This window comes from Telopea speciosissima, chromosome 6 (genome assembly GCF_018873765.1).
Source record: "Telopea speciosissima isolate NSW1024214 ecotype Mountain lineage chromosome 6, Tspe_v1, whole genome shotgun sequence".
NCBI classification, from domain to species: Eukaryota; Viridiplantae; Streptophyta; class Magnoliopsida; order Proteales; family Proteaceae; genus Telopea; species Telopea speciosissima.
The window spans coordinates 41,225,550-41,297,638 of NC_057921.1; the positions used below are offsets into that span (position 1 = coordinate 41,225,550).

General features: G+C 38.0%; 1 protein-coding gene across 5 annotated transcripts; it reads right to left on the bottom strand.

The window, feature by feature from the left end:
* Positions 1-7,442: 7,442 nt before the first annotated feature.
* Positions 7,443-46,383, bottom strand: LOC122664561 (ubiquitin receptor RAD23c-like). 5 transcript variants are annotated; one of them, XM_043860429.1, is made up of 12 exons: positions 46,147-46,383; positions 33,801-33,962; positions 32,918-32,971; positions 21,749-21,825; positions 21,572-21,631; positions 20,157-20,337; positions 9,728-9,877; positions 9,585-9,650; positions 9,198-9,245; positions 8,990-9,099; positions 8,834-8,912; positions 7,443-7,761 (listed from the first exon to the last, which is right to left on the bottom strand). In XM_043860429.1, the coding sequence occupies exons 1-12, from the start codon at positions 46,210-46,212 to the stop codon at positions 7,645-7,647; spliced, it is 1,170 nt and encodes a 389-aa protein (XP_043716364.1). In that variant the 5' UTR covers positions 46,213-46,383; the 3' UTR covers positions 7,443-7,644. The 5 variants fall into 5 exon arrangements, with proteins under 5 accessions (XP_043716364.1, XP_043716363.1, XP_043716361.1 ...); XM_043860428.1 differs by having other exon boundaries at positions 20,157-20,334; positions 21,572-21,655; XM_043860426.1 differs by having other exon boundaries at positions 21,572-21,655.
* Between the last annotated feature and the right edge of the window lie 25,706 nt (positions 46,384-72,089).

Below are 72,089 nucleotides of genomic sequence, written 5' to 3' on the forward strand. Positions count from 1 at the left end.
TTAGTGTCTGTTAGACACTCTTCTAACATATAGCACCATCTGTCATCACTAAACAGATATCCACATATGATCTTTTAGGTCATCTTGGCAGTTACCTAATGTGCTACTCCAAGATTATTCAAATATAAAATAAGCAATATCACTCCATATGTATTCTTGAGGTCACATTAAACTACCAACATTAGATGCACAAAGAGTATTATTAACCTGAGTTCACTGAGTATTGATAAATCTGTTTTCTTTCATAAGAAGTCTTTTGAGACAAACCAAGAATACATATAGTTCTATTACGGTGAATCTTAATACCTAAACAGAAGAGGTTTCACCAAGATTTTCTTATCAAAATGGTTACTACTGTTTTGTCTCATGTAAAAAAGGTAACATTATTACTTACAGTAGGAATATCGTTACAATAAAATACAAGAAAATATTATCTAACTCCATTTCACTCAACTTGCACGACATAATTAGTAATTTATAATATATTCACAAACACACTCACACTATTATAAGAACTGGGTGTCAACAACACTAAATCCGTGCAAGTGTCCTTTAAAGCTCATCATGAACAATGAATCTTCTGTTTATAGGTATAATGAGTTTCTGTTCCTTAGCACTCTCAATTAAATTGACACTTTTCTTTACGGTTATGTCCGTAATGTATATTATGACTATCAGACATAATCGATTTGACTCCTCCCACTTTTCATAAATACCTTTATCTTCAATGGAGCTGTCAGCCAATGGCTTAGGAGGTCTATCAACTCTAAAATGGTAAAATCAATTCTCAGTATAGCTACAGAAAATATTAAAGAATCTGTTTCATTCCCTAAATTGTAACCATTCAAGATTTTGATGGAAGATAATTGAGAAGTTAAGGCTGGTAAATATGATTACACAAAATTTATCAAAACATACAATATGTAATAACTGAAGGCATATCTATATCCCAATAATATGACTGAAACTGATTAATTAGGGCTTATTAATCAGACTTATCCTAGTTTTATTTTCAGTAACTGTAGGAAAACATAAACTGGGGTGAGATCCAGCGTCATCAGGGTCACACCTGTGGTGGCAAGATCGCCCAACACGTAGTGAAATCTCTCACATGCAAGGCGAGACGCTTGAAACAACACCTCTAAAGATTCTGTCACCTGTGGTGGCAAGACAAGAACCTCCAAAGTAGCGAAACCCAAAACGTCACCCTCACACCGTCAAGCAAAATCGATCAAATGATGACTCACCTGTGGTGCCAAGAGCACATCATTCGTCATATAGTTTCCTTGATTGCAATCCATCCGAATAGTCAATGATGATCTCACAATCCAAATAACTAGCCCACTAAGTGGAAGCATAATCACTTAAATCATGAACCCCATAAACTTGGATTGCCACTGAATGCCCATTTTATTTCAATAATGTCCATCAAGATTGCCTTTATCATGAAACACACATAGCCAATATATTTACAGAAATGTCACCTAAATTAATCTTTTCGTGACGTTAAGAATTATCCTAGGATGTCAATATCATGAATAGGCTACATGCAATTCCTCATGACGAAATCGAATGTCACAAACTATATAACACCAATGAGCAAGTAAAAATACATCAAATTGGCTAAAAATTTATGAAAGGCCAGTGTATTGCATATAAACCGATGTGTAATCCATCCATCACCCATATAGAACCAATCAACAGAAACGATTTCCAGAAATGAACCCAAAACACAATGATCATAAGGTCATATCTAGAATTCAGAAATTATTTCAATAAATCAAACTTAAACCGTATGATTTCTGATTCACTTCTATAAATAATTTATGATCAATCCATTTATAAGACTTTTCAAGTAGGTTTCATTAAAACTATGATGAAAGTATTTAATCCGTAACTTTATAAGCCTAAGCTTACTACTTTAATGATCCAAAACATCAATTATAAATGGACATCATCATATTCATCTTGTACAGAAGTTACAAAAATAAAATTTCAATCCCTTCACATATATATAAGGTTGTCTAAAATAACTTTATGGGATATGAAATGATGAACCATGTGACAACAATATATCCACAATGACAAACTTGTAAATACCAGACATTAAAGATTGTGTTTTTCTAAATGTCACAAATAACCAAAAAATGTACATCACTGATTATAATACCTCATGACAATACAGAATGTCACAAATTCCTTAATGTATTAATATACATGTGATTTTATTTACCGTCTTGTGACATAGTTAGATGTCACAACCTTAATGGCACTGAATCCACGCTTAGAATAATTCAAAATGTGATGTTGCATATTGTATATATATGTGACATAGCATGAGGAAAAACAAAGCATAGATGATTAACCAATTAAACAACCACTATGCACCAAAATTTATTTTATGTATCCAAACAACACCTTAAAAGGCCAATGGATACTTAATGCAGCCAAACAGACCCTTATGTGGGAGTTTAATTTAATGTCTCTCAAATTGAGAGTATACTTTAACACGCTCCTGACACTATATGGAACATTAAATTACCCTTGACTTAAATTTTTATACTCCCACCGATTCAAGATACTCTTTAAATTCATGATCAAAATGGTTCAAAAATGACTTAAAATAACCTTAAAATAATTTAGAAAATCACTTTTATTAAAATTATTTTCAAAATAGAATTATATCAACAAAAACAATTACTTCTGTGAATAGAATGCATCAAATCATTTTCTACGAATAATTCATAACCTGAATTGAACCAAAACAGATAAAATTGATCAAAAAATTGAACAAAGTCCACAATTACATGGTCCCACTGGTCAAACCATATAACTGGCTCGGAGTACATAATTTCATCACCCCACCGATTCGACCAATCAATATGACAATATGATAAACATGGCATAAAATGATGATAAGCCTTTGACAAAGAAAATTAATACAGGCTTATATCCATATTACATATTTTTAAATTTAAGGGACTTTAAAATAATAAACCATAAAAAACTGAATGGGTTCATTTATTTTCATTTAAAAGTCCTCTTTAAGTATGTAACAAATACAACAGAAATAAAAACTAAGTGTTACCATACATAAAAGATTCCCTATCGTGACAAAAACAAAACACCACATGGTAAAAGTACTATTCTATCGTGGCAATAGCAAATAGTCATGAGAGTAAAAAAGAATTAACAAAAAATCATCAAATATGAGCAGTCATAGTGTTTCTATCGGAACAAAACAAAATGTCACTAAGTAATATGGAACACAATTTTTTAAGTGTTAGCATTCATTAGTGTTCTCTATCGTTACAACACAAAACATCACGAGATAGATTTCATTTGTCCTATCATTATGTTTTGAAACATAACAAGACATCATAAAAAATGTCTAATCGAGACAATATGAAATGTAACGATGCAAATATATCATAAATTAAAATAATAAATTATCTCGTGACAATATCTTTTGTAACAATGTTTAAAACGAGTTTAAAATGGTTTACAAGTGAACCAACACGAATGAACCAAACTAGAACCGAACTGAACCAAGGTTAAGGATTCGGTCAAAGTTGAAGTATTGACTAGTCAATAGTCACTTGTTAACAAAAAGTATTAGTTACTTTAAAAGAAATAAAAACTTTAAAAAAAGAACCTTTTTGGTTATTTTTCCTTTTTTTTTTTTTGATCGATTGGATCCATTCACGTATAATAACAAAATAATTTAAAAAAAAAAAATTTTGCAGTCCCATTGATCAACCATGATCAAGCTCTGATACCATTGATAGAATAACTTATGCGGAACATTCATAGAGATCAATGAGCATACAATAAATCTAGGGATGTGATTGGCGTACCTGGATCCATGGTTGTGGGAGCCGAACTCTTGACGATCTCTGTCGCACACGAATTGCATTGGTCTAGTCTATCCTCTTCCACTTAACTTTAGGTTTTCTCAGGTTAGTCACTTAATGGGCCAGTGACAACTATTTATAATGGTGAGGATAGGGACCAACCCTGCATAGAAACTAGGGTTTCCTTCCCATTAAGGAAACAATACATTAGGTCCACACATAGTAACTGGACTCATACCATTAAGGTACCTTCTATCAACACAACTAAATCGATTTTATTAAAATAAAATGGGACTATGCTAGCCCACCTTATGAAAATCTTACAGTGGGAACCTCGTGCACTGGATACACCTTTTTTTTTCTATTTCTCTATCATTTGTCCTTTTTTTTTATTGTACATAACAATAAAGCATATTTAGGTTTGATTGATATATATTTATGGTGGTAATGATGCAAGGATAAAGTCATTACCAAAAACAAAATATAAGGGTAAAGTTGTTTGTAACCATTTTATGCCCTTATGTCAGACAGATATCATTTTCCAGGGGTGGGGATTAAAATATCATTTTACAAGAAATGTACAATTATTAGCAAAAATGAAAAATCACAACAATTCTTACAGAAAATAATAAATCACAACAAATAATATCTAAGGGAAATAAGGTCATTGAAGTAGTTTTCAAAGGTCTTGTACTCGCGTCTCTGACAGTAGAGCTTTCAAGGGAACTCAAGAAACTGTCTTGGTGGACGATTTATCCGTCTATTTTTCCATCTCTGATCGAAAGCAAAAATGGAATTGGAATAGGTCATATGCAGATAAAAATTGGATCAATGTTGAATATTCAATTTTTATAAGGGTTTCAAAGAGATCTCACATGTTGTGAGGTCCAAGCGTGGGAGAAATAAGAGAAGGACTGACTTTTCCTTCGGCCACAATGAATGGGAATTCATTCACTCAGGCAGCTTTGGATGTGCGCAGGGGGTATTGGAGGATATATCCAATTCACCGGATGATGTAGGGAAACTTATCCCACAAGATAAAACATTAAAGCCACAATTTATCTTATCCACAGTGAACCAAGAATCTCTTTACCCACCACATTAATGAGAAGATTCTTGGGGAGTCGATGGTCATGGTTGTACTTCCAAATCATTATCCCCTCCAATTTGCTACCCCCTCCAATTCCTCACATGGGGGCGGAAATTACCACCCTACTCCCTCCCCAAAAACACTGCCCAAGGTGGGGTCCACTCCCCCCCCCCCCCTATTAGAGGAATTAGAGGAATTGGAGGTGCCCACGAATTGGAGGTGATAATTATTCCTGTACTTTCATATCTTAAAGTAAACGAGGCAGTAGTAGTATAGGAAGGTTAAACTAATGCCAGATTTACAACAATTTCTATTTCAATTTCCAATTGATTTCACGAAATAGTCAACAAGTAAATTTTTGGTTGCATCAATGTGACATTCAAGTTTAAGAAATTCATTTAGTAGTTCAGTTTATGAGAATAAATTCTCAATAATTCTTTGGGAGAGTGGTGGTGGTGGGTGGAAATGGGGGCGGTGCGGGAAGATGGTGGTGGTTATGTGGAGGTGGTGGCAACGACAGTGGTGGTGGTGGTGGTGGCAGGGATGTTGTGGCGACAGTCGTGGTGTCGGTGGTAGTGAAAGTGTGAGACCATTCGGAGAAGAAAGGTGGTGTTTTATTTTTAACATAAAATTACTATTTTGCCCATCAAATTAACCATGTGCTGATGTGCTCTAAAGAGCAAGAGTGAATCAAATGAAATAGAAATTCTGAAACAGCTCCTCAACTATTTCAGAATTTCTATTTCATTAATAAAATAAGGTTCAAAAATCAAACCAAGCAATTTATAAAATAAAATCACCTCACGAAATTGATTTCTATTTCAATTTTGGATTGATTTCTTGAAATAGTCAACAAATAGATTTTTGGTCAAAAAATTGAAATTGTTTTGATTGTATCAATATGAAATATTTCAAGAATAAAAAAATCCATTTGATGGTTCAAATTCAAAGAATAAATTCTCTATATTTCTTTGGGAAGGATGGTGGTGGTGGTGGCAGTGACGGTGGTCGTAGGGTAATGGTGACGTGGAAGTAGTGGGGGTGGTGGTGGTGGCAATGGCAATGGTGGTGGTGGCGGCGGTAGCAGTGGCAGCGGCAGTGGTGGCAGGGTAGTGGTGGTGGTGGTGGTAACAGGGTAGTAGTGGTGGTAGTGGTGGTGGTGGCGGTGGCAATGGTGGGAGTGGGATGGTGGTGGTGGTGGCAATGGTGGGAGTGGGGTGGTGATCATGAGACCATTAGGAGAAGAAGGGTGGTGTTTTATTTTTAACATGAAATTATTTCTTTGGGAAGGATGGTGGTGGTGGTGGTGGTGGTGACGGTGGTGGTAGGGTAGTGGTGACGTGGAAGTAGTGGGGGTGGTGGTGGTGGTGATAGGGTACTAGTGGTGGTAGTGGTGGTGGTGGCGCTGGCGGTGGCAATCGTGGGAGTGGGGTGGTGATGGTGAGACCATTAGGAGAAGAAAGGTGGTGTTTTATTTTTAACATGAAATTACTACTTTGCCTATGAAATTAACCATGTGTTCATTCAAGAGCAAAAGTGCTATATCAAATGAAATAGAAATTCTGAAACAACTACTCAGCTATTTCAGAATTTCTATTTCACTTGATTTCTATTTCACTGAAATAAAGTGCAAAAATCAAACCAAACAATTTCAGAAATAGAAATCACCCCCTGAAATTGAAATAGAAATCATACCAAATCAGACCTTAGTCAAGGGTTGGGGTCCTCTAATGATGAGCTGCCCCTACTGCCATGTGCACCTCAGACACAGCAAGGTGGCGAAAAGACCTCCCTTCCCCTGCTCAAGCACCTTGCCCAAACGAGAGTAAGGCGCTCTTTACCACCTTGTGTCTGGGGCGCATGACAGTAGGGGTACCTTGAAAGTAGAGGATCTGGATTTGAAAAGCGTAATTTTCAGAGCACCGGTAGGAATGCATGGTACTATATATTGAATGAATCTTTTATCCTCCTCTCCTCAACTAAGCCTTGAACCTTAGACCTCACGGTTGCAGACATGAATCTCAACTTAAAAATTTTAAACAGGAGCAGTGCTTTCCTCTATTGATTGTAGCTCTAGCCTCTAGCGTAGTAGTAATTTTTCTTCTCTTACTCCCCCATATGTACTGTTGAACCAAACCAAACTAAACCCGGATCTTTGTCCCCTCCAGTTCCCTGCCAGGACCAGTTCCCCAAGTGCCTGTAATAGGTAGGGAGCACAATGACCACCCTACCCCTACCCGAACACTCTGCCCCGGTGGGGTCCACCCCCTTTATTACAGGTACTGGGGGAACTGGGCCAGGCAGGAAACTGGAGATAATTTTCAAACTAAACCAAACCCCAACCCTCCCCCCCCCCCCCTCCCGCCCCTAAAAAAATATTTAAAAAAAATTCCCAAACTTGAATAATAAAATGAAAGAAAGAAAAGAGAGGGAAGATCACAGAATTTATGGAAAAGAGTGACCTGAAAGATTGGCCGCTAACATCTATACACAGTTACTGATTACGAACACATTATATATTGTAATAAATCTTCACAAAGAAAAACTAAGAGAAGATGAGGTTGTGAGAGTGAAGAAATGTTCTTGGACTCCTTGTCTACTCCATAATATAGACTTCTCAACGCATAAAAAGAACGAAGGAAACAAGGAAGAAGGATAAACATAAAACAAAGTAAGGGCAATTTTTGTTTCACCGACTGATTATTCTTCAAATTCATGGATGTGATCTAGAAGGTAGTTGGCAGCCAGCTCTTCGTTCTTGTTGCAGGCAAAGAACACCTCCAGTACAATGGCTCGGTCAAAGCCCATGGCCTCAAGCTGATAAAAGGATAATGTCAGCACCACACAAAAAAATTAATAATAATAAAAAAATTTAAAAAAAAATCACACAACAATCAACTTCAAAATCCCACAACCCTAAGTATTTCTGACACAAAAAATGCCCATCAATTCAAATATCCACAATTAACCATACCTACACCAAATGTCAGAATACCATTAGGTTGGGATTGCAAGAGTCTCAGTTCAACCATTAAGTGCAGTGTTTAAACCCCCCAAGAGTTTGCCTGAGTTACACACCAACATGTGTACCAATTGTAGGGTCAGCTGAGTATACAAGCAGGTGGATCAGTGGGACCAACTTATTACAAATAGGGGTATCTAAGGTCCAAAAGAGTGCATCTAGTCAATTTCAGACCCAATTCTGATACCCCAAGAGTAACCACTAGAATCAGGTAGCACGGGTATGGTTCAATTAATTACCAGTAACAAATAAATTAGGTTGTTCATAAGCTACCAAATGTTCAAACTAAAGCATAAACCTGGTAGTTGTGAATTTATGATCTAAAATGTAGTTAATATGGCTACCACCCATCCATCCAACTGATCGCCTTGCATAAGCCAAAATCTTACCTATGCATACCAACAACCTACCAGTGACCAAACAAACAAAAACTTATTTCAGTACCTAACACCTAAGCAGGTAGTGGATATTAATATTAACTGGGATGTCATACAACTTAAATCACCAAAGCCATAACTTGGACATAGAACGCCAACAGCAATCTGAATATCACCTACTTATAAATCTAGAGGTTTTTTTTTTTATTTTCTATATAAATAAATAAATAGATATAAAATCGTAAAACATTTTGGCATTGGAATATCTTTTCCTCCCATTTCGTCGAGATAAACAAGATAAATTCTATCATTACTAGTTCCTTCCAAGAAAAAAAATGGGAGAGCCTTTTTTTAAGAGGTATTCGATATTAACTGGGTATGTCGAACTTAAGGCACTGAGGTCCCGACCTGAACATAGAACACCTACTCCATTAGGAATCTCCTGGTGCATACTGAACATCATATGACAAATAGGCAAAGGAAACATTACCCGTTCAATGGCTTCACGCTCCTCAGGTGTGACAGTCACAGACTGTGGCATAGATGCTGCCAGTTGCCCCAATAGATTCCTGAAACCACACATTGACAAGCAGATTAAAGCTTGAGTAATTCCATTATTATTCAAAACTATCCAACCAAATCTCACCCTTCTGCTCCTTCAACAGGTTCATTGATCAAGCGAAGGAAGTCAGCTTGATGGTCTTGAATAAGCCTCATTAGGTGTGGATTTTGCTTCCCTAGTTCTTGTAGCATGGGCTGTAGACAAAGTATAAAACACCATGAGACCTCAAAGAAAGAAACCAGGAAGGAAAACCTGAAAGATACATATAAAAGGCGCATGAATAAAAGAGAACCTGCAAAATTTGGGGGTTTGCCTGCACCATAGCTCGCAATGCTTGGAACTGCAACAGGTACAAAACAATTTCAAATCTCAGACAAACTGATAATAGCAGAAGACCCCAGAAAAGCATAAGTCAATTTCGCAATTATAAATACGAATGCGAGTGCGAGGCTTGCTCGGTCCTAGACATATTATGTATTCAATCTTACAAGTTACAATATTTAGCCAAAATAATTAATTGTTCATTTTCTCGTATTCTCCAAAATGCCTCCATCATAGACTAGGATAGAGAGAGGTATGAGCCATTACCCAACATGAAATCTATAGATATACTCAGGATGTTATCTACATGCATCCATTAGAGAAGTTTGAGTACCCTAGCAAAATAGAATATAGGTACCTGTTGACTGTTGCGTAGAAAGTCCAACGAACCGGCACCAGCATTAGAACCCACATTTGGAAGACCCTGTTTTGGCAAGGAGATAAAAACACATCACCCAAAGATTCCTGATGAATTGAAATCCAAAGAAGCTGTGCTCCTACCTGTGGGAATAGATCCAGTGGATTCGCATTTGGTCCGCTGGAAGGAGGGGCTGGTTGTGCAGGTTGTAGAGCCTGGGCAGGAGTGTTGGTAGCTTGACTACTCGCAGGAGGCCGTGGAACAAGGGGAACTTCTGCTTGCTCTGGTATACCCTAATACATTTTAAAAAATAAATGAATGATAGAAGTTCCAATGTGTAATTCTACTGGAACAGGTATGGCAGCAAAAGCGAAAGGGAATAGTAAAGCACAAACATGAATAATAACACAGAATTACCAACCACCATGCAGTAAAGAAACAAATGAGAAAGAAAAATACATCCATGAGTTAACTGAGCAATTTCTTCAGATCCAAAAATAAGGTCACAAATCTTGGGGGTTGTTTACCTAACATCAAAAAATTTAACAACTCCTTGAAATGGTAAAGCAATTTCCCAGCAAACACCCTTAGTGAGTACTGAGTAGACTCAACACTAGCACAAGAAACATGCTATGGTAAGAAGCGAATGAACACACAAGTTACTGCCAAGAAGGCACAGGGGAATAGTCGGGTGGGGGGGAGGAATTGCAGACACATGCCAGTATAACTTACTAGCAATTCGGTAATTCAAATTCAATCACCTAATAAATAACAAATGAATCCAACCAACTATTTGTTCATGAAGTTTTAAAGAATTACAGAAATCTTAAACAATAACAGACAAATTTTATTTTTCTTAAGAATCCTTACTAGTTTTTGTTCCTTAATACTGCCACTCATGAACCCAGCCCATACATCTATGGAATAAATCTAAGGCAACTCTTTCTTTACTTTTCACAGCAATTGCCCGTTATCAAGCAATCACAGATATACCCTTTGCAATTCCCATTGAGATTTATATGCAAAAAAAAATGAATATATGGGCAAGAGTAAATTAAACACAACACAGATGTCACTGAGAGAAAAGGTAGGCAAACTCAGTTACTCCAGCCTTCAAACACACCAAAGATGAACAAACCAACCCCTCTGACTAGCCAAACAGAAAAAGACACCCAAACTGAATTAATCTAATTCAGACCAACAGCTCCTACTGCTCTTAATGCGATCTGAAAATCCAGATTTGGATCTCAGATGCAAGCAGGCCCAATATCAAATCTATTGTCAGATCATAAGGTAAAAGGAAGCAACTGCATTTGCAAGGGAAGAAATCAGATCGATGAAAGGGGAGGAAAGAGAGATGGGATCAATCTACTTGGGAGGAAGAAGAAAGAAGAAGAGAAGAAAAGAAATCAGACCTGGGATACCAATTCCGTATGCACTGCTCGATAGCACCAAAACTCTAACAAAAAACTTATATCCTTTACTCAAATCATCTCTAATTGATGGGATATGTATTACATATATAGAGAGTAGACCTTCTAAAATTCCTAATTGGACTCATAAAGGATTCCTAATCACTCTAATAAACTCAATAAAGTAAATAAACTCGAAACAGAACTCTATCTAGCTAGTATGTATCCTAATCTAACTCAAACACTCAACTTAAGTACTAATCCTGTGTACTAACTTTATCCTCACTTTATGGGCTTATAAATTACATCAAGAAATGTAGAAACAGAATTAGGTTAATGCTTGGATGATTAGTTCATCCCAAGCACATTGTATTTATAACTATAATGAAATAGTAAAAATAATTACATAAGCAATGTGGGATTAAACCACATAAGAAACTAACAAATAATAAAGGAAAAAAGTCCAGAATACCCCCTCGGTATTCTGGCCCAATATAACTAACACTCCCCCTCAAGTTGGAGCATATATATCATGCATGCCCAACTTGACTAAGATAGGATGAAACAGCTTGCTACTCAATCCCTTAGTGAACACATCAACTAGCTGATCAGAAGACTTCACAAAGGGAACACAAACGAGGCCAGCTTCAAGCTTCTCCTTGATGAAATGTCGGTCAACCTCCACATGTTTCGTGCGATCATGCTGGACAGGGTTATGAGCAATAATAATGGCCGCTTTATTGTCACAATAAAGCATCATTGGAAGATGGACAGCAACACCAATATCCTGCAATAATCCTCTAAGCCACATAAGTTCACAAATTCCTTGTGCCATTGCGCGGAATTCGGCTTCAGCACTAGACCTTGCCACAACATTCTGCTTTTTGCTCCGCCATGTGACAAGGTTTCCACCCACAAAGGAACAGTAGGCAGAGATAGATTTCCTATCAGGAGAACCAGCCCAATCGGCATCAGTATAGGCTTCAACCTTCAAGTGACCATTGGCAGATAGAAGAATTCCCTTTCCTGGAGCAGACTTGAAGTACCTCAAAATACGACGGACCGCATCCATATGAGAGGAATATGGATCATGCATGAACTGACTCACCAAACTCGCAGCAACTGCAATGTCAGGGCGTGTGTGGGAAAGGTAGATTAGTTTGCCTACTAACCGCTGATAGGCACCCTTGTCAACCGGCTCACCCTCTTTCTCCCTAAGTTTTGTAGTAGCTTCCATAGGAGTATCTGAAGGATGACAGCCAAGTAGCCCTGTCTCAGTCAATAGATTAAGGACATATTTTCTTTGAGAAAGAAATATGCCCTTTGAAGATCGAGCAACTTCTATCCCTAGAAAATATTTTAGGGGACCAAGATCTTTGACCTCAAACTCACGGCCAAGAAGAATTTTCAAATCCCTGATTGTAGCATCATCATTACCAGTAATCACACTATCATCCACATAGACTACGAGAAGAGTAACCTTGTCACCAAGTCGTCTGATAAACAAAGTGTGATCAGCATTGCTCTGCTTGTAACCTGCTGAAATCACAGCCTTATGAAATCTGCCAAACCAAGTCCTGGGTGACTGCTTCAAGCCATAAAGGGCACGCTTCAATTTACAAACCTTGCCCTTAGTCCTGTCATCAGAGAAACCAAGTGGAATGTCCATATATACCTCCTCCTCAAGCTCCCCATGGAGAAAGGCATTTTTGACATCTAACTACTGAAGATCCCACCCAAGATTTGCAGCACAAGATAATAACACCCTGACAGTGTTGAGTTTTGCCACTGGTGCAAAGGTCTCCTGATAGTCAACTCCACAAGTCTGAGTGAACCCCTTTGCAACCAAACGTGCCTTGTATCTGTCCACCGAACCATCAGCCTTCTGTTTAACTACGAAGACCCATCTACAGCCCACTGGTTTTTTCCCTCGAGGAAGAGCCACAAGATCCCACGTATTATTTTTGTGTAGTGCTCTCATTTCTTCCAACATTGCTGTCTTCCACTTTCCATCTGTAAATGCTTCCTGCCAATTTCTAGGAACCGAAACAAAGGAAAGAGAAGATACAAATGCACGAAAAGAGGGAGAAAGAGAGTTATACGAAACAAAATGAGATATGGGATATAAAGTGTTAAGTCTTAATACCTTTGCGAAGTACAATAGGTAGGTCGGAAGGAGATGGATTACCAGGAGATGTAGGATCTGTGTCTGGAGCCGGCAATTGGATGGGTACTAGTGCTATAATGGGATGCAACTGCCCTCTTGTGGACCTTCCCCTTGTATAGGTGATCATGTTGGAGTTGTCAATTCTCTTCTGAAATTCACCAATAGTTCTCTGGATCGGAGTTTGCTCCCCCTAAGTAGGAATATTAACAACACTATTTTCTATGGTCTCCCCCTGTAAAGGATTCCTATTAGGTGAGGGAGGAACAGCCAGAGGTTGTTGGGAGGTCTCCAAAGTAGGATGGGCAGCATCCAAGGGTGGATGGGAAGCATCCAAAAGGGGTTGGACAGCAGCCGTGGGTGGTAAAGAGGGCTGGGCAGCCAAAGGCCCCTCTGGTAGAGGAATCTCGAAAGCCACATCTTCACCAGCACTCTCCCCCTAAAGAGGTGGCGAAGAATAATAAGAAAGGGACTCATGGAAAACAACATCCATGCTAACCATGGTACGCCGAGAAGGGGGATGGTAACATTTATAGCCTTTCTGGGTTGGAGAATAACCCAAGAAAATACAACGGAGTCCTCGAGGTTCAAGTTTGCTGGGAGATTTAGTATCTCGAGCATAACACACACAACCAAACACCTTGGGAGGCACAGTAAAGGAGGAATTACCAATTAAAACATCAGAGGGGCTACGGGAGTAAAGGCTGCCATGATAACCGCATCCCCCCAATATTGAGAAGGGGCATTCCTCACAAACATTAATGCTCTGGCCATTTCTAACAAGTTGCGGTTTTTCCTTTCTGCCACACCATTCTGGGCAGGGATATCAACACAACTAGTCTGATGAATGATTCCATGGTCAACCAAATATTTTTGAAATTGTGATTCTTTATACTCTGTTCCATTATCACTTCTCAATATTTTGAGAGTAGCCTAGAACTGAGTTTGGATCATTTTATGAAAGTGTTAAAAGCATGAAAAAACTTGATTTTTGGTGTGCAAGAGATAGACCCATGTGTTCCTAGAATGACAATCAATGAAAGATACAAACCACCAATGGCCAAAAATAGAGGGTTTACGATTAAGGCCCCAAACATCAGAATGCACTAACTCAAAACAAGAAGAACTTCTTTTATTTGAAATAGGATAATTTGAACGTGTCTGTTTGGCCAGAACACACGCCTCACAAAAAAAGTCATCCTTAGTATGTAGGGTGACCAAACTAGGAATTAAATGTGCTAAAATTCCTAAAGGGGGGTGACCTAACCTAGAGTGCCACTGGTAGAGTTCAAAAGAGACCATGGAGTTCTGGTGTAGTGGAGAAGGTAATGGTGGTGGAGAGAAACGACCATCATCAAGCAGTACAGCCCACCGTGCACTTTACCCAATCCAATCGTCTTCCCGGAGGCGGATCCTGAAACACACAATGAGAAAGAAAGAAAGTAACTGCGATTAAGATCACGAGTAATACTACTAATGGAAAGAAGGTTAGTAGTAAAATTAGGAATGTGCAAAAGCAGTTAATGGAAGGGAGGAAGTGCAGTTGATGATTCCCTTTCAGAGATAGATGAAAGAGAACCATCGCTACCTTGACCTTGTCCTTCCCAGTAGGAGAGTATCGATGAAACAAACTAGAGGAACCGGTCATATGATCTGTAGCCCGAATCTATGATCCAAGGATGGGAGGCTACGGAAGCACAATGACCGCCAAAAGGAATACTTGACCAGGCAAAGTGTGAACCGAATGAGCGGAAGAATTGGCGATGGCGATGTAGTAGAGGCGGCGGCGGAAGACCTCGGCATACGTCGAAATGCCCGTAGCTCATCACTGGGATAGACCAGTCGATAGTAAGGTGCAGTAATGTGATCTCTTCAAATGGGCCTTGGGCTTTGTCTTGGTCTTGGTCTTGGCAGCCCGTTTTGCTTCAAAGTCAAGCTGGTTTCCCATGAAGTTTCAGCGCCTCTCCTTGGTGTGATATGGTTTGTGGCAGTGCTCACAAACAACGATCCCGTAGTAGAATCACCAAGAGAATCAGTGCCAATAGGTGTAGGAGTGATGGGGGCAGCAGCCTTGAGAGCAGATCTGTCAGTAATAGGAGGATGTAACATGGCAACCCTACGGTTCTCCTCAGAAGAAACCAATGCATAAGATTGTTCAAGTGTGGGAAAAGGTGTATAGCCCAACACTTGAACACAAATGGGATCATACTCCATATTCAAACCAGCTAGAAAATCAGACTCTGATCTTGTCCACATGTTTCTTATAAGAGGCAATATCAGCAACTGTAGAGGGGTGAAAATCAGAGTAATGATCCAATTTGCTGCCACAGTGCATGGAGAGAAGCATAGTAGTCCCAAACAGAAAGGTCTCCCTGAGTAGTGTGAAGGACCTTCTTTCGAATTTCATAAACCTGGGCATCATTGCCAAGCTGTCCGTAGGTCTCTTTGCAAGCAGCCCAAATCGGTCGATGATATCAGAAGAAGAAAATTATCTTTGTAAAGTGAAGTCATAGAGCCTATGAGGTAGGACATGAGAACACCATTATTGGCCAGCCACTTAGTCGATCGGGGCCTTTATCACTAGGCTTAACAATAGTGCCATCAATATGGTCAGTGAAGCCACAGCCAACAATGGCAAATGAGGCTGATCTGGACCACAGAAGGTAATTTGAGCCATCCAGTTTGATGGGGTTAGGTGGAAAATTGTGATAATCTGTCTTGTGATTGCCATCATAAAATGTAAGCGATGAGAGAGTTGGTAGAGTCACCCATACCGGCAGCAGAGAAGGCCAAACAACTTCAAGTAAAGGCCCAAACAAATAGAACCAGCAGCCAAAAAGGAACCTTGATCGATTATGGTTTTTAGGGTCTTGAACAAAACCCTAAAGTGATGGAATCGATGGATGAGCCTAGGCTGCAATAAATAATATCAAAGTGGCTGAAAAAACTGAGGTAGAGAAGTCCTTAATAAGAGACACATCTGCAGAAAAACCAGATCTAAAAAAAAACAGGTGCAGCAACCCAATATCGATAGAATTAGGGTTTAAAAAACCCTGTAATGATGAAATCGATCTCAAGGTCTTCACACACCAAAAAACAGATCTGTAGAAGCTGATATAGATGTTGAAGGAACCCTTATAAGTGAAGAAAACACCTGCAAAAAATCAGCAACAGTGGGCAGCAATAACCCTAAGATCGATAGCTGTCAGGGTTTTGAAAAAAAACCCTGATAATGGAGGAATTGATCTCAAGGAAGTCTTCAATCTTGAGGAATAATTTCTGAACCAATAAAACAACAATTCTGCAGCAGCTTCTGGTCTTCAAAGAGAGGAGAGGAGCCCTTGTATCTGATGTAGAAGCAATCTCCAAGAAGGAACTGAAGAACCAATATCGCAACAGTGTTGATTGGAGTCTATCGAACAGAATTATAAGTCATAAATGAGGTAATGGGGGCAGCAACTGGATCGCATGATTACCTCATCAGTGCTGCCCTATATGGGAATGAAGAACAAGGGAGAAGAAGGAGAGAACTAGAAGAGAAGAAGATCGAGAGAGAAAAGAACAAAAACCGAGAAAAATTGGTGTCCGTAGTTCGAAATCTACTCTGATACCATTTAGAAACAGATTTGAATTAGGTTAATGCTTGGATGATTAGTTCATCCCAAGCACATTGTATTTATAACTATAATGAAATAGTAAAAATAATTACATAAGCAATGTGGGATTAAACCACATAAGAAACTAACAAATAATAAAGGAAAAAAGTCCAGAATACCCCCACGGTATTCTGGCCCAATATAACTAACAATAAACGTAAAAATAAGAAGCCCAAAGTCCATAGAACCCAACCATGGGCCAAAATAAAATCTTCTGAGGCCCGATTCAATTCGACAATCTTAACCGCATCAATTCCCTCGATGCAGAGAAGAACTCGACCACGAGTTAAGTATAAGGGCAAGAATAAAACTACTCGAACGTGGGCTACAGGCTCCTCGTCTGCAACTCGAATAAAATCCAAAATGTGAAACTTTGGGGTTGCATCCATGCCAGGAATATCATGTGGAAGAATGAACTCATGATGGGGAATGCCTTTCGCTCCACTGGTGATGTAGATCAAAGCATGGAGAAAAGAGCAAAAACACTGTTCACGAAATTACTGTTCACATGAATAATGATATAGGCCTCACTTGGACAGCTGGCTTAGAGGAGTTGATGTATCTAGGCTGTATGCCAAAAAGTACAGCCACAAGTGTAGGGATCCCCCTACACCAGTAGCACCGTAGGTGTAGGAATTACCCTACACCAGCAGTAAATATCGTGGGTTGATGTTGAGGTTTATTTTATTTCTTTTTATTATTAGACTTTTAGTTTCTTAGTTATGCTGAGTTGTACTCCTAATTGGGAATCCTAGTACTGTTGGGAATCCTACTTAGAATCCTAGTTAGACTTTAACTTTTTATTTTTGTTTCAGCCATTAGGCTATATAAACATGTAATCAGCACTTGAGAGCTCCTACGAATTGAATGAATAGAAAAGTTAGCTTATGCAATGTTTAAATCCTGAGATAGGATAGGTGAGAGGCCTAGGGTGAGCTACCCATTCCCTTCCCCCATTCCATTCCATCGATTGCAAGGTTTTAGGGTTTTCAACTCTTGCTGGAATTTCTCTGCCAATTGTTCGCATCATTCCCCTGGGCATTCTTATCAATTTCAAGTCGCTGCCAAGTTGAAGATCAATCACCACATCAGGGGCCAATCCCCCACCATCGATTTTTGGGAGAAATCGAGGGTTTCGAAACCCTAACAAGCTGATCGATCTCCTTTTCTCTCTATTCTGATCGTGTTCTTCTATTTGGGGTTTCATCCTACATCTACAAGGTTCATTCAACCCTATTTGCAGCTTCAACAGGTTACTGATTTGAAGGATTCTATTATTTAATTCTCTTGTTCACTTGTCGTTACCAATTTGAGGTCTCATTGTTCTCTTTCTTGTACACTGGAGATTACTAATTTGATCCTACCTGGGATTAGACCTATTCAGGTTCAAATCTTACATTAACTGGCTTCCAATGGTTATTTGTTCCACACTCTTCACATCTTCAATTGCCATTATTGGTTGTTCTTGTTGAGGCTGCATCCGCAGTGTTACCTCTTTCGGCTTTGAGCAAAAATCTTCATCAACTAATCCTTAGAAAACCAATGTGAAAAGGTTGTGCACCAATTTCTGTCACAAACAATGCCTTTTCATTCTACCAACCACTCTCAACCCAATTTAATAATAGGTTGAGATTAACAAGGTTGTCAAGGCGGCGCCTAGGCGTCCAGGTGATTTGTTTTGAGGCGCCTTGGTTGGTGTTGCCTTAAGCTTTTTTCACCCCTCGACCGCCTTGATTCGCCTATCGCCTTGACAACTATGGTTGAGAAGAATAAAACATTTCACAATACGCATCATCACAATATTCAGAAATGAAGAATTCGGCGAAGACATCATACTCGGACTCAATGATGATCTGGTTGGTCTTTGAGAGCATCTCCACCGCAGATAGCAAGACCAAAATTGTCACTTTACATTTCATCAATAAAACAATAGCATGCTTTCCATTGGGCAAGCGAACTCTAAACTTGAACACAAGGAATCCATGGCTAAGTTTGCTTTGATACCAATTAATGCATTCTGAAAATCCAGATTTGAATCTCAAATGCAAGCAGGCCCAATAATCAAATCTATGGTTAGATCTGAGATAAAGAAAGCAACTGCATTGTTAAAGGAATCTATGGTTAGATCTGAGATAAAGGAAGCAACTGCATTGTTAAAGTTAAAATCAGATCGATGGAAAGGGAGGAAAGAGAAATGAAATCGATCTTCTTGGGAGGAAGAAGAAAGAAAAAGAGGAGAAGAAATCAGGTTTGGGATACCAATCCCGTATGCACTGCTCAACAACACCAAAACTCTTAAAAAAATTCATTTTCTTTACTCATATCATCTCTAATTGTAGGGGTATGTATTAAATATATATAAACCTTCTCAAATTCCTAGTTAGACTCATAAAAGGACTCTTAATCACTCTAATACACACAATAAAATAAATAAACTCAAAACAGAGCTCTATCTAGCTATTAAATATCTTAATCTAACTCAAACACTTAACTTAACTACTAATCCCTAGTACTAACTTAATCCCCACTTTACGGGCTTATATAATAAGACACACAAGGTTCATAGAACCCAACCATGGGCCAAAATAAAGTCTTTTGAAGCCCAACTGACCCAATTGTTCAATCTTAACTACATCAACTCTAGTCATTGACAACTTGCTTTCTGTCTCTTTTTTTTTTTTTTTTTTTTGGCAGGGAAGGGGACCAGTTTGCTACATAGTATACTAATAGTCCAACTTCTTATTGACCAAATTAACTGGAAAAGGGAAGAACTTTCCTACAGGACCCATTGACGGTTGCCTATGAGCCACGGGGAGGTGTGATCCATCCATCAGATGCAATCGTTGAATGCCTAGATCACCCTTTGGATGGTCTGCATTTCAAATTTTGTGGCCTACATGAACCCTATAGCCGACCATCTAATGGATTCTTTTTCATCTGCTTATTTAAATATCAAATAAGCATGTGGCTGATGTGAACTTATATGGAAATTCTAAGTAATTGATTTGATAAAGAACCAAGTGGATTAGCAACTTCTCAAGTTTAGAAGTCAATCTCAATCTATGACCCACCATGTATTAAATTTTCTCCCTAGCCTTCAAATCATAACCAAGAATAACTTATTGATTTTGCCATCTAATGAAATGCTTTCGGGCTAAAATTTACCACATAAATCAAGGTGAAATAGAAAACTTGGCATTAAACTCAGAATCCAACAAGCTGACATGTGGGAGATATAAGGACCATCTGGACAAGCTTATCAAGACGGGGCCATCAAAATGAAAATATCCCCCCCCCTCCTCTAAATGGTAGATGAATCCAACAAGGGGAACAGACTTACGGAATATAAATATTCAACAGCTCTCTCTGGGTTGTTGAAAGCAGCACGCAAAGCACGTACAACAGTATCTCTGTCCCAACTCCCTCCACCCATATCAAGAATTTGCTGAATGGTTTCCTCAAAATTATTGCCTGCAACAAGATTTGATGCTGCCTGACCATAGACATCTGTTTCTGTACTGCTTCAACAATACACAAAAAGATTAAAAAGAATAAAACATGTACATTATGTGGAATATTTCTTTATTTCAGTTAAAGATAGTTTAACTTAAAGCAGAAAGAGGGGATAGCCCAGTGAGATCATACAAGACATTGATAAAAGAGAATCATCTCATCAAATTACAAAAGGTCCAAATTTTATTACTCAGAATTCCAAGGAATTACAATCCCATCATCAGGGTCTTATTAAAAGTAAAGATTAATAAGACATAAGCATGAATCAGGCCATATGAATACGACAGATTACCACATTAAGGGAGGAATCATGGGTTTCAAATCAACACATTTCTTTTCTTTTTTTTTAATCATTCTATTGGATATACTCGGCGAACAACCCCCTCCCCTCTTACCTGGCTAATTGCTCCTATAATGATTGAACTGCTAGATATTTTTCTATAAAAAAAGAAGAAAGGATCACATCCCTATCAAAACAAGATGGTTTCCATGTGGCCTGCTGGTCATTCTGACCATTGGATAGGTAGGGAAGTCCCAACATAGGACATGTCAAATTTAGAGCTCTATCTCTACCAAAAGTATGGACTTTTCACCTTCTCATTTTCAGTGGCCCCGGCCCCTTTTGTTAGACAGATTTTTGACATTTGCAAACAAATATTCTCAATGTCACCGTTTCAGATTGGGCAGAAAATCAACTTATAATATCGTGCCATGGACAACATATCCATTGTTCAGTTCCAAGCCAGTGCTAAATGGCCCAAGACCACCACCATTACCATTCAGAGGTGCCCTCTTACTACAATGTCAGGTGGATCCACCAACATCTCTGGCACAGGAGCAAAGGGACAACACCTTGGGACAGTCTACACAAGTCTGAATCTGTGTCCATAAAAGTTCGGCACCAGTAAACACTGTCAAGTAAGAGGAAAAAGCATCTAAAACATTATTTATTTTTAAAATTTTTTGGTGGGCTGCATGAACCCTGCCTATTATAAATATGTTGCGCACTAGTATTCCTACCACCATATACCCATTATATGGGCACTAGGCTGAGATTACTAGTTTAGGTAGCATTGACCTCTGCCTGATTTCCAACCAAATAGACACTAATTTTCTTAATCTTGATGAGAACCTGGTTCCAAAATTAGTCAGGCCAACCCAACGACCAACCACTAAGGTCAATTTCTCACAAGTAAGACCATTAAATCCATAGCTGAAATTTCAAAGAAGAAATACACTCACGAAGCAGTAACAATAGTCGCAGGAGCAGCAGCAGGAATTGGCACAGGAGCAGCTGCAGGAATTGGTGCAGGAGCAGATGGTGGACTGCACAATGTAGTAGCAACAAACACAAGTGATACCAGACGTAAATACACAGACCAAGCATAACTAATAAAACAGAAAAAGGGCGTGACTCACGGAGCCGAGGTTGGAGCAGGTGCTTGAGGTGTTGACACCGGAGTTGAAGTAGGAGGGGCAGATCCAGCCAAAGGGGCCTGAAAGTAGAAGCAGCCTGTTAGGAAGATTCCAAACACTCTAAACATAAAACACCAGAATTAAAGCATAGTACGTATTCAGGCAATTGGATGCGCACACAGAATCACAGATACAACACCCCCCCCCCCCCCCAACAAAAAAAAATTAAACCAAATTAAACAAGAAAACTTACAACATTTTTTCTCTTTGTCAAACAAATTTCAAGTTCTGAAGTTTCTACATTTAAGGCAGTGACTGAACCTCCAATCAAAGCTACAATGCTCCATTTCCCAATCCAATAATATCTAAACGAAATACCAATCCCCCATAACCTAAAATTCAATTTCTAATTGGAAGAACACAAGCAAAACCCAAAGAAACAGATATTAGAGGATTGATACCTGAAAAATTTTTTGGGACAAGAGGCCCCTGTTTGGGATGGAATTTTTTCTACGAAGTTTATTTGTTTCATTTTTTATGTATTCACTTCGTAGAACAAAAATTAAAAGGAAATAAACAGAGGATCAGTTAGTTTAAAAAAAAAATATGGTTGTACTGAACAAATCAGACAGACTGTTTGGGAAATAACAATTTAATATCAGAGGGGGGGATTAAAGATTAAAAAAATTTCCCGTTTCTTGCCAAATGAACCAGCTGCTGAACACAGGAGGGGCTTAACCCTGAATCCCTGATAGCAGGAGAACAAAAAGAGAGAGAGAGGGGGAGGGGAGTGATGCAGATGAGTTTAAAACCTGCTACCGCAGGAGAGGCAAATAGGCCTTAAAAGGCCTTTTTAATGTGCGTTTCCAAACAGGCCTTAGTAGCCTGTTTAAGGTAAATGGCGGCTGGGTCCACCAGCCAAACCGTGAGCTAGCTATTAGCTGATATTTAGTTGTTTTTAAATTCTTATCAGATTTTCAATTTAAAGTCCAAGTTGTACCAAGACTCCTCCCACGTAGGAGTCCTTTCTTATGACTTTTTATTTCCTATTTCTATTAGCCCTATGATTGCTTTCAGTTTCCTTGTAAGAACCTAAGTCTGCTACTTGCTTTTAAAGACATTGTACGAGCCAATGCTCACTCACGATTATGAATAAAGAATTGTCGTCTTCCTCCATAGAGCTGCTGTGGGATTCAGTGAAGGGCGGGAAGTCCTTGGGATCAGCGGGATTCTGATCCGAATTTATCAGGTGGGAAGCTCAGATTACTCTTCTATTTTCCATCTCCTCTGTTCCTCTATAGCTTTCTGTACTGGTGAGTGTTGAATCCTATTTTGGGTGCTTATATTCTGCTATTAAATTGTGATTGACAAGATGGTTTGTTGATGATAAAAAATACCTAACAGATTGGGTTTAAAAGTTGCTTTATTGCTGGAATATCTCACTGTCAGTGTCAGATCTTAGTTTTTTGTTGTTGCTGTTGTTGCTGTTGTTGTTGTTGTTGTTGTATCTCACTGTTGGATGCTCTGTTTTTCTGTGTTTTTTCTGCAATTACTATTCATCCACCCATTTGTTGTTAGTAATATTTTGGGGATATCACCCATTAGGAAGACTCATCCTGCGACCAGAAATTCAGCCTGATTAGATGCATAGATGTGTTGATCTGGCTAGTTCCTTAAATTCTGGACATCTCACCTCATATATCGGAAAGTTCCTCACAGTTCTGTACCTAGCCATTAGATTACAGGTAGCTTTTGGGGATTGGTTCTATCCCTCAAATACTGAACTCAACCTGGCTTTAAGGCAGATCTGACAATCTGAGTTATTGATCTGCTGTAACTAGAGTTCTCCTATATTCAGGTCTCAAGTTCCAGATTTCACTGTTTTGACTCTTGGGTTAAATCTGGCTGTTGAATCGTTACAGTACTTAGAGGTTTTGTTAATCTAACATCATTCTACCTTTAACCAGAATTTGAACTCCATCCTTACATAATCCTACCTTTAACCAGAATTTGAACTCCATCCTTAAGGTTAACTTTTGACCCCATTGTTGACCTATTTCTGTTTTAGGGCTACTTGTGATTCTGTATAGGGGTGTGTAATTCTGAACCTAGGGTTCATCCTATCTATCACCCATCAGAGGGAGGGGGGGAGAACAAGAGAGAACACAAAACATATTAAAATTAGAAGAAGAGAAAATGTCACCTTGCATGAAGGGAATCAGTTATCTTGTATCATTAATCGAGCTTAGGCACCTAACATATGAAGATCACCACTCCACCATTGATGCCATTTTTGTAATGGCTCGATAAATATGATAGGCTTTAGAAATCAAAGCCCAAAACCAGTTCACTCTCCAAGCCTTTTGGCTCAGGTTACGATCCAAACAAGGCCCATCATTGTGTATTTATTCAGCTTTTATTTAAGTGGGGGTTTATTTTGTTTCTCAGGGGCATTATTGTAATCCTTCTTCTAAATAATATTAAAAGTTAGCTGTCAAGAATTGAAAGGCCCAATTAGTAGTCGTGGTCCTTAGTTTTAATATTAATAGTTGACTGTGTTAGGTTGTTACTTCTATTAGACATTGCTTAGGTGTTTGAAGTCAAATCGGTGTCTTGTTTCTGATTTTATTTAAAGGCAAAAGTAACCCAACCCCCTCAGTTGAATAGTTGGATTTTTCGGGGGAGGGAGGGGAGGAAGAAGAATTGTTTGCTGAAAGCTCCTCTCCCCTATCCCTCCCGATCCTTTCACTTTCTTTCTTTCTTTCCCTCCTCCTTCTCCCTAGCAGGTCGAACCCTCTCTTTTTTAACTCAACCAATTTGAACTTTTTCCCCTCAGTAGCAACAATGTCGCTATTCATCCCTTCTCTCTCTCTCTCTCTCTCTCTGTTGACCGCCGCAGGTACTAAGAAGAATATTCTGCTATGTGGTTCCTTTGTAACAGGTCAGTCCCATTATTTTACATTCTGTAAATAAGAGATTAAACATCTGATGTATTTCTGCACCTATTAGCTTACTATTCTGTTTCTGCTATCATTCCCTCTCTGTTTCAAAGATCTGAAAATAATATCAATCCTATAATTCTGCTTCAGTATTAATTCTTTCTGATTTCAGAACTGATATTTAACTTCAGTCCAATATTCTGTTATAAAACCAGATATGTTTCTCTGTTAATTTTTATTCTGGTTACTCAAACGAATCTGTTTCATTCATCATTAAACCCTTTTATTAGCCATCGCATATATTAGCATATTCTTCGAGCCTGTGAGCATCTGAGATCCGTATATTCTTGGACAATAGACTGCATATTCCTGAGAAAAAATCTATTCAGCTATCTAACAAATTGGGGGGGAGGGGGGATGCATGGTTTTAAAAAATCGAATTCGAACCGCCGATCCGAATCAGAATCGACCAGCCCCGATTCCGATTCTGACTAACTTTCTGTGCTGGCCGATTTAGACCAATTCCCACCCGATTCTACGACAATTTGAATCATAATCAATAGGATTGATCCCGGACCCGATTCCAAGTATTTAAACCTTGGGTATGGCTTTAAATAAATTCAGAAACAATAAATCTATTTGACTTCAAACACCTAAACAAAGACAAACAGAAAAACAACCTAACCAAGTCGACTACCAATACTAAAACTACTAAAACTATGGACCAAAACTAGTAATTGGGCCTATCAACTCTCGACAGCTAGCATTTAACATTTTTTAAAAGAAGGAAATTACAAGAAATTCCCCTAAGAAACAAAATAAACCCCCAAGTAAATAAAAGCCAAAAACAAATACCAACGATGGTATGGTTTGGGCCCAAACCTGAGCCTAAAGGCTTGAAGAATGGACTGGACCTAAGCCTATCATGTTTATCCAGCCATTCTAAAGCCACTGCATCAACCATTCTCACCATCAGAGCACAGTCAGCAACCAGCACTCAGAAATACATCAATCAAAGAGATTTAGGAGAAATGCAGATCTCCCATAACCCCCCCCCCCCTTTTAAATAATGGATGGTGCAAAGGAAAAAGTACCCACTCATCGTGGCAAGGAATTCCACTCTAGGACCTTACCTACTTTTAAATATGAACCAAAGACATCTCATCTCACTACTTCAACCAGTCATTTTTGTCACTCATTTAATAAAATAAAATAACAGAGTCATTCTGGACTCTCCCATTGTCCTTTATTGCTTCTCCTCAGAGTGCATATAGTAGATGTTGATGCACAAGACTGAACCACCCAGCTAGCTGCCCTCATCTTGCTATCTGTAAGTGCTACTGAATGTCACCAGAATTGGCATGGAGATTGGATATGATATGCAGAAAATTCAAGTCCCTTCACCCCAAAAAGTTTAGGATGTGGGCAATTGGGTTAGGAACAAAACCAGAAAAGCAGAGAAATTCAACAACTTTAGCAAAACAACCGGATAGTCCTGAAACTGTAATCGATAGATTAGTTCATCAAGTAGAATACGCCTGCAATGTTTGATCAAGATCTGATAGCTGGATTGTGAGATCTAAAATAAGCCTATTGCAAGTAGGAAAGTATAAAACAAGAAAATAACTGCGGATTCCATTAGAAATTTTCAAGAGTTCAGAAGAGACCAAAACTACAGTTGAATAATCTATTCTGCTAATAGAATCAGCCTGCAGAATTTGGGCCAAGTCTAACAAGTAACAACAGAAACAAAAATATCTAGATTAATCCTAGTGAAACTAGGAGAGAGTCTAGCAAAACTAGGACCATACCAATTGACCAGAAATCTTAAAACTGATAACAGAACTCCAGAAAGTAGTGTAACAGAATCTCAAACTTCAGTATAGAGCCAAAACAGAACAGTAACTTGTATGCTATTTGCAACAGAACTGAATTGACCCTTGAACAAATCCATATATGTCAAAGGGTAGACAACTGAAAATTCTAACCTGTGATTAAGAGAAAGAAAGGAGGATAACTAGGCTAGGAATCCACCTAAGCCCCACTTGGAATCCACCAAGCACACCTCTGAATCCACAACAGAATTTTCAGAAGACCTGAAAGCTAAATTTCACAAATCCGTGTTTGAGGCCATTAAAATTCCTAATGATTTTAGGACTTGATAAGTTGATTTAGTTACCTTTTAACATAAAAAAGACTCTAAACTAATCCCACATAACTAATCTCGTAGTCTTAGCTTTTACCCATATTATAAGCCCAATAAAAGGGCGATTAGCCAATGACAATGAAATCCTATTGGACCAAAGACCCAACACATAAGTAACCCAACCCAAGGCTTATTTCCACTCATTTATGTGAATTCCTCGGAGCAACGGTAAGGTTGCTCTGTGACCTGGTGGTCGCGGGTTCGAATTGGGAAACAACCTCTCCGTGAAGCGGGGGTAAGGCTGCGAACATCTCCCCCCCCCCCAAAAAAGACCCCGCAGTGGCGGGACCTCATGCACTGGGTACGCCCTTTTTAATTATAGGCCACTACATCGCTACATAGGTTTCCTAAACCGACTCTCTAACACTCCTATAATGACTTGGAATTCGAACTACTACTTGGAATAGTTAAAACAGACTTATTTGACAGTCCTAATCAAACTAGGACTCTTAAAACAGAACATAAAATTAAATGTAATCTGGACTCAAATTCCTAATGATTCTATAACTCGACTTAGCTAACTTTAAACAGAAACCCAATGTTTATGTTACTCAATCCAAGCTTATTTCCACTAAAATATGCCCCAGTTATGTGATTTTCCTGCATCAGTGTGATATGGGTTTGGGCATAGGGGCTCCACCAGAATGTGTCCAAAAGGGGGAAGGGGGAGTGGAGTACCAGGAATGAAACTTTTTCTCTCTTCAGAAAATTGTGTTCAATTATAAATGTCCTAAAAGATGTTCATAAGGCCTAAATTGTGTTGTATCTAACAAAAGAAAACTATTGAGTTATAAGCTAGTGAGAACTTAATGTAATTATAAGATCCAAGTCAAAACAGATTTTTATAAGCCCAAAATTTTTAAAGAACATGAGCACAGTGACAAAAAACAGCTACACTTCTTCCCGCTATTTCCCCTTTGTTCTTTCCTAGCAGCTGCTGCAGCTGCTGGCTGTGTCGGTAAACCGTGGTACTACCCCTAAATATATGTTCATCTATGATTCAAACCTCTCTAATGATAAACCTCAACATCCTTATCTTTGTTTGGTAAATCATTAGTAGTCTTCGCTATCACTAAGTTTGGCATACATCAAACAGACAACACTCGTAAAGCACCAATCCACATCATCCACCCTGTCTAATATTATGAGTGACGCAATGCAAAACCAGCTTCAATAGAGAGAGGGCCAGACCAACTAGCCCCACGGCTTGACTAAATCAGGCCCAATATAAATGGTTTAAAACAGCCCCACGATAGGTCCTTAATACCATGAGTGACGCAGTGCAAGACCAGCTTCAATAGAGAGAGGGCCAGCCCAACTAGCCCACGGCTGGGTTAAATCAGGCCTAATATAAATGGTTTTAAACAGTCCCATGATAGATCCTTAAGTTCTTTTATTTTCAGCCTGTTTGGGCCCATGTGTGTACAGTCACTTAGGCTCATATCAAGCCCATCTATCATTTTACAACTTAAGCCCATATTCTGGCCATATAAGCCATCGACCAGAAGCGCTGAAGGGAGATCTTTAAACAGATTTGTGGCCCCCATGTGGACAGGTGGCTTGGGAAAGATGGAGGCTGCCAAGGGCCCAAGATCATAAGAGTTTCTAATTGTCTAGTTGTGGTTTCCATTAGTTTATACTTCCATGTAAATGCTACTTAGTTAATAGCTAGGCTTAGCAGGAGTTTCTATTTCCATGTACTCTCTATTTTCATTGTTTAGTTTTTTTTTAAACTTTTGCTTGGCAGCCAAGCTACTCCCCCACATAGGGAGTTTCTATTCTTGTAATGATATTATGCCCATTACAAATAAAGAGGAAGGGCCACAAGAGAATATGGTTTTGAGTATATTGGGGGAAAAAATTCTTCTATGGAGCAGCAGCTCTTGTGGTGAAACAAGAGCAACACTAGGTAATGTAGTCCTAGATAGGTAGGAGACCTACTAGGAGCCAGATAACAGGATCAATAGCAAAAAGGGTTGCTGGTTCGAATGGACAGCACTAGGTTTTAGGTTAATTCTAGGGTTTAGGATGGGAATTTGGGAACGGGTCTTATATCGCTTTAATGGGCAGGTCTAGAGGGTCAATATGGTATAAAAATAATAGCATTTGGGCAGGTTTTAAAATTCTGCAATTCTGGACAGAATTGAGTTGCAGATTTTGGGTTTTAATGGAGTGGAGGAATGGAGAGGATATAGTGGAGATTATGGACTGGGTTGAAGGTCGAGTGTAGGGAGAGGTGTGGGGGATACAGGCTGGAAGTATGGTTCGAAATTGATGGCCAGATCTTTAGTTATAAGGGAGTCTTAATTAAAGTAAGAGTTGCAGGTTTAATGGAGATTAGGGTTTGATGGATTGAAGGGGACTGTGGATTAGGTCTAAGGGAAGATGAAGGATGATAGAAGAAGGTTTAAAATAAGAAAACAGGTTCAAACTCACTGTATTGCAGGACAATGGCAGCAGCTTGATGATTTGAAAGAGCCTCCCGATCTTCACAATGCAAGGAGTCGCAGGAGTCCACCTACCCTTTACCACTTTGAGATCCACAAGGATATACACTCACAAAGAGCAGCAGCAATGGCAGCAAGCATAAAGCTAATTTTTATTAATCAAATTCGTATGTAATGCTGGCCCCCCTTACAAACTTATATAGAAGACTCAAAAATAGACTTAGACACTAAAAAGGAATGGCTTAACCCTATCCCTAAACCTATTAGGTAATTTAAACTGACTAGGAAACTAGAATACTAAAAGGAAATAGACTCAAAACATGGCTGGACTTATAGAGTCCTAATCCAGCCCAACTTACATCACATGACCAATTAAGTTGTCACATGACCACTTAACCAAGTCAAATGATCACTTAAATTGAACCAATTGGATGCAACCAATTTGAACCGGTTCAATAAACAACATAAAAATAAACTAAGTATTAGGCTAATCCCGTATGAAACCTATATACCCATATTTTAGGCCCATAAAAGTGGCCTATTACATTAGAAAACCCATGGGATCAAAGGCCCAACATGTATGTAACCCAACCCTAGACTTATTCCCAATGAAACAAGCCCTATTTGGTGATGAATCTGCATCACTAGGTAGTGAAGCCTAGGTTGGATAGTGGTGAATCCTCCTGCAGACCTTGGTGATGAAGCCAGGTCATATCCCCCCCCCCCTTTCCCTCTTTTTCCCTCTTCCATTTTCTCTCTGTTATTTCTTCTTTTCTATTATTCTGTCAGTTCCATTCCAGCAAGGTAAATTGTGGCTATTCTCTTAGGGTCTCTCACTTTTATTTAAGATTTTGGGGACTGTGCTGTTACATCTTTATTGATATATATATCAGTTTCTGCAGGTTTTCTGGTTTCCCAGTCACCCATGGTTTCTGGTAGTTTAATCTCTCTTGCTATTTTGACTTTCCTCTTGCCAGTCCACGATTTTAGAATGATATTTAATGTTCTATTTATCTTCCCCTACTGTCCCATCCATCGAAGGGCACTAAAATCCACTGTTTAGCAGGTCTGATTCATGTTTTCTGTTAACCTTCTAATTCTGGCTGTGCAGGGAATTAGTTTGTCATTCTGGACAATCCAGCCCTTGGATTGATCCCTTCTTTTAGTATATTGTCCTTCTCAGATAGTCCTTTGTGTGTCTTAAATCTGATAACCATCTGATCAGTTGATTGAAAGTTATGACAGTTCTTTCTAATTACTAATTTCTGTTAGTCCTTAAGTTCCTATTTCTGTTACACTCCTTAACAATAGATCCAACCGTTGGATCAGTTTGTCCTTTGGAGGGTCTTAATGTCATATTAAGAGGGCTATTCAATCCAAATATCAGGCCCATCCGACTGTTGGATCTTGTTTTATTTAACTCTTTCTATTCTGCCATATCGTGTATTGTTGGGATTGCGGTTTCTGTCCTGTGGGCATTGTGTTCTATTAACCCTATCTTATCTACCCTTGAACACATCAATGAGCAAATCAGTTTCTCCTTCTTTAAGGAATCCCAGACCATATATATACATAGACCTTTTTCCTTCTTTTCTTGTTAAGAGTAATCAAATCAATTGTGACTTTCCTTTTTGTTTTTTCCCGGAGTGCTTAATTTTGTTGTATCTCCTCCATGGAGAGTTGGCTTTCTCTTTCTTCGGCAAGAAAAGTTATTAACATATTTTTTTAAAAAAACAGAGAACAACTAACCAAGGTTCCAAACGGTTTAGAAACTAATAGGGATCATGTAATGCATTCCTAGTGGTGTTCCAAAGCTATTAAATCTTATGTGGTTCAGAGTCTGGAAAGAATCTCGAATTCTTGAGTGTTAGAACCACTCCTAAAGGACCAGGATCACAATTAATAGGATTAATGAAGTTGAGAAACTAAACAGAAATCTACGATTAATCAGGATCAGAATAATGAATTAAACAGGTGATTACAAAACACTACACAAGGACTAGATTTATGAGTAAATAGATTTTAAATTTCAGAAAGCAAAAAAAAATGAAAGAGAGGTAGATGGTAAAACGGGGAACGTAAATCCGATGTGCAAATACTCAAAAGACAAATCGATAGATGTTGAACCTTGAGAATTAGCCGTTGAGTCCTGGTAAGTAGAACCAGCACAGAAAATATTACTTTACTGGAATTTTAGTTGGCAAGATAAGTCTAAGGGTGTACTTAGTGCACGGGGCTCCCTTCATTGTGAGGTCTGGGGAGGGTCATAATGTATGCAGCCTTACCCCTGCTTTCACAGAGAGGCTGTTTCCAGACTCAAAACCGTGACCACTTACTTGGTCACAATGGCAACCTTTACCATTGCACCAAGGCCCGCCCTCTGTGAAAGTCTACAACTGAATATTTTTGAGAAACAGGACAGTAGTTTGTACTTGTAATAAATGAAAGATTAACATCAGGTCTGAAACCAGAAATCAATAGCAGTAATGATAGAACATTAACATCAGGTCCAAAACCATAAATTATTAGACAGTAACGACAGAACCTTAACTACCAAGTCTGAGAGTGAACTAATCAATAAGAACGAAGATATGACAAGGAATAGATAGGTAAGAAGTGGTCAAAAAACAAGGTAACCGCCCAGGTGAAAAAGAATAAGAATAGACATGAAAAATGGAAGAAATAAGAACTGGAGGAGAACTAGAAAAGAGAAGAACACTCCAATAGAACCATAATTGTCATGGCCTCTAGGTGACCCAAGGCGTTAGAGGGGGGACCTGGAAGCAAGGCAACACCAACATTGCAACAAAGGCGCCTGGATGCCTAGGGTACGCCTTGACAACTCTGAACGAACAAACCTTTGGTCCCAGCAGTCAAGCAACAATGAGCATATGAAAACTCCCATTCAATCAACTGATTAACCGATTGGAAGGGGAGCAGCACACATTCATAAGTTTCTAACAATTCCAATACCAACTTATAAAGGGATTCCTAATCGTCATCCGAAACAAAATAACCTATTAAAACGCAAATTGATATCAGCTACTCTACTGCCTGCTAACCATGTATCCCCATTCCAACAAAAGGACTGAAACTAGACACTCCTAATTCATGTTTCGATCAACAGCTAAGACTTCCATATAACATTAATTTCCAAACTACAAAATACCCTTTGCAGATAATATTACTATCCAATTTATACAATACCCCCAATATAATAATATACTAAATATCTAAACTACCCTTGCTGGAACCAATGGCTCAATTTAGGCCAGGTTCTTCTTGAACTGGGCTTCCAAACTGGATAGAGCTTTTATCCAGCAAGGCTTCTGCATTTACATCAAACCAAAGACTGCAAAAATGATATGAGATCATGTCCACTAAAAATAGCATTAAGCTTCAACATTAGCTTGAACCAGAAGACAACGACGTGGTTTTCATTATTATATTCAAAAAGGGGAATTAACAATGTGATGATGACATGGCATTATACTAGGGCGAAGAAGATTAACAATAGAGATAACGTTATTTAAAAACATGGAAGACAATATAGAAAATATAGTATGTGCTTTAATCTTACCTGACTTGTAGCCATAGCCGCTGTGCTTGAACCTCCACTAGATGAGCTCTTATTCTTTTTTTTTTTTTTTTGGACCGCATGCCACATAAAGGAATCAGTTACTTCAGTTACTATCATCAAGATGATAACAAATAAAATGACGAAATAATAACATACAAATCATTAAGAAAATCAGAACAGCTAATCTACTTTCAAGGTCCGTCACATAAGCAAAACACTAATAATTTCCACTAAACTGTAAAACAATGTACGCAAAATCCCAATGACAGTCAGAAATCAACGACTATACAATAGATCCACCACGTGTCAATCAAAGAGAACCACCAACATACGTTCCTTCTCTATAATTTGAAAATATCAATTTTTTTTTTTAAAAAAAAAAAAGGAAAGGAAAGGAGTGCATCTCCACCCATCCAATTTAAGCAAACTTGGTGCCCCAAGGTATCCTTATCATGAGTGAGACCAACAAAGATGCCCTCCCCCCCCCCCCCCCCCTGCTCCGCTTTGAAAATGAAATTTCTGATCCAGGTTAGCTGCCATTGAAAAAGTTAACATTATCACATAAAAAGTTGGTAGTCAGCTAACTAACACTTGGTGATGGCACCTTTGTTTAAAGACAGGAAAACAAGTCAGACAAGCACAGCAAAATGCAAATCCCTAATCAATCCAATTTACAATGAGAAATCTCATGTTATGATGAGAATAAATTGGGTTAATGAAATCTGTTAGTTTAAATATCCAATACAAGAGAAAAACATTTTTTCCCCTTTTTTACTTTACTAAATCCTCCATTCAAACTTGGACAAAACTAAAACAATATGCCCAACGACACATCTATGAAGATAAAATAAGAAGAAGATACTTCAAAAGCAAGTAGTCTTACCTTGGTCAACATAATGACAAGAAAACTATTTTCAGAAACTTTGTTTTCATCCAGCGTTGTGGCATCTTTAAGAACTTTTCCTTGATGAATAAGCATTTGTTGTACAGCTGGGTAAGCATCTAGACCCTGGACTGATTCTATGTTTTTCTTCACATCAGCAACCTGCACATAAATTTACAAATTTCAATTGACAAAGTGAACCAAGAAACATGGGCAGGTAACCCTTTTTTTCTTTTCTTTAAGAAAAAAAAAGAACATATGTACATTAATTCCATCCCTCTGCTACTGGTGTCCACATATTCCTTTGTCTCAGTATTAACTGGAAGGCTTATTCCATTTGCATTACAATTAGCCCAAACTGCAGAGATTTTTTTTTCCACATGATTGAGCAAGCCATGCTCAAGAAGCACTGATGCAGTTTCAATCAGATATGACAGATCTGATTAGCCTGAGAGTAATGGGCCCACTACTAGAGTGAAAGAGATCCTGATCTGACGGCTAGATGTGGGCCAAATCTGAACTCAGATCTAACAGTCAGAAATAAAGAAAGAATATTCCAGATCTGAAGGTCAGATTTTATAGAAGATGAAAACAGTAATAATATCTCAGATTTAGTAAGAAATAAACTATAACTAGAGATGTGAGATCGATTAAGATAAGATGGGAGAGAAAACAGGAGTGACTTGAGGGGTAGATATAAGGAAAAACTAGTTTCCGCTTGGAGAAAAGTTGGGAGAGAGGGTGAGATGTCACTGTTAAGAGATAAGATTCTCCAAAAAATAATAGGATCTAGTAGAGAAAGGATTGGGAAAAAAAGGAAACTAATAAATCTGTTAAAGAAATAACGTGAGAGGAGAGAAGAAATAAGGAGAGAAAATCTTAACAAATCGAGAAAGGAAGGAGAGAGCTAGCATAGGGAGAAGAGAGAAGAAATCAGACTTTGGGGTTGGGGGGGAGGGGGGGGGGAAGGGGAGAGGAGAGCTCAACTCACTTTTCAAACCAAATAATTCTTAATCCATTCTATTCCATAATAAGTCATGGGGGTGGCCGCCCGTGGACAGGTGGTTACATATTTATAGACCGGGAAAAAAAAAACACTCCATTAATGAGTCTTATTTCTTAATCAATTTATCCTAAAATCAGAAAGTACAATAGATAAAACAACTTAAAGCTCACTACTTACCAAAGAAATAAAACCACTAAACACCTAAATTGATATCTACCACTGGACCCCACAATAAGACTGATATTAATTCATATATTATCCTATTATATGTACAGATCTAAGAACCAAATTGTAAGATCAAGCCATCTCAAAGTGTTGCGATCACACTCCTGCATTATTCCCTCCTTGTTTGAAAAAAACTTGCCCTCGAGTTTTGTAGAATGAGAAAATCACCACCACTTGATCAGCATTCACGATCTGCCGCCTTGATTCAATGATCCAATGCTTCTCTCGAATAACTTGGACAAAATCAGTGTCTGCTGGAATTTTGATGTTGAAGATATGTTGCGGAAGAACAAATTCCACATGTTCAATCTCCATAGGAATGATGATTTGCTCCTCTTTAACATAATATTCACAATGAAGCTCTTCATCTTCAATCGAATCTTTAATCAATTCATCAGCGATTATGATCATGGACTCCCCTTGAGGTTTTCAGGATATTCCATGATCAACTCGTCTTCTAGCTCTTTCATCCTTTGCTCAACAAGTAAGATCAGTTTATAGAAGGAAGGTCCCACACAATGGGATGTGACCAGCGATTGGCTCTTAAATTCCCTAAGTTAGTCGTCGAGTATTTCAAGATTCACTTCAATCTTTCGCAATTCTATTGCACAACTTGAAGATGTTAGTAGACAACAAACGGAGGATAGGATCAATGGTATCTACCGGCCAGGTTTAGCTCTGATACTGAGATCAGATCTGATAGAACTGAATGGCTTGCGAGGCCCCACTAATAGAATAGAAGAGATCCAGATCTGACAGCTAGATGAAAGCCAGAACTGATCTCAGATCTAATGGTATAAAATAAAAAATAAAAAAAATTTAAGATGATAACAGAATAAAATCTCAGTAGTAACAAAGAAACTAACTAGTGATGCTAGATCAATTAATATAAGATGAGGGTGAAAATAGCAGTTACCATGAGGTAAGGAGAGAAATAAGACAAGAAAAGAAATAGCCTTTGAATGGCTAAAAGTTAAGAAAGAAGAGATAGAAGAGAGCTTCAACTCACATTTCAAACCAAATAATTCTTAATCCATTCTATTCCATCATAAATCATCGGTGGTTACATATTTATAGACCCATAAAAGAAAGAAACACTCCTCCAAATGACTCTTATTACCTAAATTGACTAATCCAAAAATTGGGAAGTACAATAGACTCTTAATAAAATAAAACAATTAACTTATAGCCCACGGAAAGCAATGAAACCACCAAACACACCAAAATCAATATCTACCGCTAGGCCCCACAATAAGACTGTTATTAATTTAAATATTGTCCTTCACTATTGGACTATAATATTACATTGCTCCACCTCCACCTAATGAAGTATAGATCTATGAACCAAATTGTAAGATCAAGCCATTTCAAAGTGTTAAGATCATGATCCAGTATTAAGCACACATACTTTTCTTTACTGGCAGTTCCTTTTGTCTTGCAAGAATTTTAGTCTTATTTCATACTAGCCATACTCATCTAGTTTCAGGCCCTATGGTTGGGAATATCTTAAGTAGTCTCTTACAAGTTGCATATATACAAGTGTTTCCAAGAACTTGAAGTGGAACAGATCATGAGAACTAGAAGTAGGACGAAGGAAGTTTCCAATTTAAACATGTATCAAGAGAAGGAGACTATAACGAATATAATTCCAATATTTTCTCCATAGAGATAAAGAAGTCACAAAATCGTGTGGATCCCAACTCTAGGGTATCCTCAGCAACCAAGGTTTTTCCCTTTTCAGAACACTATGAAACATTACGATTTAAACCAAATGGGTCCCTGAAAGCAGGCCAATCCTAGCCCATGACCAAATGAAAAGCAACAAGTACCAATAAATTCCATAAATCACAACGTGGCTTAAGAGCTGCCATGGTACACAAAAATTGTGTACAAAACCTGTGCTGCACTGCAGAGTATAACCATCTGATACAGATATTTAGCTGGACCAGTTTGACTCAACAGTACCAGACCACAAGGAATCAATTCCAAACCGGGTTGTCGGTACAGTAGGATATTTAAGGAGATATATTTTATCTGGGAGAATATTATTTAATCTTTTATTTTGGGTAGTATATGTAGGAAGAGTTTAGCAAGTTCTTGGAGTTGATTTTGGTTAGGAATCTTATTAAAATTGTTTCCTTATTGTAGTCTTTTTCTTTCCTTATTTATATGCATGTAATCGATGGAGATTCGTAGAATGGAATGAATAATAGTGTTTTTTTTTTTTTTGTTTTGGTTGTTGTAGCCTGCGTTGCCTGATGCAGGTTTATCACCAAATTGGGCTTCTTTCGCTAGAAATAAGTTTAGTGTTGGATTATAGACATGTTGGGCCTTCGGTCCCATGGGTTTTCTATGTAATAGGCCACTTTTATGTGCCAAAAGTTGGGGTACATAAGTTGCATACGGGATTAGCCCTATACTTAGTTTACTTTCATGTTTTAGTGTTTTAAATTGAACCAGTTGAACCACTGGTCCAATTTAAGTGATTTTAGAATCTTCTTAAGTTTTATTTTAGGGTCCACACCTCTACATGAATTTTAGAGAGGGAGTGTTTTGTATTTAGACTCAGCCAAGAATTAGGGATTTCCTATTCCTATGCTGCATAGGAATTTGGGCCTTTGGCCATTATAAATAAAGGCAAACCGTGGGGCTCCTCTTTACCTCACTATTTATGAAATTTCTCTCTTGCAAACTGCTGCCATTGTTCTTCTACTGAAGTTTTGCTTTGTGTGTGATCAAAGCTGGTGGGATTGGTGTTTGATCCAATCAAACCTTTTGGTGGTGTGAAGCCCGGGTGGTTTGTTGGTGGGTTTGGAGTCTGATCCAATTGACACACTGCGGTGTAAAGCCCGAGTGGTTCTCTTCAAGTTCTAGTTTCCAGTTCAAGTTCCAAGATCCAATTTTTATTCAAGCTGCTGCCGATTACTCCCAGCTACTGCAAGTAAGTGTGACAGCATCCCCATCCCCATACTTCTTCTAAACCCTCTACAGCCCAACCCTAATTTCCCCCTTTTGTTTTCTTCAAATATTCATAACCTAAATCACTCACAGACTTAACCCACCATCAGAATCACTTCAAATTCAAACCACAGCATCCCCAGTACACCCCCTCCACTCGATCCAGACCTCTGCCCCATCCCATCATCAAAACCCTAAATTCCCTCAACTCCCATTAAAACCAAAAACCCTAAATTACAGTCCAGCAACTTCCAGCTATCATCAGACCTTCCCACCTTGGCCAAGTCACCCTTTCTACACCTAGAGAACTTGACCTGAAGCCCTTGCCCTAATTCCCCTTCTAAACCCTAGATTCCCTCACTTCACTCTTTTTAAAAACCCGAAACCCTAACTTGCTGGCATTTAAGTTTTCACTCTTCTGCTCATCAAACCATCACTGGACAAATACCGATAGACTCACCTACACCTGCCTAGCATAACCAACCCTTCAAACCCTAACCCTAACCCTAATTTTGACCTAATTCCATATTTTACACCAATCGGACTGCTTGTTCACAGCAGATCCTGTATTACTGATTCCTAGTGGGTCTTCTACCTACCTAGGACTACATTACAGTTAGTTGGCTGTGGTGCTGCTCTTCTTCTTCCCCCTAACTCTGGTACGTTTGCTTCCTTCCGTCTTCTGTTCTCTCTTTCTTTATTCTCCTTCCCATGTTTCTTTATTTCTTGTTTCTGTTCTATCTAGCATTACCTGCAGCCCCTTTTGTTGCATCGAACTCCTTCCCCTTTTCTTCTTTCTTACCATGGTTTTGGGTGAGAGATCCTTGGACTTCAACAACTGAAACCCCAGAGCCTTACCTGCTGAAACTAACACAGCTGAGAGATCGAATCCAAACCTATACCTGGGTTTTATTCCTCCTGCCAGTTCAATTTCAGTCCTTAAATCTCACTTCATCACTTGTTGTGCCGAGAGTATGATGGCTAAGATCAATAGGCCATTGATTGGTCGACCTTCCCCAGAACTTTTGAGTCCATTCGAACCCATTTGGTTGAGTTCGATCACCCCAACCTATGCTGGTTCTACCGCCTCCCTGTTTTAGTTGGAGATTGAAGACTTGGTGACACTATAATATTTGTCACCACTCACCATATCCCCCTCTTTCCCAGAATACCCCTTCCCTTCATCTTAAATTTTGTCCATAGTTGTCGCGGTATCTAGGCGAATCAAGGCGTTGGAGGGGGCATGGACGCCTTGACAACTATGATTTTGTATCTCTCCTTATATTATGATATTGCCTAGTCTACCCCTGGTCATTAATTCGTAACCCTTCTGCATCCCTGCCCATATTCACCTACCAAACAACCCTCTAATATTCTTGGAATTTAGTAATTGGGTGGGCCCATAAGCGATCCAAGCAAAGGTTTCCAAATCCTGGATTGCATCATCATCACTATATGGCAGGCAAACTTGGTAATCAAAATTAAGCTCAAGAAACTTATGTTTAAATAGGAAGCTCTTCACAAAGGCTTCCAGGATCAAACTGGTATGATACTAGGATCCAACTGATATGATAATAATAATCATTTCCCCAGTGTGAAAATTTCATCTATCCATGTTGATCTACATTGGAGGTTGAAGCCACTTTAGAATCAAGTCAAAAGACAAACTATCTGCTTCTTTCAGGGCAAGGATACAACAAAACATGGGAAAGCATCAAGAGGAATGCTAGGCAGTCGAGATGTTGGAATCATGAATATTAGATAATTGTTATCAATATTACAGTCTGCAATGCCAAAAAAATCTGATGGCATCAAGCATGAATAATTAGATGCCAATGGCAATAGAATCCAGAACTCAATTAAGAGGAGCTCATTCCTTGATGGATTGAACAATGCAAATGGTAGATTAAATACAGGAGGAGGTTTTAATTCATTTCTAAACTAGGTTATCAACCGGCCATTCAACATGACATACTCAAGGCAATTGATTAATGTCATACCGCCTCAAGAGGCTTCCTGATGCAGATCAAGGAATGTACTTTAAAAAGTAACAAAGGAGAAAGAAGAATTTGACTCAATAACTCAGTCATGCTGCTACTGAGTTTACTCAGACCTTGACCCAGCTTGCAGTTCATCTTTCAACCAGTTTAGTTGGTTCTGTTCCAGGCTTCTGATCCAACCATAAACCAGATCGTTAATGGGCTTTTGTTAGTCTAGATTCTTTTATTTCTTGTTTTATTGTAAATAGTGGGCTAGGCCCATTAAGTCCAGGCCCATATTATAATATAATTTTATTTATTTAAAGCACTTCAAGTAGCCTACAGCATGGTTCAAAATTTCGCAATATATCACCGATATATCGGCATATTTCGGAAATCTCGACACTACCGAGACGAGATGGGCTTCCGAAATGATAAATGTTCAAATTTCGGTATATTTTGTGAAATTTCGGTATATTACTTAAACAATGTGTATTTAACTATTTATACATCAGGGTCCGACTGTATACTGTCAATCAAGGGTGCAAACCCAAAACACCACTTTGAGATCTTTTTTTTGCAATATGAAAGTTTAAATGTGTTTATTTAGCTTAAATAAGGGTGTACATGAAGTATCAGACCTTAATATGGCCAAATACCATATTTCGGCAAAATTTCGGTTTCGGATATTTTGGAAATCTCGACCAGCCCAAAATGGCGAGACAAGACTAGATTTTAAACCTTGGCCCACAGTAGGCGGAGTTTAGGATATGTTAAAACTCTGTTTTAGTTTCCTATTCTGTTTTACTTTCCTTTTAGAGTTTTGAGACCTAATAACTCAACTCTATATATTATTGTAAGAGCATAGAGCCCCCCCAATGATTTTATTAATGAAATTAAGATGGATTTTTCAGTTCTTCTTCTGTGAGACTCAGAAACTGGTTGTGAGATTCCACTACTCATTGGTGAGATTCCAATACTGATGGTGGGACTCCAATAATGCTTAGGTGAGAAGCCTGGTCATACCTTCCTCTCTAACCACCTCCTTCATCGTTTAATCTCTACAAACAGGTCAGTACTTCTGAGTTTCTTTAATTTTGCATATACTACAATTCTGAAATTTCTCAGTTTCTTGTTTATTTCGGTTGGTATCATAGTTTTCATGGCGTCTAAGCAATCCTAGACATCAGAGGGGAGAAAATCAAGGGAATACCAGCAAGGCGTCAAAGCATCACCTAGGCGACCAAGGCGCTCTTCCAGCAAAGGGCACCTGGATGCCTAGGCGTCGCCTTGAAAAAAAAGTTGGTATTCAATTCTGACCACAAAATTTACAATTGGATCTTAATCTGGACCTACCTGTGGTATTAAAATCTGAGTCTGGGTTCAGAATATCAGAATCCTATCATTACTATAATTTCTTATTTATCAGGCTTGATACCTAATATCCGATTGCTGTTTTTTCCTCTGTTTCAATCTCTAAGACAGGATCTTAATCCATTCTTAGATCTAGTTTCCAGTCTGTTATGGCTTAACCTGATTTTATCAGTTTACTGTTTGAATAATTCCAATTATTTGCTGATATCAGCTATTAGTTTGGAAAGTCCTTTTTCAAGAAGGACTCTTCTGAAACTTGAGATCAGACCCTTGGATCAAGTTCAAATTTTGATACATTGTCCCTATAGCTGAATAGAGTAATCCATTAGAATTTTATTCAAATCAAGGTTCGAAAACTCGGGTCTCGGAGCCATCTCGACCCAACAAAAAACCGAGTTGGGCCGAGATCTCGCCGAGTTTGTGCTTCTTTTTTTTTCTGACTCGGAAGCCCATCTCGATGGGTTTTAGACCTCTTTTGGGTCTGAAAATCGGTATACAGCCTATGTCAGGCCATTTAAACGCAATGGCATTATTAGATTTTGCAAAAACAAAGTCCAAATAGGAGTTTCAGTTAGTGGGAAAGCAGGACAGACACTTACTTATTCTAGAAACCAGGACAGACACAGGACAAACAGTCTTATTTATGCCTAAATAACTCCTTCAATATAAATCAGATTTAAGCAATCTTGGACTTGTTGGAAAGCTTTCAAAACATAGCTTTCCAACAAGTCCAAGATTGCTAAAATCTGATTTATATTGAAAGAGTTATGTACTGGTCAAACTTAATTCGGTGTGCGCGAATGCTGTCAAAATCGCTCTGAATGAATATAATTTTTTGGACATCAAAACAAATGAATATTTTACCGCACTTTTGGTTTTTAGCAATGTTTTACCATAATAAGATTTATGGAATTTTTAGATTTAAGAAAAACCCCAGCATTAGAAAGTTGAAAATTGCACCTATCACCGAAAATCCAGTTTTTGTTCTTGATCTGGGGGGTTGACTTTTTTTTCTTTTGGAATTTGATTTTTTAACCATTTTTATTGGATTCAAATGGGGGGGTATTTGCTTATTTATGAATAATATCTCAGCATTTACTTAAATGATATTAGGCATAAATAAGTGTCTGTCTTCTCTGTCTTAGTTCCTGGCATAGATAGGTGTCTGTATACCAAGAATTTCCAGAAAGATCTCGAGATCTGGCACTCATATAAAGGACCTACATGGGCATTTTCCTATGTCAAACCGAGATCTCGGAGAGATATTGACATTTTAAGTTTCGTAGGCCATCTCGCCTCGGGAAATTGGAAAACCGAGAATCTCGGCGAGATCTCGCGAGATTTCGGACTATGATTCAAATCTGAGATTTGGAAGAGAAACTTCGACCAAAGATTTTTTTTTAAAAATCCTAATTAACTACTTGGTGTGTAATGTGCATGAAGAAAGAGAAATCATAAATCACTTCTTCACTATGCCATATTTATCTAGTTCTACTTCTTCAGAGTACATATAAAAGATGGGGTATACAAGGTCAAATGCAATTTTTCTCATAGCCTTCCTTCAGCATTACTAATGGAAGTCACATTCTTTGGAAACTGCTGCCTTTTGCTGTATGTGAAGTGACCGCAAGATGCTACAATTATGTCATGCGCTCAATAAATGCTGTCTGGGTTCCCAAACATAAAGAAATAAATAAATAAATTATGGGAAGCAGCATGTCGTTTTACCCTTATATGCGTCGCAGTATGCTTTGTTGAATCTTTTTCCAGTGTACTGAGGAATTGATCAATGATATCTATTTGCCATCATCTAAAGATTTGTGCTACTGTTGCTGTATTGTTTGCTTATTAGTAATTGGGGATTTTGATTTTTAACTTCAAAGAAGTTAAATGTTCAGTACCAACATACTTCCATCTTAGGCCATGATTAAAGGCTCCATCTGGTCAGATGTAAAATGTTGAAAAGAGATGTAAAGTAAAAACAAAACAAAAAATGGACTTTTTAACATTACCAGCAAAATTACATGGCTGACTCAAAAACTTTCTAAATGTAGGAACTAAGTTTTACTTCAATTCTCAACCACAATAACTTAAATTGTGGCAGAAAATATGAAACAGAAATTTATCTAAAATCTGTCTATTTTCCTTTATCTATTCCCTTTCTTTTCTTGTTATAATTTACATTACTTTTCATCACTTCACATCCAATCAGATGAAGCCTGAAAGTAGATATGTGTTTATTAAATATTTTACCTTCACCATCCATATCCTCAACTGAATGAAGTCACCTAAATCAAATAAAATTTGCAGCTCTTACTTGTAAATAAAATATTGTTTTTTTGAGTTTGTAGTAGCATTTGTGATGCGGATCCGGGGTCCCGAAACCCTACTCAGATCGCTTGTAGGCCCACTCGAATAATAGGTAACTCAAATCTAAATTCCAGTGGCATAATTGTAAATAACCAGAATTTGCAAGGGTTAACTAGGTAAGTGGATAGAAGGGGATATGCAAGGGATTATTATTTATTGTCTAGGGACAAACTTGGAAGAAAATATAGTAAAGGATAGGGGCTTGAATAAGAACAAGGACAAAGGTAATTTTGGAACTTGAGCTGTAAAAGGGTTTAACTAAAAGGGTGAAAAGAAAGAAGTATCGTCTTCTACCTCCAACGTAAACCAGAAGCTGAAACCAGACTTGTTTTAGGACAATAGAAGTCATATTGATGAGTTCTGAGGAGACTAGAACTTTGGGAGGAAGTCGGCAACTCGAAGATATTAAGATTACACACCACAAATAGCCAAGGGTGATGCCAAGGAGGACAACCCCAGATCTGCAAACCATATGAGGCGGTAGTCGCAGAGTCAGGAGCTATATCCGTTTTTATTCTTCCAAGTTGAATGGTTTCCAAAGGCTAAAAGCTTAGGATTGGAGTCACCCAGGACAACAAAGTCCACTCCCAAAGGTATGAGGAAGAAAGATGGAGGAGTTGGGGAGATTGGGATTTCTATTGTTAGCCTAGAACATTTGCCAGAACAGGGTATCGATTCCAGTGAAAAGAAAGTAATAACAGCAATAATATAACTGAAGAAAGGAAGAAGACTAGGAGAATAAGGGGATCTCGCACAGGAAAGAGAGAGAGGAGAAGAAGAAGAAGAAGAAGATTTCAGGGGAGGGGAGAAGAGGTGGTCACACAACCTGAGTCATACCAATCTGGTAACAAAACCTAAAACTTTTCATTCAAATCTGAAAATAATGATGATTACAAGAGTATTTAAAGATAAAGTAAGAGCCCAAATAAACCTAAAACTAAAACAAGGTTCTAACTTGGACTCTTAACTCTTTTAATAATAGCCGACTAAAACTAAAACAAAAATTACAAGATAAACCAATGAATAAATATAATCTAAAATAAATAACTAATTAACTATCCTATTAAACCCCAAAAACCCAATTGGACCCAGTTCATCTTCACATGTATTATCCAACAGGTTTGGGCCGGTCCTGCATCAACTTGAAAAGACTTCTATCAAATACTTAATAGCATATTTGTATTCTTTATTAGAACAAACATGTGATTTCACCATTCTTTATCAAAATTTCACATTTATGAGGGCATAATGAAGAGGAGAGAAAAAAGTTTGAGCAGTAATTATTCCACATTTCAGCAATGAAGGGTCAAAAATATAGGTATCTCCTATCTGCTCTTCCACACCCAGGGTTCTTAATATGGTTACATACTGAAAGAGGAGAAAGAAGTCCAAGGAAAACTTCAAGTGTTAATATGCTTTATCACACTTGATACAAGGAAATGAGAAAGAAGAGGCAAAAGAACCACAAACTCCACAAGAAAGGAGTAACTACTCAAACTTGGCACTTTTTGTCCATTGAATCCAAGTGATAGAATCATACCCCAGCTATTAAAGAAGCTTTAAAAAACATTGCACGAGCTCATAGGGACTAAGGAGGTTTGAAAGTAAAGGCCCTAATATTTCAATCTATACAGAAGACCTCATCAACTGCCAAAGCTTGTCAACTCTAGCCAAAACATCAAAGTCCCCTGAATTGAACCTTATGGATTTCTTTGCATTGTCCAACCAAACTGTAACAAAATTGGAATTTGCATGCCAAATCATAATGTGAAGATATAAAATGACAACTTGTCAACTAAATATGTTGACATCAACAATCTTTTCAGAAGACTGCTATAGTAACTTGAAGTGGCCCTTAAAAACTTTCTCACTCTTCTCCCTAGAATGAGACCCATAGGAAAAACGAACGAACCTACAACTAGGCCTAGTCAGAAGTAAATGCAAATTATTTAACTGCTAATGCCACTAAATTAAGCCCAATCTAAATCCAACCACATGCAAACTCAAAGCAAACCACGTAAAGTTACTAAATTTATTGCTTTCCTGGTCAATTAAGTTCCAAAACCCAACTCAAAGAATTCAATAAAATTGCCACGTCCAAAATTTGACTCCTAGCCCAAACCAAAATTTAACTCACAGAAGGATGTTCAATTTACGGAACTGTACAAAAATTTCACAATTTCTCTTTCGTAATAGGCCAAGAACCTAAATCTAAAATTACATAGATACAAGAATTAGCACGAATTTTGGGGGAGAACAATGAAGGTAAGATAAACCCTAATTCACGGTCACTAACAACATTCTAAACCATTAACAAACAGAACTACTAAACAACTTTCATGTTCAGACAGAAAGGAGAATTGCTTGTTTATAAACACAAAAAAAACCAAATTCAAACATCAGAAGGAAGAAGAAGAAGGAAACAGAGCAGTACCGTGTCGTCGGGTTTGACTTCGATCTCGAAGTGAGTACCCTTCAAAGTTTTCACGTTAATCTTCATCTTCGATGCTGTTTCGTACAGCTGAGCTTCTCTCTTTCTTTCTTTCTTTCACTATCCCGATGCGCTCGGCGGAGGCGTCAATCAAAAAGGGAGTAGACAGAGAGAGATATAAGAAGACGGGAAGAAAAGAAAAGCTGCAGAAAAAGAAAAACCCGAGGCAGAAGCAACCGCTCGACCTTTTTTAATTTATTTTATATTTTTACTTTATTTTATTTATTTATATTTATAATAATAAATAAATGAGATTAAATCCAAATCACATTATGAATGGAAACAGCTAGACTTTTTGTTGACTAATGTGTACTCATCCTTATCATCTCACATGTGAATTACTTAATCTTTATCCCTTAATTGGTGAAAACATCTGGATATACTTTTGGACCCCACTTATAGATCACTAAACCCTCACCGTTCGATATGTAGATAGAGAGAAAGTGGACCAAATACTAAATCACCAAGACAAAATCAATGGTGAATATTTAAGGAAGTATCCAGATGAATGGATGCGATTGACCAGCTGGTGGACTTACGTAGTAGGTGAGCCTCGTGTTGTGTTTCAGATTTTTTTATTTTTTCTTTTTCTTTTCCGTTATATATATGGATTCTAAATTTTTAATTAAAATTACAAAAATGTTGGACTCCAGTTAACGTGGCCAAGATGGAGTAGGAACCCGAAAACGATTAATTGCCGTGCATTCTGATAAACTATTTCTTGTAAACAGAAGAATTTTTGTTGGATTTGAATTATACTTTCAGAATGGAATAATGATTCCTATGACTAAACCCCAAAAAGATTCTTGTTTCTTGTGACATTAATGGGCTAACTTATTATTATTCGGTTAATTGGGAAGGAGCCTTACTAAGAAGGGGATTACTACATGAAAATCCCCTGTTTCAATGCCTTTTTCTAAGGAACCCTTTAATCTTGCAAAGAAAATCTAATTTAGAGTTCTCTAAGGGCTGAACATGGGGGGCCATTTTTGTCACATGCCACGTTAGATAAGACTATTAAATTATCTCCTCAATTTGCCTTCCCGTCAATTTCCTCAATTCCATCTGATAGGGGGAGGTGGATCCCACCTGGGTAGTGTGTTCGGGCGAGGGCAAGGTGATCATTTCCACCCCCTATTAGATGGAATTGAGGAAATTGATGGGCAGGTAAATTGAGGGGATAAAGATCCTATTTTGTGATTAATGGACCTCAATGTTTTCACATGTTAAATTTAAGATGAATGAGATAATCAATTTGTTTAGTTTTTTGTGAGTGAGATTGTTCGTGTGGGTCTTAAAAGTTGAGGATAAATTTTTCCTTCAACCGTGTAGAAGAAAGAACCCATTGAATTGTTGGGCCATTGAAATGATTATGGATCATGATTCGCCTTGATCGCTGCAGCTATTGTCCGTGAATGTTTTGCTAGGGCTTCGATTGTTTGTTTGATCCATCGATTGTTTTTGGATGTCGTTAGGCATCTTGGTTTTGAAATTTGCTAGGCATTTGCTAGCAAAATTCTTGAATTTTATTCCTCCATTTGTGCGTGCATCTTTATCCGCCGTTTTTGTCGTGTTTCATCTCCGCCGCTTTGGCGTGTTCATCTCCGCCATTTTTGGCGTGTTCCATACCCTTCCTTCCTTCTTTGCTCCTCCGCCATGATCGTTGGAACTGTGGAACTGCCATCAAGGATGATGGCGAAGACGCCAACGATGACGATGATAATGCTTGGGAAAGCATTCCCCCTTTCATGGCTCATCATCCTCCCCTTTCCCTTTCCCCTTCCCTTTCCCCTCCCCTGAAGCTTCCCATCGTCCGACTGGTTTTGATTTTTAGCTATCGTCGGCATACCATCGCAGTTCCTATGCTTCAACTTTGGGTTCAATTTTTGGGCCCTTTATGGACAACACAGGAGATATTTCTTTTTTCTATGTTTATGTGTTTGCAGGTGTTATCGACTCATGTGCTGGTAGCACCGTCGGTTCCGAGGCTCCACCCACACTTTAATCTTCACCATCCCTTTCTTGTCACCGGACTAAGTTCCACTCGCCGATCCAGTAGATCTTTGCTGATCTGTTCGAAAGTAGGTTGTGGCAGCAATTCTAGTGGTCTTCTTGTTGTTGATCAATGCTCCACTCGTCGATCCAACAAACCTCTGCCGATCCGGCATATCTATTTGAAAGTAGACTGTGGCAGCTTGTCGACGTGTGTGGACAGTTTAGTGTTGATCTCTGAGGCATGTATTGGGCCCCATCTTTTGGCACGCATGTGCATGCTCTAATCTTTAGTTGTGTCTACAGCTTTTTCTCTAGGGAAGTGGTTATGTCCCATCCCCTAGCCTAGATGACCCTGTCAATGGCACGTGAGACCGGGTCAAATTCCTCTACTTGGTTTTGGATACCGTCTATCCATACCTTGTGTTTATCATGCTTTCTATCTATTTTTTTGTTTCTTGTTTTCCTTTGTTTGGTGTTGGACACGCATGAATGCATAGCCTTCTTTCTACCAAAAAACAATTTAAACTGAATCAAAATTGGCTAATTGGTGGAATTAGAGTTGACTAAGTAGCAAAATAAATGACCAAAAATGTCAATAAAAGTCAATACTACAGCTACAAATGGTATATAGCCGACAAATACAAAGATACAGGACAAAGATGCATGGACATGCATGAGAGTATATGATTGAATTTGAGTATGAAATTTGAGACTAATCCAAATCAATCTCTACATATGTAGCATAAGGAAAACTTCTTGGTATAGATGTTAATGGATGCTAAGGTAAAAAGGTATATTAAGTAACATGAGATTTGAAGTATTAAAAAGGTTCCTAAGAATGGTAAGAAGAGAGAATAATGTAATATAACTTTTCTAAGAGGTATATGACAAATTTGTTTTACAAAATTAATATTACAGATCAATGCACACAACAATAATAATAAGAAGAATACAATTAGGAACCATACCCGGATACATATTGTTTGTTAAAGAAACTCCGCCGACGCTCTCTTCTCTCCTTTGTCAGTCTTGTCTTCTCCTTTCTCTATACAACTTGTCAGTGATAGCAACTACTGGGCATTGTTACCTTTACATAGACAAGGAGCAAGGACCAACCCTGAAATAAGAGCAATTGGACATATCCCATAACAAGGCCCAATTACTAATAGGCTCACATGATACTTTACACATTAAGGTATTTAACTGAAGCCCATAAACCCATTAAGGAGATCACACCCCCAATTGGGCTCCACCCAATTCTCTCACTTGGGCTACACCATGTCATTACTTCAACCTTGGATTAGATAAACTATGATCACATATATAGGAAGTATTGAAAGTAACTCACTTTAAAACATTACACCCTTGGTCCAAGTAAAAACACAAACACGCAATCGTAAGCATCGTCACATCTTGAGTCAACATGGTACACTACATGTCAAAGTGCTTGCACCCTCACCTGCTTTTGAGCTACACACATGTAAAGGAGTGATATGAAAGTTGTTTGTCACAATGATCGAACATGTCAAATGAAAATCAGTCCTGACTTTTGACTAAAGTCATTAGTTACTCCATCACTGGGAACTCACTCAAGTCACTCTTCACATTGCGAACTATCACTAGAACTACCTAATTAGTTACTTCATACAAAAGTTCACTATAGTTGTTTCAATAAAAAAGCTCACTAGGACAGGATCTTTCAGTCCCTCTACACTAGCTCAAGTTCTCAAATTGAGTAACTCTACTAACTCGCATAAAAATGTATATCATTTAATCAACTCTTGCATACAAGGGGGATAATACTATGCACTGTCTCTAATATCATTACGAGACAAATAACATAAATAATATGGCCATAAACATCAAACAACAATGATAATGGATAAAAGCAATATATTATTTAGTCAAATAATAAACACTGTCTACATCAATAAAACAAAACTTCGACTAACAAAATACATCCAAAGATTCAACCAATTCCATACAAGTAACATGCTCCTGAAAGCCTTTGGAGTCAATCCTTTTGTTAGCGGATCTACAACCATGACATTGTTGTAATATGTTCAATAGTGATTTGTGTCTCTTGAACCTTCTCCATAACTAGGAGATACTTAATATCAATGTACTTTGAATCAGAAGAGCTTTAGTTGTTACACTAAAAATACATTGTAGCAGAATTGTCACACAACATTCTCATCGGCCTGGCTATGGAACCAACCACTTGAAACCTTGAGATGAAGTACCTCAACCATAAAGCTTGAACTGTGAAATCATAAAACACCATAAACTCTACCTACATAGTAGAAGAAGTAGTAAGCATCTGCTTCACACTCTTCTATGATACAGTACCTCTAGCCATCATGAAGATTTAACTTGATGCCGATCAGATCGGCTAGACATCTTGTATGATCATAATTTGTATATCCAGTCACCTCAAGTGCATCGTCCTCCTATTGGTAAGCATGAGGTGTCACACCCCAAAACCACCCCTTGGGAGGATTCGATGGTTGGCCCAAATACCCCAAGTATTCAAACACTTCCAGGATCCAGATGCAGTAATTACAAGCCACAAGCAATTAAAAGCTTGAAATATAACTGAAGTTTCATTGTCAGAGTATGTTGAAAAGAAATATTTACAAGTTATATACACACATTGTCTATCTTCCTGTTTTTCTCCCCCAAACTGCCTGAATATACAGTGATCAAACCATCAAGCTAGTAACTAACATCTAGGAATATGTACAGTGGACTAAGTCCACCAAAACCTATATAAACATCAGAAAGAAACAAAAAGAGTAGCCTTTGTCATCAGTCCCTATTCTCCTGGGACATCCTGATCGTCCGGATAATAGGGGTCACACCCCTCTCGGTCCAAATCAGCATACACACCATTATCACTATCATCTACCTCGAAATTAGCCTCCCCGCCACCATAATATTCACCTATAGGATCATCTAAAAGAAAGAATTCTATAGGGGTGAGCTCCACTGAGCCCAATAAGCGAAAGATAAACCACACACAAGCATATGCAAACAAAATCCTAATGTGAATGAATTCAATTTTATTCTTAATTCCACTTATCAAAAGTCTAAATCACTAAGTCTGTGCTACACCAACAACTCAGGAAAACATTCTCGATTCAATCTCACTTCCTTGAGACATAACCTCAATTGTTGTATGGAGCCCACATCGGTCGTAATCCTTCAGATCCCCCCGTGGGTAGACTCCGATAATCATAGCCTAAACGGCTAAACCCCATCCTGGCATACCATCTCACTCCTCAGTGACAGGGGACTATGATCACCAACACCTGAACCCCTACTGGTAAGGGTTGTAGCACCAATGAATGACATTTCTAGTTATATGCAGTCTAAATGACATAGTACAAGGCGTACAATGTTTTCGTATCCCATACTACGGCACACCATACCTCTCGTTTCCAAGCCGACTACGGTATCTATTCTAACACACAAGATTCACATCACAACCATTCACATTATATCATTCATATTCCACCATGCCATATCCATAGTATTAATCAAGAAGATCAACAAAACATTTTCAAAAAAGATAGAGTATTTAAATATATATATATATATATGCATGATTCCTAACAATCAAGTCTAGAATGCATTAAACAATCCCAAAAGATTTCAATGTTTATTCCCACTTTCCTCAAGCCTTGGGTTGATGCCAAACAAAGAGGAGAGCTATCCAAGTAATGAGGGGAGAATCAAGATAGTGCAAATCCCTTAAAAATGATGATACAAAAGATTAAGAAGGGTCACATATGACCAACATCTAAATCCAGCCCAAACTGGGCCAAAATTTGGACTTAATAGAGGGCCAGATCTTCAAGCCCAGCCAGAGCCGGTCGACCTCACTTGAAGATCCGCCTCCCCCCCACTCCCCGAAACAGCTTAGGATTTTTTTTGGGATTTTTCCATATTTATGTTCCAGAACCTAAGGCTAACACAGGGGAAAGTTATAGCATGATAATTATGTATGAAATTTGGGCTTTTAGGGTTCAATTTAGGTTAGGAATTGGAGATGGGAAAGGGTGCATGCAATGGATTTGGGGTTCCAAGTTCAAGGATTCCATCATGCATGACATAATTGATTTTCATTTGCTGTAATTTGGTATAAAAGATCAGAATTGATCATCATCTATACACAAAACAAAATTTGGGGTTAAGGTAGAGTCCATGGATCAGACATGCATGTAGTTACTTGAGTCCACATAGCCTTAGTCGATCAATTGAATGCTAGTCAGCTGAATTCAAGTTATAAAATCAGAATCTGGAACATGATCCATGATCAAAGAAGGGAAATAGAACCAGAATTTTAGGTTTAGATTAGAGGTTAGTCCAATCAAGAGTTTTAGCAAGGGATTTCAGATTTTCCATTACAATTTATGTTTTCTAAACAGAATTTTGGGAAGAATTAACATGGGTTCAAGAGGCTTGACTAAGAAAATTAAATGGGTTGAACAGAAGGTGAGGGAAGTGAAGATTCTTCACCTTAGGTTGGAATTTGAGCAATCCAACACCCCTCTTTTCCACTTCTTCTTTTCTTCATCTCCTTCTTGTTCTTCTCTTTTCTCTTCTTTTCCTCTGCTTCCAACGTTTTCAAGTGTAGAGAAGTGAATAGTGCATAGTTTAGTTTTTAAATGGTTTTAGAGTTAGTTGCCCTTAGGGCATGTTTGGTTAATGGCTAAACGAGAATAAATTCTTGTAAAGCATTTTTAAGGTCCTAAGTGGATTCCGATGTCGAATCGGGAATTTATGCTCCGAATGTTATTTGGATCGTACCGAAATGCGACACGGGGTTCTTTAATAAAAAATAGAATGTGCGAGACCCATAGGGTAAAATTGGGTATCGAGCCAGCACGACCAGTCTTTAGTGGTAGTCCGATAAACACGGCTGATCGGCTCGGATTACGTAAAATAGAAACTTAGTTTTAATAACTAGCGGGGTTTGGTATCTATTGGTCGGTATCTGGAACACACTCGATTTAGAGGCAGGTTTCACATTCGCCACATTATTTATATTCCTAAAATACGTGATATATAATTAAGGTTGCTTACCGTGATCGGTACATTTGATGATGAACCTTGCAATTGCACGGGGAAGGTATCCGTCGTTTTATTGGCATGTGATGCATTATCATAAAGATTTCTTCATCATCTATCCGTTCAAACACCCAATCGACATTCCATAATGTACACGAGGCTACAACTTCGGGTTCGGGACCTACAATTGGATTCGGGTTGAAATTGAGCCAAACTGTAACATGAGGTCCCTAGTACCCTGAAGATGCCTTATGACTCTCTTCATTACTACCCAATGTGTCCAACCTGGATCACTCAGGTATCTGTCGAGTACATTGATGGCAAAAGCAATATCGGGTTGTGTGCAAACCTGAGCATACATAAGACTACCGACCCCAGAATTATATGAAATGTCTTTCAGTTAATTACGCTCAAAATAACAATTCGGATTATCAGGTTTGGAAAGTTTATCACTCTTTATAATTGGCGTCTTTGAAGAAGTACAAATATATGTAGAATGTGGTTGGTTGGTGGCTTATCGATTGGAGTGCATACCCCCTAGATCGACTCTCCTGATTTGCATATTGTGCCAAAAAAAAAGCACCCCTCCCCCCTTGGTAGTTGTAGATTTTTGTTGGCTTGTCTTAACCTTATCCTTATAACTTATATTAGGTTAGATCAAAAAAAAATTTTATTTTAATTAAAAAATTATCAAACTGTTTGAGTTTGATTAACATGGGACAAGATAGAGTAGAAACCTAAAATGTTAATACACATCATCTGTTGAAGTAATTTGTGGTGAATTGTTGTTTTCTGCCATACGTACATGGTACATCAGGACTCAAGATTTTGACACACTATATCTTCCAGTAAAAGAACTCCCACTAGATTTATGAATATTAGTTTCAGTATATTGAGTAATAATTCCCGGTGATACTAATTGTCAACTTATTATCATTTGCTAAACTAAGGGTGAGCTTCAACACCCCCTTGTAGAATTACTACATGGAAATCCCCTATTTCAATAACTTTTCTAAGGAACCTTTTAATCCTGCTAAGCTAAACCAATCTGGAGTTCTCTAAACGGTTGATTATGAGATGCAAAATTCTTTCCACGTGCTACGATAAATGAGGCTGTAACTTTGTGGAGTAATACTGGATCTCAATCTTCCTATGTAAATCAGAATTGACCAATTGATTGAATCAGAGCTAACCAAGTAACAAAATAAATGATCGAAAAAGTCAATAAAAGTCAATATTATAGAAAAGGTGCATAGTAACACAGACGATTGACAAATACGAATATGCAGGGACATACATGTGGGTATTTAATTTAATTTTATTATGAAAGTTGACATATGACGAATCCAAATTAATTTCTACATATGTAGCAAAAATAGGTGGATAGTGGATTGTCTTAATTTTTTTTTGAGTAGGGGTAAACAATGGACTAGCTTGATAACCTATGCAAATAACCCACTTAGAAAGCCTATGCCTTTTACATTTATGAAATAAGACTTCTTGGTAGAGATGTTAATGGGTGCTAAGGAAAAAAGGGTAGATTAAGTAACATGAGATTTGAAGTTATGAAAAGATTCCTCAGAATGGTAATAGGAGAAAATAGTGTAATATAACTTTCCTAAGAGATTACAAACACAACCGAAACTCATATATTCAAACATTTTAATTCCAAAGAAATTGAGATAACTCAATCTAAATCATTCACATCATCAAAATCATTGAGATCATCAGACATATACTCATCATCAACATCGCCTACCATCCAACTACCCCACATGTTGTCAGCTATGCCTTCTCGGAATTGATCCCAGTCAATATTACCAACATCTTCAACATCATTGTCATCATCTTTATATTCCACATCTGTTTCTACTGCTCTGGATGCACTGTTGGAAGAAGATGCTTCTTCTTCCTCAGCTTCGAAAAACGCCTCCTCTTCTTCAACAGTATTTTGAGTCAGAATATGATTGTGAAGATGAACACAGGCATTCATATTCTTGGCTTGCGTCTTAAAAGGATATTCTGGTTGATTTTTCAATATCTTGAATCTTCTCTTCAAGAGCGAGAACGCACATTCAATGCAATTGCGCAACGAGGAATATCGTAAATTAAACAACTCCTTTTTATCAACTGGTGACAAATTAGAGTTTTACCACTCTTTCAAATGATACCGAACATTACGCAATGGTCTCAAGAACCCATTCTGATTGGCAAACCCAGCATCAACAAGATAGAATTTGTCTTGAGGTACCACTAACTTTCCTTCTATTACCCTGTGTATGGCATTATCTAGTATTCAAGAATCTGATGTCGATCCTGCTCAACCAGCAAGTATATATGTAAACCTCGTGTAAAAATCGCATGTAGCTAGGATATTTTGGGATATGCATTCCTTCATATCACGAAATGTACGATGTTGGTCAATCGAAACCCATGTTAGGATATGTGAACCATCTATGGCTCCAATGCAGTCCTTGAAGTATGGGTAGAATCTTCTACAATTACTTGTGATTCATTCATTTGTTGTTGTACTTGGAGGCTTGAGCAGTAGTGGGTACAATTTCATTATTGCATCCAATACCTTGTTAAAGTATCGACTTATAATCTCCCCAGAATTGCTAAACATATGCGAAACTACTCAGTTCTTAGCATTATGGCCAATTGTGTGTAAAAATATCATCAGTTGTTCCTCCACTTGCACTAATTTGTTGTCATACAGAAGGCCCATTTCTCGCATCAAGTGACATAAGCTATAAAAGGCCCTCTTGCTCAGTCTTATCATGCTTTAACATGTCTTCTCGGTACCACCAATAATTAGTTGTGTCTCAGTAATGCCACGGAGTCTCTGAGCATGGTAAGGCTTTTTATCAAGGAATAGTTTTGAATACTGCTCCACTGCTATTACAACAGCAGTAGCTGTTAAGATGATTACTGTCTGGATGGTTTTCTTGTCAACCTCACCATCACCATTACTCTCTATTTCCATGTCATCATCGGTTTCTCGATCATAATCCATTTATACGCTAAGATGATTACTGTCTTCTCCTTTCTCCTAAAATTTTAAACTATTCTTGAATTACAAAAAAAAAAAATTTGTTAACAGAAATCAGTCTATAGGGAGGAGAGCAACATGCAAGATCCTTGCCAGTGAAGAACTCATTCAACAATTTAACAGTTGTACTTCATAGAATGGGATACAATTGAATAGGATACAAGTACATAATTTATCTAATACATTAACTAATTTAGACGTGCTTAGTGGATTGATAAAATGGTGATATTACAATAGCTCAAAGCTATTCCATTTAGATGCAAATTACCCATTAAACATTAATTCCTCATTTGCCTAAGTCATGTAATCAAATCAAACATTGAAATAAATCATGAAACTACGGGCACACAACAAGAAAACAAGAAAGAAAGAAAGAGAGAACAGTGACAATGTCTCTACAACCTAACATATAATTCAGTCAAGTAGGTGGGTTTCTAAATTAGCCCACAAGTAGGCCTCAACTCCCGAACTCAAATATAGAGTGATTCAGGTCACATGTCTTGTCTTACTACTACTACTACTACTACTATTACTACTTCTACATCTACTCTATTGTAATGCACATAATTAAGAAAACTTCAGATCACATAATTTATGACTTGAAAAAACCATAAAGGCCAAAGTACCACCATTTAGTATGTAGTACATACTACCAGCATTTATGTGGACAAGTTAATTGATGGTTGGACCAGGAAAACCATAAAGGCCAAACTCACCATGCAGTCTTTCTAGGCCAGACCTGACAATAAAATTGTCACCCTTACTTGTCTTGATTGAGTTGTCATCTTCAGACAAATCTGAGTGTCTCAGGTGTCAAGGACCTCATTATTGATCATTAAGACGTCCTTGCAAATCTCACTGCACCTTAATCTGAAGCAAATTACACCTCCATTGGTTATGGAAATACTTGGTAGTTGTTCAACATTGATGAAGTAGAGGTCATTAAAGTAAATATTTCTGAAATTGCCAAAAAGGTCTTAAGTCACTACTAAAGGTCAACCAGTTGCTACCACCCTTTGCTCAAAGGGCAAATTATAGCCTGAGGTCAGTTCATGTTTTATGGGCGATCTTTAATACATTACAGCTCCATGAAAATAATAGAAAATGCAATCCTCTATGCAGGTAGCACAAGCGAATTATCTAACTCATACTAGTGAATCCAACATCCTTGTCCATTATTCAAAAATAGAAATGAGTAATTTGACTATTTTTTGCTCCATGTAACTTTAATACCAGAGTCTAACTTTGGGGTTAAGAAGCAAGAATAGGAGGGGGAAATGATTATTTTTATTATTATCAACAGCTGCTTCAAATCCATTTTAGTGTCCTTCTAAACCTTCAGTTAGGAAGAGAAGAGAAGGAGGGTTCCCCTTTGCAAAGCTTAAATAAAATCAAAGAGCAATCTTTCATAAAAAAAAGAAAAAGAAAAAGAAAACAGGATTCCCTTATTCACAATGTTGTCATCTTAGCACAACTCTAATCTACATCAACTTTAGCATCTTATCGAAGTCATTTTAAGGCAGAGAAGCAAAAAAAAAAGGAAATAGAGAAGAGAAGAATGGAGAGCCAGGGAGAGAGACCAGCGTGTTAACATAGAGCCATAACTGTGACCTGATTGACAAAGCCCTAAACCCAAAAATCTCTACTCCAAAAAACCCTGCAATCCAAAAATTGAAAACCTTAAAAAACAAAAACCCTAAATCGCAGAGAGAGGAAGAGAGACCAGATAACGAGAGAGATAGAGAGACAGAGAAGAAGCCATACCTTGTTCAACGATTTGTAGATTTCCAAGGAGTGACGGCGGCTGAGGGATCGACTGTTTTTCATGTTTTTCATGTTTTTGAATTAGGGCAGCCCTAAAATCCAAAAATTGAAATCCGAAGAAAACCCTACCATCTTAATGTAGAGAGAGGGAGAGCGATCAAATAGAGAGGGAGATAGAGAGACAGAGAAGACGCCATACCATCTTCAACGATTTGCAGGTTGCCAAGTCCGACGAGTGTTCTTTGCGTTTTTTGAATATGGTTGAAGGCTCGAGATTTCTTTGCGTTTTTCGAATTAGGGAAGCCCATATGGCTGTTCAAAGTTGGACCACACTATTTATATTTAAGGTTTGAATCATTATCCATATCTGAGTTTACCTATAGGGGTGAACTCAGATATGGATTGTGTTTAGTTATAAAATAAGAATTATGTAATTCTGGTAATCCAATGGAATTAGGCAACCAAACAGTTTAATTTTTTTAGAATTGCGATCCAATAGAATTGCGTTCTGTTGATTTGCGCAACCAAACTCAACCAGGTTCCCAATTTCCACAGCATTTGGAATTCCTTTCATAGTCTATATGACACTGTGACTTAAAAAGTGTAATGTCATATCTAAAAGGAACATTTCCTTTATTTGAATCGTGTATTCTAAATCTTTCTAAAACCTTTTCAATGTAAGTGACGTGAGACAATATCCTAGCATTTTATAGTTCTTTTTATCTTAGACTACTTTGATGCCTAGTATGTAAATAGCATCACCTAAGTCTTTTATTGAGAAATATATGAACCTCATATTCATAGAAGAGAGTAAACCCACATCATTCCCTATAAGCAATATGTCATCCACATACAAGATAAGAAAACAGACAGAGCTCCCACTAGTCTTCTTGTAAACATAGGGTTCATCCATGTTCTATTCAAAACCAAACTCTTTGATAGTTTAATCGAGCTTAATGTTCCAACTTCTAGATGCTTGCTTGAGTCTATAAATGGACTTCAATAATTTGCACATTTTGTTCTTTTCTCCTAGGGAAGTGAACCCTTCTGCCAAAGGCATAAATTTCCTCCTCTAGATGTCCATTTAAGAAAGTTGTATGGATATCCATCTACCAAATCCCACAGTCAAAGTGTGTTGCTATGGATAATAAAATCCGAATGGTTACAGATTGGCTTAACTCTAACCCAAACTCTAACCCGAACCCTAATTGTAGGTCCAAAATCCGAGATCATAGCCACCAGTACCTTATGGTGTATTGATTGGGTAATTGATCGAGACGAAGGAACCCCAATGGTGAGGTTTCACTTATCAATAAATAGACGGATACCTCCACCATGCAACTACAGGGTCCACCATTAGATGTACGGTTCATGGTGAGCACCCCTGACTGACAAGATCTAGTCGTAAATTTAATGTTATAAGCTTGAGAATTATGTTGGGTGAAAGTTAGTACCGAAGACACCAACACCCGGGGTGTTTCGACATAAAAACAGCAAGAAAATAGACTCTGATCACTCTGGTTGATATAGGATCGACCACTTCCATTGACTAGAGCTGCTGTACTGTCAAATCTTTGTTTCATGAGTACAAGGCCCGGTGTCGCGAGTCAGGGATCTCATCGTTGTGTCCCAAATAGCTAGTGAGGATGTTTTCCTGACAATGTGGGTAAGCGGGACCTGCGTGTCGACCCGTGTACGCAAAATCGAACAATTAATCAGCTTTAGGTCAAACAAGCTTCTAACCAAACAGACCCTAAGTTATGTCTATATAAACCCAAACTAAAGGCTAAACCCATTTCTACAATTACAATCGTTGGAGAAGAGAAGGAAAAGAAGAGGAGAAGAAGAAGAAGTAGAATTGAAGCCTAGACTTCCAAATTGGTATGAGACTTTATATTCCTCTCTCTCTCCCTCAATTCTGTAGGATTCCATAGGTTACATATTAAATCTAGGTTTTCTCTTCTATTGTTTAGTTTGAGTATGGAGGATCAACTTAGAATTCATTTCTTTTACTTCCAAATTCAAGGTAAAGATCTAACTTAACCAATTTCTTCTCTTCAAATTCTTCTTAAGTTTAGGATTGAGTTTAATTTCAAAATTTAGAATTGGGAATTGGTTGCCTATCATGCCAACATGTGATTTTAGTTTAGGATTTATGAAATTGGAATTCCAATACCGTATGCATGTCCAACCCAAACCCATAAACCCAAAACTAAACCTATTTTGATTTAATCCCTATCCAATCCACATCTTGCAGTTAATACTTATCGAACACAATTGTACACGCAAAGTGCTGGTTTGAGAGTTTAACATGTATAAAACACATGAGATTCAACAAAGTGGTTTTGAATTGCTTTCATTTGTATATGTTTTATGGATTAGGTTATTTACACAATATACATTATGATAAAGCCATACATATTGATATACAATTGAACTTTATTGAAAAACATGTTCATAAAACAGGTTTGGGAATGAGCAACTAGGAAGATGGAAGTACGAGTCAAAGTGCTTCAAGTTAGTTAATTCCAAGATTATTTTTTAAACTTGATGTCAAGTATTATTGGTTGTAGCCCTTAATATATATTTTTTTAACATTTCACAGGCCATAGATGCAGGGGTCAAAAGGGAAAAACCATGGCTTGTGACATTTTAAATAGGTCCAGTAGGCAAACAATTCATATCGCTGTAAATGGGCATTGGCAACCTTGTAGTGATCAAGCCTCAGTTTCTAAATTAAATACTTGGGCTGGTAAACTGGCAAGAAACTACCTACTCTTACCAATAACATACTTTGATTGGAAATTAGTGCCAGAACCCTTCAAAGACGATGCGTGGAACAAAATAATGGTATTATCTCTATCATAATATAATTTGTTTTTCTTCCACAAAAATATTTATTTAGAATATGTAACCATATCCTAATTTAAATTTTTTTCTTGCAGGAGAAGTTTGACCTCACAGAAAGGAGCATGGATTGGGTCCTTGATAAAATAAATGATTGGTGGAGGGATTACAAATTATTGATATCCCTATTTTATGATAAGTACGATATAGATGCAAAACGATGTGCTAGCATTGATCTTAAGTGTATAACAACAAAATATTGAGATATGATGTTTAAGAAGTAGGACAACGAAAAATTTAATGTAATACTAAATATAACATTTTTAGTTGTGTTAAATATTTTTTTTTGTTAATTATGATACTATATTTATGTTCATAATGTTTTTAATTAAAATGAATATTCTTGTTAGGCCTTTTACCAAGGAATAAAGATAATAAGTCTAAACAGAAAATGTGTCGTACGACATGAGCCACTTCTTTTGCTGTCATTCGTGAGAAGAAGGTAAAAGATTTGTTTTACATTAATATTGTTTATAGTGAGCTTATATTTATATTACTCCCAACAATTACTTATTGTTTATTATTATTATTATTTTTATTTAGAAAAATGAGAACCCATATCCTTTGCTTCCTTCTTGAATTGAGATGTGAAAATTCACTCATATGTCCAAGAAAACTGGCATCCATATAGATACCGAATCAGCTCTGAAAATGGTTTGCATATTTTAACATACTAAGTTGTTTTTGATATTTTGTTTCTCTTTGATGTCCAATTTATTATATTTCCTCAAAATTTTCTTGTTCAATGTCACATACAGAAGAAATTAAAAGATAAACTTAACGAGGAAAGTGAAGAGAGACAACAAGACAAAAATGTTCAGGATTCAGTCTTTCAAAAAGTAATGGGACGGGATTCTCATGGGAGGGTGCATATGATAATGACTGATTGTATGCCCAGCAGAGTGTCCAACAGTTGGAAGAGCAGAGAGAAGAGAATTCCGGTTGAAAGCTAAGTTATCTGAGTTTATTGAGCAGATTTCTTAGCAGAACCAGAAGATAGCTGTCCAAAATACAAAGTTTAGTGAATGGAGGATAGGATGCTTTCCCAATATAGTCCAGGATGCTTACGATTACGTAAGAGTTTATTAAAAAGACTTAACCTTCCCAATGATAGGTACAAAGTCAAATTTGTAATCTTTTTAGTTGTATTTTGTCTAACTAATTATGATTAAGATATTACTACTTGCTATTGGGTTTGTTTGCTAGTAGGTGTATAGTCATGGACAACCTGTATGAGTGTTGGACATTTTATTCTTGTTCTTATTTTTTATTGGTTCTTGTGTTACAGAAAATATTTAAAGTTGCAATGCTTTCTATCTTGTTTTGATTGTGTTCCAAGAAAATTTATGGGTATGATTCTAGGAGGCTCTATCCTTCTTCGTTTCTCTGTTTTAATTTTGTCTTTCTATCTAGACTCTGAGTTTATCCCACGTAGGTCCACAATTTCATACCTATTGTAGAAAATTGATCATATTACATTCAACAAATTCTCAAGTCTATATACCTCATTAGAGGTGGCAATAGACCATATGGGTTGTGTTCAGGTCGTGTTAAAATCTCTATGTTGTGGCATCAAAGATTATGTCGCATGTTACATCCATAACCAAAGCATTATTAATTTAAACCTCTGTGTAGGGGCGGAGCTCTATTATGTTGGGGACCTCTGGAACATCACCGTAAAACCAACCTTTAAGATCTTCAATATGTCGAGTGGTGAGCCTGTTGAGGAGAGGTTTCTCAATAGGGATCAAGGAAGGTTCATCGATGATTCCGCACATGTCAACCTTCCCCTGGGACCACCCCCTTTCGAGGGATGAAGGTATGTACAATTCACATTGTTCAATTCCAATTATACCCCTGGGAGAAATGGTGTACCAACCCCCTCCATTGGTGCCCATTAATACCCCCTCATTAGTTGGGACCCACCCATAAGGATCTTAGCATCTTGGGGGCCCCTGAACTGCCAATCTGGGACTGGCGGATCATGCAGCATGAAACTGATGGATCATGCATGAGCTACCAGCCCATGATCCGCCAGATGTCAGATTTGTCTTTGTGAGGCCAAGGGTAGCTTAGTTTGACCTTGCCTTGACCCAGGGCTTATCCAAGGTTTAATTCGGGGTATTTGGGACCCAAGGGACTCACTATAGGTTACAAGCCATGAACTTATGGACCATTTGGGCTACACCTTAAAGTAAACCCATTCTTGGACTTTAAACCCATCCCTAAGCCAAACAAGACCTAGACCACTTATATAACCCAACCAAACCCTATTCCTCCTCATTTCACTCATCTCACAGCCCTTGAGAGAGCTAAAAATGTGGAGAGCAAGCCAAGGTGGGAGAAGGAGGAAGAAAGGAGAAGAAGGAGAGAGGGAAGGAGGTCTCCACCTCCATTTGAGCTAGCCTTGAGCTCACATCTCTTCCCCAACCAGCCCCTCACTCACCAATGGAGTAGGAGTCCGTGGAAAGGTTGTCTTGGAGCCCAAGCTCAGCTTAGGAACTCCTCTTCTTGCTGCTCTTGGTTGGAACTCATTGTAAGCCATCACTTCCACCTAGTTTCTATGCTAATCTATGTAGAGTTCATGTATTGATGTCCAATCCATGCTCCAACCAAGGGGCTTTTCATTTCTAAGGACCTAGCCCACTAATTATAGCTTGATTAAACCAATTAATGCCCAAGAAGGGGCCAATCCCTCAGCTGTTAGCTTAGATAGCCTGGAAACCCCAATTGGAACCCCATTTCCATAGATGTTGGGTGCTTGGATCAAGTTCCAGCCCATTGGGTACTAATTGGGGTCACATCCACTGACCTAATGGCTCCATTAGGGACCCTTGACACTCTTATGTTGTCCCTGAAGAATCCTTGGCCTTTGGCCCCAATTTGGATGCCATCTGAGTTGAATATAGTTCTCTCGGACTCTGGCGGACGATGCAGACGACGGACGATGCATGATCTGCCAGGTTATACAAGGCATCGTCTGCCAAGGCCAAAATACATTTTTTTGGTGGTTCCAGCCTTGGGACTTCATTTAGGTCGCCTCTCACTTGTTGCACACTCCTGTTATGACATATTAGGCTGACGTACGCGTATGGGAGGAACGTACATTGCACGGGAGTCCTTATCTCCTTCGCGTGGGACTCAGTGAATAGATCGAACACTTGAACTATTTTATGGAGTGTTTCTTATTAGGCATCCGGTTAATTGTGCATGCTGATTGGTTGTGTGTATGATATGCATGATCGTTTCATTTATATTATGTTTAATTGATGAGATCGGGATTTACATATATGGGAACATGATGAACTTTGCATATTGATTATGTCAAGGAGGGGATACGTAGATTATAGGATGCTATATATATAATTCTTTATTGTGATGGATTTAAGAAATTGATTTGGGTGGTGACTGGCCGATCGTTATTTCGGTATCACACCCATCGTATTGGTATTTGGTGTGGATGTAAGCTGGAGAGATGAGAGATTAGTGACCTCCGGATTAGGCACTATGGACTCGATCTCCAGGCTACACTCGCACAGTGTGGGATTGTAATTATAAATAATGCATTCAATAGTTGTCTGTTGGCTAGGAAGGGATGCACCCAGTACTACGACCCTTCAGATAGGGGTGTAGGTGTCGGATAAACCCATGGGTCCCGATCGTATTTTAGGTAGCCCATCGCGAAGTCATCGCCGTATTTCGATGACGCCAGGACAGGATTTGTATTGGGGGCTCGCGGACAACTCGGTGAGTGGGTCCGGTCTCACGGGTTTCGTTGGTAACATGGGGTTGACATGGTCGGAATACCATCCGTTTCTATGGCACCGTTATTGTCATCCGTTTATGGCACCGTTATTGCCATTCGTTTATGGCACCGTTTATTGCCATCCATTTATGGTACCAATTGTCGAGGATGCTGCCGGTGTTATCGTAGTACTTGACCTGACTTAGAATCTTATTGCTAGGTGGGGAATTGGGTAAGAGCATTCATGCATCATATGTGATGAGCATACTTTAGCATGCATTGGTGGTGTATCTATTAAAATATATTGTGAATGGTTGATCGCTCACTGGGCTTTAAAAGCTCATCCCTCGGGAACCTTATTTTTAGATGTGGTTACAGGGGCAGCGGACACTATTGGGGGAGATTCGACGTTACACTTGGGTGAGGATTTTGAGGCTTGGGGCGCTCAGCCAGAGTCGAAGCCAACGTCGGACTATCTTTGCGACGAGTGCACCCATGAGGGTTATTAGTTTGAGCCTGGGGTTCGAACTTGATTTGGATACTTTGTACTTGTGGATTCGAGGATGGGTGTAATAATGACATTATACTTGACTTTCTTCTCTTACTCCTATAGTGATTAGTACTGGTGTACATCGTGAGTTATTATATTTGTGTTAGACTAGTTATTTTACTTATAAGGTATCAATTAGAATTCCAAATATATTCTGATCATCATGTATATATTCTTTTGCCAAAATTCTGATTTCTTCTTATTCATTGAATAAGAAGCCGGGTAGTGTACATGACACAACAAAGGATGTCAATCCTGTTATTGGGTTTGGAATATGAGGGTATTTCCCATCATATCTCCCCTGGTGAGGGATGGGGGTATGACAGACATCTCTATTGAGAGAATGAAAAGATTGGTGAAAGGAGTACTTAATACTCTAGGTTTCACTGGTTTTGAAATTTATGTAGATTGCATTAAAGGAAACAAACCAACAAGTCCAAGAAAGGTGCTAAAAGGAGTACAAAAATACTTGAAATCATACATACAGACATCTGTGGACTGCTTCACTACAACGTGCCTAAATGGTGTCAAAGATATTTCATATCTTTTATAGATGACCATTCTAAGTACATGTATCTTTATCTTTTAGATCATAAAGATGAGACCCTAGTCATCTTCAAGATCTTTAAAGCTGAAGTACAGAAACAAACTAACCAAATAATTAAGATTGTTAGGTCAAATAGAGGTGGTAAATACTATGAGAGGTACACAGAGTCTGGACAAAAAATCGGTCCATTTGTTTTGTTATCTTCAAAATCAAGGTATTATAGCTCAGTATACAAACCTTGATTTTTGGATCAAAACGATGTTGTTTAAAGAAGGAATCGTACGCTAATGGAAATGGTTTAAAGTATGATTAGTAACTCTAATCTCCCTATATCATTGTGGAGTGAAGGTCTAAAAACAATTGTACAAATTTTAAATAAATTTTATTCAAAGGTTGTACCAAAGACTCCTTACGAGCTTTGGACAGGTAAGAAACCTAGTTTAAAACACTTACATGTCTGGGGATGTCCAGCTGAGGTGAGGGTATATAATCCACATGAAACCAAATTAAATCTTAGGACCGTTAATGAATATTCATTAGATATCCAGAAAGATCTAAGAGTTACAGATTCTATTGCTATTCACACATTCTTGTTATTGTCGAACTAAAATAGCTAAATTCTTAGAGAATGAAAACAACAGTGGGAGTATAAAGAAACAAAATATAGAGTTCCATGAACTATTATTTTTGCAAGAAGTTTCTATGTCACAAGGTGAAGGATCAAGTATAATACATTTACTTATGACATTTGATTCAATGCTTGGAGTACATTAAGATTTAACTCATGAGGAACCAACTTATGAGCAGTCACCACGGGAGAATCAGATTGTTGATGAACAAGTTGTTCAAGATGAAAATGTTGATAATGAACAACAAGAATTACGGGGATCTTCTAGAGTTAGAAGGCCGGCTATACCTTCAGAATATTATGTTTACCTCCAAAATTGTGAAAATGATATTGGAATAAAAGAAGATCCAATGTCATTTAAACAAGTTATGGACAATTATGATTCTAACTTATAGCTTAACACCATGAATAGTGAGATGAAATCAATGTCTAAGAATCAAGTGTGGGAACTTGTTGAGTTACCAAAAGGAGTTACAACTAGAGGTTGTAAATGAGTTTATCAAACCAAAATGAACTCTAGAGATAACATAGAATGATACAAGGCCCGATTAGTGGCAAAAAGTTATAGTCAAAAGGAGGACATCGATAATAAAGAAACATTTTTATCAGTATCTAAAAAAGATTCGATGTATATTGTCATGGCATTGGTGTCTCATTATGATCTTGAGTTACACCAAATGGATGTCAAGACTACATTTATAAATGAAGATCTTGATGAGGAGGTGTACATGAAACAACCTGAAGATTTTTCATCGAATAAATGAAATCTTGTCTGTAAACTAAAGAGTTTTTTATATGGATTGAAACATCCGACAATGGTACGTAAAGTTTGACAACACGATCACTTTATTCGATCTTGTAGAGAATTGTGCAAATCAATATATCTATATCAAGACTACGGGAAGCGGTTTCATTATTTTAATTTTTATATATATAAGATATTCTCTTAGCTAACAGAAATCTCGCATTGCTACATAAAACTAAGAAATTCGTAACACACAATTATCATATGAAGGACATAGGTGAAGCCTTCTATGTCTTAGGCATAGAGTTTCACTGGGATATGTCAGAACAGATCTTAGAATTATCCCAATGAGGTTATATCGATAAAATTTTGGATTGGTTTAAGATGATAGATTCTAAACCAAATATTGCACTAATTCTTAAGGGTGACAAACTTAGTTAGGAGTAGTGCCCGATGAATGATTTAGAGCTGAAACAAATGGAGAATATCCCCTATGCATCTGTAATGGGCAGTCTTATGTACGCTCAGGTGTGTAAAAGACCTGGCATTGCTTTTGTTGTGAAAGTTTTAGGTAGATTCCAGAAGAATCCTGGAATGTCACATTGAGTAGCAATAAAGGGAGTGTTGAGATACCTTAAAAGGCATCAAAGTTCACATATTCACCTACAGACGTGTTGAAGAATTGGAGTTGAAGGGATAATCAGACTCAGACTATGCTGGATGTGAAGATACTATACAATCTACATAAGGTTTTATTTTTTTGCTGGTTGAAAAAATAGTGTCTTGGAGAAGCATAAAGCAACCGAAGACCACTTCATCTACTATTGAAGTTGAAGTGGTGGCATGCTATGATGCTATCTCTCAAGCATCATGGTAGAAGCAATTTATAACAGACATTAAAGTTGTACCTTCCATTGAGAAATCGATTTGTGTCTATTGTGAGAATATAACGGTTAAATTTTTTAACAATATTTGCTCAGTTAATCAATGCAGACATATGAGATCAAGTATTTTGTTATAAAGAAAGATATTCGGGATCACAAGGTTTTGATCGAATATATATGTACCAATGTTATGATTACTGGCCCATTTATCAAAGTGCTTGCACCTAAGGTTTTTGTAGATCACTAAAGGAACATGGGCTCTTACCAAAAAATAAGTAAGGAACATGGGCTTATGCAAATTATAGTGTGTCTAAATGTAATTTCAAATATTACAATATAAAATTTGATTCCGATTAAAGTATCAACAAAGTTGGTATCAATTTGATTTTCCTGTTATTTATTATAGTTGTGCACATTTGTTTAGAATAATAGATGCATATAAAGTCGTTAGGCAATAAAGTTTGGAGTTAAATTGACCATTGATTCAATTTGAAATTAATCATGGGATTAATTCTATAAAGCTTAAACTTCATTACATAATGGTTCAAGTTAAGAAGGATAGCTCATCGTGATACATGAAAGAAAAGAATTAAGTATTGAAACGTTGTCATCCGTTAAGTTGGAACTTTCATCTTAAGTGTAGGATTCTCCATTGAGATTAAGTTCAGTATGGCCATACATCACGTTTAGAATTTAATTGTTTATTTAGCATGTGGCAATCTAAGCCAAATGACATATGATTGCCACATTGACATAATTAATTTTAGTTTTAATTTTAAAATTAAGCTTTGTAAGTTGTAACTACCTTCATTTCTTTAATGGTAATGGATGATTTTAATTTTAAAATTAAAGCTAATAATGAAACCATGTAATTATCTTCACTTCTTTAATGGGAAGATTCGGAGGAGTTACATTTGAGGTCCAACACTTAAGTCCCTCTCTCTATTTAACACCTTGTCTCGCTCCATTGAGAAGGTAAGACTTGAGTGAAAATGAGAAAGAGATGGACTAAGAAGTGGGAGGCTCTAACAAAGGCTTAGAAGATTATTCCCCATATCTAGTGATAGCAGGTTACTACGCTCCACGAGGAGGTAGACTATAAAATTATTTTCTGGAATTAGTTCGGTCTCTAGGATTATCCTCCTTCCTGCATCATTATGTTTTTTCTTGTCTTGGCATCCAAATATAGCCTAACTTATTGAGGTTGAAACTTGACCGTTATGTTTGGTTATCAGTTCTCTATAACATTGACTCACCAATGTTTTTTTTGTTTTTTTTTATGATAAAGAAAGTAGATAAGTTAAAAGAAAGAATATACAACAGAGTTAGAGTCCAGGGCCTTAATGGCCAAATTAGAAACTACTGCAGAACACAAAGGATCTCCTATCATACTGTAGACACTGATTTTTTGTCACCCCCTAATTGACGATGATGACAACAGGACATGGACGATGGACGATGCACTCTCCCTCTTTTTAGACCCAAGATACCTGACCCATACGACCAAGAACCATACTGAACATAAAATGGCCCATTTTAAGCCCAAAAAAAAGAAAAAATGGCACTGCGCTCCCACGGCGCCGTGGACTCTTCCCACGGCACCGTGGGGATGTATACCGGATTTTCACGGTGCCATGAGGGGGTGTGACATCAGCCTGCTGACGTCACCCACGGTGCCGTGGAGGACTTATCCGGCCAGGAGAGAGAAGGGATCCCTCCCTATAAATAGGAGGGTCCCCTCCCACATTTTCTAAGGAATTTTGGGTGGAGAGACCCTCCCCAAGTGATTCCTAGCCTTTTTTTCTCCTTTTTCACCCTCATTTCTCCTCCTTCTCTCATGAAAGTGTGAGTGCTTGAAGTTTTCTTGTGACGGACAGATCCTTCGATTGTCCCTCTGAGTATAGAGCGCTTTTGCTCATTGGCGTTGTTATCCTGTCTGTGCATGGATAAACATCAAAACTCCTTTATTACAGACGTTATTCTGTTTGTTTACCCCTCTCCAAATCATTTGAAAGAGCCGTTACTCTGCCAAGAAAGAATAGGCGTTAGTCCATTCGTCTATCTCCCCTGAGCCAGGGGAATACACCCATACAGGTATAATTACTGCGTTTTTGTTGATTCAATGTAGTCCTTTCATATTTCATTGTTTTAGTCCGCATTTATCATATATGTAATGTAGTTTATTATGCTTTAGTTCAATTCATAACATCTGAATGTAGTTCATAATATCCCCCATCCTTGAAATAAAAGAGAGAGAACATTCGTCCTTATGTAGTATCTAACACAGAGAGACCGGCTTCGGCCGGGCGAGGTGGGTGCCTAACACCTTCCCACACTCGTAACCTAACCCCTTACCCGAACCTTTGGTCGGACCATATGGAGTCATGTAGCCCGATTCCGCTCACAACGGATAGGACTACACTTAATGGGTCCTAGACCCTAACCCTAGGTGGCGACTTCACATTATATTAGCATATTTTAATGCATGATCCCAATCCCCTATTTATCAATATTATACATTGACAATATTATCCATATCCATGTACACACACACCATACATCTCCCAAAACCCTATGTCGCCATATACCATAAGGGCTGAGGAAACCCTCGTCCCGAGGGACCACGGTACTTACAGTGGCGACTTCACTGGGGACTTGGTGGACAAATGTCCACCCGAGGTCAAACTCTCTAAATAGGTGTTATCAATAAATGACAGAATGTTCTCTCTAAACTTTTATAAAAAATAATAATAATAAATTTTATATGTATATATATATATATATATATAAAATGTACAAAACAAAAAAAAAAAAAAAAAATACAATAATATGTTTGTCTGGCTAACCCCTGTGTGTACTAACCGCATCATGCATAGTGCTTGAAGTGAAATCAAACGGTGAGGGTACTCCCTGTCGTGCCTTTACCCCCGGGAAGGTGAGGCACGTCATACTAAGTACTCTGAGATCGGATGATAGCTGCTTCCTGTACCACTTTCTTGCACACATACACTACATGGGAACCCCTCTTATCCCCGTAGTTAGTCGTTGGATACCATGAGTAGTCATGGGTAATTCGCGGCGAAGCTACAGCCTTTGATATTTACTGTACGGGTTTAGAATCACCAGTGAGGGTATTCACTAGTGTGCTGTGGGATGCTTTAGCCATTCAAAAAAGGCACTAGCATGATTACTCTGAGATTGAGTGACCTACTCTCCAGGTACATTAAAAGAACCACGTATCCGCAATTCGCAACCACGAGCGATAGGTATATCGGTTCTGTCAAGGGTGACCTTTTTCTGTCCTATCAAGCCTACCCCTTACATGCATCATGTAGGAAAATAGACCATATATGATTAGAGTGCGACATAAACTAACCCTTGTTAGCTGTAAGAAGGACCGAGTTTAGGTCGCTTGATGATTAATCTGGCCTCAATACGAGATGCCCCCCAAAGTAAGGAATTCCATAGTCCCGCGATAGTCCCTCGAAGAAAGATGGGAGCCCACTCCCGTATGATGGATTCCGACATGTCCCTCGAAAATGGGGCACCTCGTATTGATTCAAGATATAATCATCAGGAACCTGAAACTCGGCTTTCTTCTTTGTTTGTTTATTTTTCTTTTTTTAAGAAATGTTTGGGCGATGATGGCATTTGAAGTATGGTCTGAGAAAACTTCTACAATATCAGAAGCTCCAATGGCAACTTTGATTACTTGAGCCAAATAAAATATAAAAAAAAATGATAAAAATAAAATACCAAAAAAAAATGTTTAAAATAAAATAAAAATATTTTACATACTCAAGTAAATTCCTTGTGACCTGAAATAATTCTCTCTGACTTATGTAAAGCACAATTCACATCAAAAGACTTCCTGTTACCCGCGTGAGCCCGTTATGACAATAGGCTAACCCAAATTGGTCCGATCCAATCCAGAGGTGTTCAGGACTTCCCCTTCTCCACCCAACATTGTGAGGCAGAGTTTGATCAGGCTTTTCC

Coding starts and splice junctions, on each gene's coding strand:
- LOC122664561 (XM_043860426.1), bottom strand. CDS start 46,212: ATGAAGATTAACGTGAAAACTTTGAAGGGTACTCACTTCGAGATCGAA. Junction 9,100..9,197: donor CAAACCCCCAAATTTTGCAG/GTTCTCTTTTAT, acceptor CTTTGTCTACAG/CCCATGCTACAAGAACTAGG. Junction 7,762..8,833: donor AGCGTGAAGCCATTGAACGG/GTAATGTTTCCT, acceptor TCCTTTTATCAG/CTTGAGGCCATGGGCTTTGA.